The 56,012-nt window shown below is 43.4% G+C and overlaps 1 protein-coding gene across 1 annotated transcript; it reads left to right on the top strand.

Moving 5' to 3' along the window:
* The first annotated feature begins 20,225 nt into the window (after positions 1–20,225).
* On the top strand, positions 20,226–47,109 carry LOC120032329 (cadherin-related family member 5). The gene is made up of 15 exons (XM_038978373.1): positions 20,226–20,379; positions 24,689–24,795; positions 25,007–25,218; positions 25,362–25,418; positions 25,540–25,632; positions 25,716–25,802; positions 26,175–26,285; positions 32,894–33,067; positions 33,296–33,386; positions 35,085–35,191; positions 35,382–35,582; positions 35,712–35,843; positions 37,463–37,541; positions 39,394–39,575; positions 44,000–47,109. The coding sequence occupies exons 2-15, from the start codon at positions 24,729–24,731 to the stop codon at positions 44,633–44,635; spliced, it is 2,229 nt and encodes a 742-aa protein (XP_038834301.1). The 5' UTR covers positions 20,226–20,379; positions 24,689–24,728; the 3' UTR covers positions 44,636–47,109.
* Positions 47,110–56,012: the final 8,903 nt, after the last annotated feature.

Below are 56,012 nucleotides of genomic sequence, written 5' to 3'. Positions count from 1 at the left end.
ACACAGACACAGGAACAATCACCCACCCACAAACAGTGAGAACAGCCTACCTTAATATGGTTCTCAATCAAAGGAAACGTCAAACACCTGCCTCTAATTGAGAACTATATCAGGCAACACATTTAACCCAACATAGAAACACATAACATAGACTACCCACCCAGCTCACGTCCTGACCAACTAAACAAAGTAAAACAAAGGCAAATAAGGTCAGGAACGTGACATGGTAGGTGAAATAGACAGTTTAAATGAGCCCACACCTGGTTATTGTCATTAGTTCAAATGCAAAGTAAAAGCAATCTGTTCCTGGAAATAAACCAAGATGTTGTCAGACACGTACCGTACAACTTTTTACTTTAATTGAATTGAGAAGTAATTGCACATGTTATTCTGAAACATGTAGGGGAATGATTTTCATAGTTAAGTCAAGGAAGACTGGTTTAAGACCTGGGTACATTAACATTGGACTCTGCTAACTCTTTTCAAACTTGTAACAAAGCGGCTTGCCAGTCTGTCACTGTGAAGCAGTTGTTGAAACCAGCTCAACAACTTTGAGTATTATCAAAAAAAGTATACTTGAAGGAGTTTTGAAGCAATCCACAGCAATAGAAGCAATTTACAAGATGTCCCAGCTATGGGGTAAAATGCTTTACATTGGAACTGTCACGCCCTGATCTCTTCACCTGTCTTTGTGCTTGTTTCCACCCCCCTCCAGGTGTCGCCCATCTTCCCCAGTATCCCCTGGGTACTTATACCTGTGTTCTGTTTCCAGTTCGTTTTGTTTTATCAAGCCTACCAGCGTTTTTCCCTCTGTTCCTGTCTCGCTATTGTTCCTGTTTCTTGTTTTTCCCGGTTGTGACCTTTCTGCCCTGACCCTGAGCCTGCCTGCCGTACTGTACCTTTGTCCTACTACTCTGGATTACCGACCTCTGCCTGACCTGAGCCTGCCTGCCGTCATGTACCTTTGCCCCACTGCTCTGGATTATCGACCCCAGCCTGCCTTGACCTGTCGTTTGCCTTCCCCTTTTGTTACAATAAACATTGTACTTCAACACAGTCTGCCTTTGGGTCTTACCTGAAACGTGATAGTAATGCTTTACATTCAGGTTTCTTAGCAGGGCATTTAATAGCCATTATCTCTGTGCCTGTCCTGGCTGGACTGTGGCCAAGGCTAAAGGACAGGACACTATGTTCTCACTACAGGGTCTGTTAACACAGTGAGGCTTTGTGCCTACTGCTTTCTCTCCTGTTTTCACACTGTTAAACTAAGAACTGCTGAGTGGGTTAAAGAGGGAGAGATAGGCAGCTGTTTTCCCATTGATTCATGCTCCTCCTCATCCCTGGCTTTGTTAGAAAGACAATCCAATGTATTTCTCGCTCTTTCATTCGCACTCTACTCCTCCTGGAATACATTTGTAAGGATGGTGGAGCATTGCCTAAGCCCTCTTAGAGTCTGTGAGGAGCAAAGGGGGCGAGTCATATGCTCTGTCAAGCACCCGTCTATCTTAACTCATCCCTACTCCTGTTTTTCTCAATCTTCGGTTTAACAAAACACACCTACAGTGGGGAGAACAAGTATTTGATACACTGCCGATTTTGCAGGTTTTCCTACTTACAAAGCATGTAGAGGTCTGTAATTTGTATCATAGGTACACTTCAACTGTGAGAGACGGAATCTAAAACAAAAATCCAGAAAATCACATTGTATGATTTTTAAGTAATTAATTTGCATTGTTATGCATGACATAAGTATTTGATCACCTACCAACCAGTAAGAATTCCAGGTCTCACAGACCTGTTAGTTTTTCTTTAAGAAGCCCTCCTGTTCTCCACTCATTACCTGTATTAACTGCACCTGTTTGAACTCGTTACCTGTATAAAAGACACCTGTCCACACACTCAATCAAACAGACTTATGTCATGCATAACAATGCAAATTAATTACTTAAAAATCATACAATGTGATTTTCTGGATTTTTGGGTTAGACCTCTACATGCTTTGTAAGTAGGAAAACCTGCAAAATCGGCAGTGTATCAAATACTTGTTCTCCCCACTGTATTTCATAGTTAAATCATGTATATTCCAGAGATCAAGTTGTACATGATTAATTCATTATTTTCCCCCTAATCACATTATACATGTACATTTAATCAAACTATGCAAGTCGATCACCACTGTCGAAGGCACAGCATCATCAACAACATCAACATCACAACTCTTGTTGGCGCCATGGTGTTGGTCCACGGAGAGCTACAGTTAGTCAGTGATTACATCGGCATTATTTAACAATCTCCCTATAGACTGAATGGACAAACAGCGGCTTAGTGACGTATCGAGCAGAACACAACCCCACTGCAGGGGGCTCGTTATGCAACTGATTATAGTCTACTGTACTGTAACTCACCGACAATCACTCAGTGTCCCTAGGAACTCGTCATTAATAAACATAGGCCTAGCATCATCTCACACACGCCTTTCTCTCACCAATCAACACGTCGTGTCAATGAATACTTGAGATTCAATTTCATATGCTTTATTGTCCATCAAAATGTCATAAAACAGAAAATTGTAAGGACAGGATCGTGTGAGGACACCGTTTTTACGTATCAGACAGGGCCCTTGAGTGTCGAGCCTGGGGCCTTCAAGAAGAAGCTCTGAAAATATGTGGAGTACTATAACTTAGGGGTGAGAAAGGCACACTGGAGTTGATATCAGCTTGGTTTTTGAAGCCACAACTGCAGGCAGACACTGGCAAGTTGGGGGAAACTTTAGTTTGTTGCTAGGTTACATGTCAGACAGTGCAATCCTCTATGGAAAAGAGGTGCTGTGATAAAAAGTTATGGTAATGCAATATTATGTCAAATAGGTTGAGAGACAACTGAACCCTCTCAACAATTGCCGTGTAAGATGACAAAAATCTTATCAACCTCTTTGAACTTACACATCATCGACCGAAAATAACTGGTAGGGAATTATCCAGACACAGGTAGCTGTGGTGTGGAAATATCGGTTGCATTTGAGGAACCGCTGAATCGTTAATGCCTTGAGCCTTATGGGCCTTCCTTCAACACGTCGTGTTGACGGCAGAGAGGTTAGCAAAACCTTAAGCACACAGTAGACCACACATCACTCTCAGATTCATTACCATAAATAAAGAACAGCAGCAACAACCACCAAAAACCGGATGAACAGGGTTATAGAGGAAACCCCTAACACGGGAGATTCTTGACCATACCTTTTCTGTCAGAGAGTCAAATATATATTACGGGTCTACCTCAGATCTAGGAGAGCAGATTATCATGCAGAGACACTGATGTGACCTTTTGTTTGGCCACAGCTCCTCTCATCCCTGCAGCGCTATAATTAATGCAAGACTGACTGTATTTTCCTCTCACTGAGATATCGTGTTAATCCCTCGTGTCTTCCTTTTCCTGCCCAAGAGCACACTTTGTGAAAAGGTACTTCTGAAAGTTTTGAAAAATATTATAATTCAACTTTTTACTCTCAACTCTCACTAGAGTCACGTGCCTGATGTAATCATGTGTACAATTAATATGGGACCAAATACTACACTTTTGACTACTTTAATGCACTATTATATGAGTGAATTTGTCCAAATACTTATGACTTCTTCCAATGGGAGGAGTACATACATAAAGTGCTTTCATTTCTAAAAGGTAAAAAAGATATGTATGAAAATACCCTTAAATAAAAGGTGACATTCTGTGCTGTCGCCTCATATTAAACATTTTATTTCAAATCCAAAATGCTGAAGTATAGAGCCAAATTGAAACATTTTAGCTTCATTGTCCAAGTAAACACTGAGGTGTAGTAGCAATGACACATATTGATGAAAAAACGATCGAACTTGAAAAGTATACTGCAGACAACAACTTCTATCCTTCTGACTCTGCAATAGCAACCCGACGGACCCCATAAGAGCGCATTTTCCCCTGAAAGTAAGAACATTGCTATCAAAACCTTCCGAAGTTTACTTAAGAAGATTGAAGGCCTGGTAAACAGAATGCATGCATGAAACAGTAGAGGCTTATAGGCATAATATTTGATCGCTAGACAGAGGAAACATACACCCCAAACAGCCTTGAACAAATTGGCACTTTTAGTGATACACTGAATGTCTGTGTACTACCTCAAAAAAACAGACACACACTTATGTGTGAGTTTAACGTTGAGCAAGCAGATCAGAAGCTGTGAGGAATATTTGACTCTACTAAGGTATTCTGTCCACACTCAAACAAAATTATTCAATAGTCTTCGTTAAAGTTCAACACAAAACAGGCAGAAAGAAACATACGCTTCTTGAATTCATTTATTTACATTTTACACCTTTTATTTAACTAGGCAAGTCAGTTAAGAACAAATTCTTATTTACAATGACGGCCGACCCCGTCCAAACCCTAACCCGGACGATGATGGGCCAATTGTGCGCCGCCCTAATGGGACTCCCAATCACAGCTGGTTGTGATACAGCCTGGGATCAAACCAGGGTCTGTAGTGACGTCTCTAGCACTGAGATGCAGCGCCTTAGACCTCTGCGCCACTCAGGAGCCCAAAGGTCAAAAGTGGTTTCAAGGCCAAGTTATAACTTCTGGAGAACATGTGTAACTCCAATATTCCCGCTAATCCTACACTGATATCAATACATGATTAATTGGAAAGTTTGAGTTATAAGTGCATAATATCTCAAGTTATTATTCGACCCCTGAGGTAAAATAATTAAAGATTGATCCACCCTGGTGCAACAGTTGACTGAGCTGACAGTGAATAAAAGCAGACGTGATGAAATTCCACACTGAGCATCATCGTGCACATGGCTGATGTGTTTGAATTAGGGGCGTAACTCTCACTGGGGATGGGGGGACCTGTCCCCCACACATTCTGAAATGGCGTTTTTGTCCCTCCCAGTTTTATCATTGGAATGTGATACAAAACGAGGCAAAGGTGTGCTTTAGGACCTGGCGGAAGCCTCCGAGCAGTTGGGTAGGCTGTTCGGAGTGTTAATCTGACTGGATAAAAAAATAAAATATAGTACCAGTCAAAAGTTTGGACACACCGACTCATTCAAGGGTTTTTCTTAATTTTTATTATTGGGTCATTGTCCTGTTGAAAAACAAATGATAGTCCCACAAAGTGCAAGCCAGATGGGATGGCGTATTGCTGCAGAATGCTGTGGTAGCCATGCTGGTGAAGTGTGCCTTGAATTCTAAATAAATCACGGACATTGTCACCAACAAAGCACCCCCACACCATCACACCTCCTACTCGATCCTTCATGGTGGGAACCACACATGCGGAGATCATCCATTCGCCTACTCTGCGTCTCACAAAGACACGGCGGTTGGAACCAAAAATCTCAAATTTGAACTGATCAGACCAAAGGACAGATTTCCACCGGTCTAATGTCCATTGCTCGTGTTTCTTGGCCCAAGCAAGTCTTTTCTTATTATTGATGTACTTTAGTAGTAGTTTCTTTGCAGCATTTTGACCATGAAGGCCTGATTCATGCAGTCTCCTCTGACAGTTGATGTTGAGATGTGTCTGTTACTTGAACTCTGTGAAGCATTTTTTGGGCTGCAGTTTCTGAGGCTGGTAACTCTTTTTTTATCCCTTTTTCTCCCCAATTTCGTGGTATCCAATGGGTAGTTTGTCTGCAACTCCCGTACGGACACGGGAGAGGGGGAAGGTTGGACGCTCTTGAACAAAGCACACCTGTTAATTGAAATGTATTCCAGGTGACTACCTCATGAAGCTGGTTGAGAGAATGCCAAGAGTGTGCAAAGCTGTCATCAAGGCAAAGGATGGCTACTTTGAAGAATCTCAAATCTCAAATATAATTTTATTTTTTTAACACTTTTTTGGTTACTACATGATTCCATATGTGTTATTTCATAGTTTTGATGTCTTCACTATTATTCTACAATGTATAAAATAGTAAAAATAAAGAAAAACCCTGGAATGAGAAGGCGTGTCCAAACCTTTGACTGGTACTGTATATATATGTCCCCCTCACTTCTAAAACCAAAGTTGAGCCCCTGGGTTTGAATCAAGACTATTTGTAAAATAAGAATCTGAGGAGCGCTGTAAAAAATGCGGCCTCCTCTCGGATTCAAAATTACAGTGTATGAAGACTGATTTCCCGTCAGACCGTTGCACTGCGTTTCATCAAGTGGAGCCGTGACGGCAGCTTTCATTCCGATGATTGATTGTACAAAAACATCACCCTATGAGTGCTATACAACAATATATCATTCACCAATCACTACTCTTCAGAGTAAGTAAAATGAATGGTTTGAAAACCAAAACAGGCCATTAATTATGATTTAAAAAGGATCCCAATGCAGAGATGAGCTTAGTTTACAGACTAATTTCTCTCCCTCTGTCTCTCTCACAAACTCTCTGAGAGAAATGTTCCGCCTGGGCCTCGTGTAGCAGTGTATGACGTAGCTATCGCATGACTCCAATGTATGACGTTGTGTTTTTTAAAGTGACACCTCTCTCCCACTGACGAGCGTGCCGAGACTATTTGTGGAGCGCTAATGATGTTCCCCACCTGTCTGCTGAGAAACTAAAGGTGCTAATCCGACAGACACAAAGTGTCAGAGGATAAAGCAGGGGAGAAAAGAGAGAGAGGGGGGGGAAATAAAGGGGGAGAGGGGGAGTGAGAGAGAGATGCGTAAGCGGCAAAACTTTTAGAACATTTTGAAAACAGGAAGAGCACACTAGGTAAGGACACACACATCACATCTCTCTCTCTCTCTCTCTCTCTCTCTCTCTCACACACATACCACAAACACACCACTAAAGATATATTCTGCGTGAAACAGATATGTGTTTCATTAGCATCTAAAATAGACGCTCTCAGAATGTACATGACATCAATCGCATGTTCTTCAACACCTCTCCTGTTCTATTCACAAAATAACTCCCCTTCATTCCCAACAGAAGGTGTTAATGCATAATAACATGAGGTAATTTACACCTCCACACTAGTGGCCAACTCAGCGGGAGGGAACACAAAATCAGACCACAATAAATGCAGCCTTAGTGCAACTTGGACAATAACTTGGGGTTTTATGTCAGGCTCTTGTGATCATTTCAGGGAAGCTACATCAGGAGACTAGAGATTCATTAACATATTCCAGACTACTGCTGGCCCAGAAGCTCTGTTTAATTGTCGTGACATCTAGCCCTGAGCCTGAGAAAGGTCAATGGATGAGAACAATGGCAGAACGGTCACCAGGCATAGAATCAGGTGAAGTGGAGAAATTGGCCTTTAAACAGGAGGAGGGAAAACGAGATAGAGAACGAGTAAGTAAAGAGTGCAAAGGTGGGATATAGATAGTTTTTTAGAGAGAGAGTGAGACGGACATACAGACTGACAGAGTGATAGAGAAATGGGCACACGGAGGGAGGGAGATATGAGAGAGAGTGAGAGAGAGAGAGAGAGAGAGAGAGAGAGAGAGAGAGAGAGAGAGAGAGAGAGAGAGAGAGAGAGAGAGAGAGAGAGAGAGAGAGAGAGAGAAATAAGAGACAAACAGGATGTGCATCCACATCACAGAAGACTTGACATGAACCAACAACACCACCACTCTTGTCAAGAGGGAGTAACAGCGTCTCTACTTCCTAAGGCGGCTGAAGAAATTCGACATGCCATCCCAGGTCCTCTCCAAATACTACCGCTGCACCATCGAGAGCGTCCCGACCGGTTGCATCACGGCCTGGTACGGGAATTGCTCTGTCAATGACCGCAAGGCCCTCCAGCGGGTGAAGTTGGCCCAGTACATCCCTGGGACCGTGCCCGCACCCATCCAGGACATCTACTCAAAACGGTGCCTGGGGAATGCCCGCAGCATCACCATTGACCACAAACACCCTAGCCACGAGCTGCTCACTTCCTTACCGTCGGGCAGATGGTATCTGGTACAGGCTCAGAGACAGTTTCTATCTACAAACCATTAGTCTGCTGAACACTTGAATTGGACTGACCACCTGCACTGACTATTCGAAAGCATTCCACAGGGAAGCTGGCCCATGTTGACTCCAATGCTTCCTACAGTTGTGTCAAGTTGGCTGGATGTCCTTTGGGTGGTGGACCATTCTTGATACACATGGGAAACTGTTGAGCGTGAAAAACCCTGCAGCATTGCAGTTCTTGACACAAATCGGCACCTACTACCATACCCGTTTTAAAGGCACTTAAATATTATGTTTTGCACATTCACCCTCTGTATAGCACACATACACAATGCATGTCTCAACTGGAAAGTGCAGGTGTTCTTAATGTTTTGTATAGTCAGTATATATACATTCATGCGACACACACATCATAACTGCTGCGACCAGATTTTTATTATGATTGCTAAAAACTGCACAATTTAAACACTCGCTCCCCAATCCCTCTTCCCAAAAACACATGTAAATATTGAACTATAAATTCTGCCTTCCTGTATTCCTGTATTGCCTTATACCACTGCGCCACCCGGGAGGCCCGATACTATTATTTCTATTCTTTCTATGTGTTGAGGTCTTCCATGCTTCAGGAGTGAAAATAAAAGGAGACTCACTCTTCTGTATTATTCAAATTGCATAAGTTAAAATAAACCGTGGAGTCTGTGGGAGCTCAGATATATAAGGCTTTAAACGACATGATCAGGACACAAACATGTGCATGTCATCATCATTACATGTCACACAATGTATATTCTGTATTCACACATAAATCAATCAAAAAAACACACCACAACAAAGCATCATACATTTTTTTCAATTCCCTATTTCTACATGGATACCCCTCAAGGCTTTCCTTTAATTTCATGCACATGAACTGGAGCAAAGGCAAAAGGCAGGCCTTGCTCTTGCCATTATCCCAGTAAGACCATGCCTTGGCTACAGGGAGAGAGACAATGTTCTGTTTAATCTGAGCGCATCCAGCCTTGCGGCTAGCCAGTCTGCTGCCTCTCGATTAGCAAGGTCGCAGAGCAACATCACCAGGACTCCACTGCAGGGGGGTTTATCGTTGCCACGCAGCCAGAGTCACAAGGACTTTTGTTTGAGGTTGAGAGAGGTTTGGTTTTCGCCTACGGACTGAAGGAACTAAATGAGAGCCTGCGAGAAGAACAAAACTGCCTGCCTAAGGCGATACATCATGGGTTGTCAGTTGGTCTTTGGCGTGGGCAGATGGTGGTTGGTCTTGTGAATATTTGCAGCTTTACTGTATGTGGGAATATGGAGGTTGATACTGGAGTACACTAGAGCAATGGTGGTGTCACCACAGCCAAGCATCACCTTTCTTTTCCTTTGATGTTTTTTGCATAGTGGGGCATGCAGAGGCTATAGACTGCCACTTGCTTCAGACAACTGTTAAAGATGCTGATAACAAAAACAATTTGCAGAGCCTTCCACACAATGCTTCTGACAAAGTTGACATTGACAGCTCCCACAGAGGGAGGATACATTCACAACCTCCACAACACTGCCACCCTCAGGTCAAAAACAGGAACTGCGCCTTTTAAAGAGTGCAATGGAGTGCAACTGAGACGTCCCAACAAAAATACAAACTCAACATGCAACAATTTCAACAATTTTACTGAGTTACAGTTCTTGTAAGGAAATCAGTCAATTAAAGTAAATATAGTGGCAAGAAAAAGTATGTAAACCCTTTGGAAATACCTGAATTTCTGCATTAATTGGTCATCAAATTTGACCTGATCTTCATCTAGGTCACAACAATAGACAAACACAGTCTGCTTAAAACTTAAAACACACAAACAATTATACGTTTTCATGTCTTTATTGAACACACCGTGTAAACATTCACTGTGCAGGGTGGGAAAAGTATGTGAACCCTTGGATTTAATAACTGGTTGACCCTCCTTTGGCAGCAATAATCTCAACCAAACGTTTTCTGTGGTTGCGGATCAGACCTGCACAACGGTCAGGAGGATTTTGGACCATTCCTCTTTACAAAACTGTTTCAGTTCAGCAATATTCTTGGGATGTCTGGTGTGAACTGCTCTCGGGGTCATGCCACAGCATCTCAATCGGGTTGAGGTCAGGACTCTGACTGGGCCACTCCAGAAGGTGTATTTTCTTCTGTTGAAGCCATTCTGTTGTTGATTTACTTCTGAGTTTTGTCATTGTCCTGTTGCATCACCCAACTTCTGTTGAGCTTCAAATGGGGGACAGAGAGCCTAACATTCTCCTGCAAAATGTCTTGATAAACTTGGGAATTCACTTTTCCATCGATGATAGCAAGCTGTCCGGGCCCTGAGGCAGCCCCAAACCATACTTTACAGTTTGGATGAGGTTTTGATGTTGGTGTGCTGTGGCTTTTTTTCTCCACACATAGTGTTGTGTGTTCCTTCGAAACAACTCAACTGTAGTTTCATCTGTCCACAGAATATTTTGTCAGTAGCGCTGTGGAACATCCAAGTACACTTTTGCAAATTTCAGACTTTTTTTGGAAGCAGTGGCTTCTTCCGTAGTGTCCTCTCATGAACACCATTCTTGTTTAGTGTTTAACGTATCGTAGATGTTAGCATGTTCCAGAGATTTCTTTAAATCTTAAGCTGACACTCTAGAATTCCTCTTAACCTCATTGAGCATTCTGCGCTGTGCTCTTGCAGTCATCTTTGCAGGACGTGCACTACTAGGGAGAGTAGCAACAGAGCTGAACTTTCTCCGTTTATAGACAATTTGTCTTACCTTGGACTGATAAACATAAAGGCTTTTAGAGATACTTTTCTAACCTTTTCCAGCTTTATGCAAGTCAACAATTCTTAATCTTAGGTCTACTGAGATCTATTTTCTTTGAGGCATGGTTCACATCAGGCAATGCTTCTTGTGAATAGCAAACTCACATTTTGTGAGTGTTTTTTATAGGGGAAGGCATGTTGGTAAACCAACATCTCCAATATCGTCTCACTGATCGGACTCCAGGTTAGCTGAATCCTAACTTCAATTAGCTTTTGGAGAAGTCATTAGCCTATGGGTTCACATACTTTTTCCAACCCTCTAATGTTGAAATGATGTATTCAATACAGACAAGAAAAATACAATAATTTGTGTGTTATTAGTTTAAGCACACTATATTTGTCTATTGTTGTGACTCAGATGAAGATCAGATCAAATTTATGCAGAAATCCAGGTAATTCCAAAGGGTTCACATACTTTTTCTTGCCACTGTAAATTAGGCCCTAATCTATGGATTTCACATGACTGGGCAGGAGTGCAGCCATGGGTGGGCCTGGGAGTGCATAGGCTCACCCACTGGGGTGAGGCCCAGCCAATCAAAATGAGTTTTTCCCCACTAAAGGGCTTTATTACAGATCAAAATACTCCTTAGTTTCCTCAGCTGTCCGGGTGGCTGGTCTGAGACGATCACACAGGTGAAATAGCTGGATTTGGATGTCCTGGGCTCGATGGTTTCACGTGGTCTGTGGTTATGACGTACTGACAAATTGTCTAAAAAGATGTTGGAGGCGGCTTATGGTAGAGAAATGAACATTAAATTCTCTGGCAACAGCTCTGGTGGACATTCCTTAAGTCAGCGTGACAGTTGCAAGCTCACTCAAAACTTGAATCATCTGTGTCGTGTTGTGTAACAAAACTGCATTTTAGAGTAGCCTTTTATTGTCCCCAGCACCAGGTGCACCTGTGTAATGATAATGTTGTTTAATCAGCTTCTTGGTATGCCAAACCTGTTAAGTGGTTGGGTTATCTTGGCAAAGGAGAAATGTTCACGGACAGGGATGTAAACAAATTTGTGCACAACATTTGAGAGAAATATGCTTTAATCTGTATGGAAAAATTCTGGAATCTATTATTTCAGCTAATGAAACATGGGACCAACACTTTACATTTGCGTTTATATTTTTGTTCAGTATATATATTCAAATGGAAAAATAAACAAAAGCAGCTTATTTCGGACAAACTCGTAAAATCAACCCTTTAAAAGTAGTTTAACATGAGGGAGCACCAAGATCAGAAATTGCAAAGCCAATTTCCTTATTGCATGGTAACAAGTGGCCTATGCTGTTTCGCAAAGAATGAAGCTGTTAACTTTGTAAAACAATAATACCATCTTTGTTGTGTGGTTTTATAAATACTTCAAAGGGCGTGAATATTATTTGAAAGTGATAATAACATTGCTCAACACACACATGCTGAATTTCCCCAAAGTAGCCCAAAATGGGTATTATGGAATATATTGCAATCGAGTCACAAGATGCCCTCAGTGGCTGAGAAAGACAAATCACTGAACACATTGATCCGGTGTAAAAGCCAATGGGTAATCATGTTAATTGAACCTTGTAAGTGTGGGAGGCCCATAAGGTGACTACCCACTGGGCACACCAAGTAATTTCAACGTGGATAATTGGTTAATATTTGATTGAGACATTGATCAATGAGATTACAAGCTACATTCACCCACTCAAAAAGACAGGCAAAGGTTAAGTTGGATTTCCAATGTGTCATCACTAAGCTTTCAACCATCTAAAAGCACAACCACATTCCAATGGAAAAACAATGTCAGATTTTTGGTTTAGTTGTCACCCAAATGTCTATCCCTGCGCTTTCAACCATTTAAAAGTACGGGAAAGTTCAAATGGTAATAAAATGTCCGATATTTTGTTTATTTACACAACAGATTAATGCTATTAGTGTGCTTCATCTAATAGCAGAACCAAAAAACCTGGATAGCAGTTGAGATTACATTAAAAATGAGTACGACGACCTATGCATGCACACTTTATATAATTACATTAGAAGACATGTATAGTTACAGTCACCTTAAAATGTGGCCATGGATGTGTTACTCATTTTAAGGTTGAACGTTACATTAGTTTGTAATAGTCTTACCTTTAGGCTATTTACTGTATTACAAAATACATTTTGAATTGTATTTTTATTTAATACATTTTTTTTATGAACCTTTATTTAACTAGGCAAGTCAGTTAAGAACAAATTCTTATTTTCAATGACGGCCTAGGAACAGTGGGTTAACTGCCTGTTCAGGGGCAGAACGACAGATTTTTACCTTGACAATGCAACCAAATAACAACATTTAAAGGAGATTTATCTTCTGCTTGTAACAGCTTTCTTCCTGGGATGAAGGAGAGGACCAAAATGCAGCGCAGTTAGTGTTCAACATGTTTAATTAAACAATAAACGAGGAACATTAACAAATAACAAAATAACAAACGTGAAAGCCGAGACAGTCCTATCTGGTGCAGAACACAAACACAGAGACAGGAAACAACCACCCACAATCCCCAACACAAAACAAGCCACCTATATATGATTCTCAATCAGGGACAACGATTGACAGCTGTCTCTGATTGAGAACCATATCAGGCTGAACATAGAAACAGACGAACTAGACACACAACATAGAATTCCCACCCAGCTCACGTCCTGACCAACACTAAACAAGCAAAACACATAAGAACTCTGGTCAGGACGTTACAGTACCCCCCCCCCCTGAGGTGCGGACTCCGAACGCACCCCTAAAACTCAAGGGGAGGGTCTGGGTGGGCATCTGTCCGCGGTGGCGGCTCCGGCGGTGGACGAGGACACCACTCCACCACTGTCTTTGTCCCCCTCCTTAGCGTCCTTTGAGTGGCGACCCTCGCCCACGACCTTGGCCTAAGAATCCTCCCCAAGGCCCCCACATGATTTAGGAGGTAGCTCAGGACAGAGAGGTAGCTCAGGACAGAGAGGTAGCTCAGGACAGAGAGGTAGCTCCGGACTGAGTGGCAGCTCCGGACTGAGTGGCAGCTCCGGACTGAGTGGCAGCTCATGACTGAGTGGCAGCTCATGACTGAGTGGCAGCTCATGACTGGAGGGCAGCTCATGACTGGAGGGCAGCTCATGACTGGAGGGCAGCTCATGACTGGAGGGCAGCTCATGACTGGAGGGCAGCTCATGACTGGAGGGCAGCTCATGACTGTAGGGCAGCTCATGACTGTAGGGCGGCTCATGACTGTAGGGCGGCTCATGACTGTAGGGCGGCTCATGACTGTAGGGTGGCTCTGGCAGCTCCTGACTGGCTGGCGGCTCTGGCAGCTCCTGACTGGCTGGCGGCTCTGGCAGCTCCTGACTGGCTGGCGGCTCTGGCAGCTCCTGACTGGCTGGCGGCTCTGGCAGCTCCTGACTGGCTGGCGGCTCTGGCAGCTCCTGACTGGCTGACGGCTCTGGCAGCTCCTGACTGGCTGACGGCTCTAGCGGCTCGGGACAGACGGGCGGCTCTAATGGCTCGTGGCAGACGGATGGCTCAGATGGCGCTGGGCAGACAGATGGCTCAGACGGCGCTGGGCAGACGGATGGCTCAGACGGCGCTGGGCAGACGGATGGCTCAGACGGCGCTGGGCAGACGAGCAGTGCAGGCGGCGTTGAGCAGACGAGCAGTGCAGGCGGCGTTTGGCAGACGGCCGACTCTGACCTGCTGAGGCGCACAGTAGGCCTGGTGCGTGGTGCCGGAACTGGTGGTACCGGACTGGAGACACGCACCTCAAGGCTAGTGCGGGGAGCAGGAACAGGGCACACTGGTTTCTCAAAGCGCACTATAGGCCTGGTGCGTGGTGCCGGAACTGGTGGTACCGGACTGAGGGCACGCACCTCAAGGCTAGTGCGGAGAGAAGGAACAGTGCGTACAGGGCTCTGGAGACGCACAGGAGGCTTAATGCGTGGTGCCGGAACTGGAGGCACTGGGCTGGAGACACGCACCACAGGGAGAGTGCGTGGAGGAGGAACAGGGCTCTGGAGACGCACTGGAAGCCTGGTGCGTGGTGTAGACACTGGTGGTACTGGGCTGGGGCCACGCACCATAAGGCGAGTGCGGGGTGCTGGAACTGGAGGTACTGGGCTGGGGCGGGAAGGTGGCGCCGGATATACCGGACCGTGCAGGCGTACTGGCTCCCTTGAGCACTGAGCCTGCCCAACCTTACCTGGTTGAATGCTCCCCGTAGCCCGTCCAGTGCGGGGAGGTGGAATAACCCGCACTGGGCTGTGTTGGCGAACCGGGGACACCATGCGTAAGGCTGGTGCCATGTACACCGGCCCGAGGAGACGTACTGGAGGCCAGATATGTTGAGCCGGCTTCATGGCACTTGGCTCAATGCTCACTCTAGCCCGGCTAGTGCGGGGAGGTGGAATAACCCGCACCGGGCTATGAACACGTACAGGAGACACCATGCGCTCTACTGCGTAACACGGTGTCTGCCCGTACTCTCGCTCTCCACGGTAAGCCCGGGAAGTTGGCGCAGGTCTCCTACCTGACTTCGCCACACTCCCCTTTAGCCCCCTCCCAAGAAATTTTTGGGTGAGCCTCTCAGGCTTCCAGCCGCTCTGCCTTGCTAGCGCCTCATAATGCCGCCTCTCCGCTTTAGATGCCTCCAGCTCCGCTTTTGGGCGGCGACACTCCTCTGGCTCTGCCCAGGGTCCTTCTCCGTCCAGAATCTCCTCCCATGTCCATTCCTCCTTGAACCACTGCTGCTGTCGCTGTTGCCCGTTAACCCGCTGCTTGATCCGGATTTGGTGGGTGGTTCTGTAACAGCTTTCTTCCTGGGATGAAGGAGAGGACCAAAATGCAGCGCAGTTAGTGTTCAACATGTTTAATTAAACAATAAACAAGGAACATTAACAAATAACAAAATAACAAACGTGAAAGCCGAGACAGTCCTATCTGGTGCAGAACACAAACACAGAGACAGGAAACAACCACCCACAATCCCCAACACAAAACAAGCCACCTATATATGATTCTCAATCAGGGACAACGATTGACAGCTGTCTCTGATTGAGAACCATATCAGGCTGAACATAGAAACAGACGAACTAGACACACAACATAGAATTCCCACCCAGCTCACGTCCTGACCAACACTAAACAAGCAAAACACATAAGAACTCTGGTCAGGACTTTACACTGCTTTAGATAATTCCATCTGTCCCACTGACTTAGTCTGGCTTTAATTCCAATGTGTCTACAAATTAATAATTGATATGTTGGATTCACATTTCCATCTCAACAAAAAATACAAGTTAAAGAATAGGTCTAAATGAAATTAAACTTGATTTAAAGTGCATTTAAAGTTTGATTTTATTTAATCTTATTCTTTAACCTCTATGGGATCGATGCCCCCCCCCCCCCCCTTGCAGGACGGTTGAGCTAACGTAGGCTACTGTGATTAGCATGAAGTTGTAAATAACAAAAACAATTCCAAGGACATAGACATGTCTGATATGGGCAGAAAGCTTAAATTCGTGTTAATCTAACTGCACTGTCCAATTTACAGTAGCTATTACAGTGAAAGAATATCATGCTACTGTTTGAGGAGAGTGCACAGTTATGAACTTGAAAATGTATTAATAAACCAATTTGGCACATTTGGGCAGTCTTGATACAACATTTTGAACAGAAATGCAATGGTTCAATGGATCAGTCTAAAACTTTGGACATACACTGCTGCCATCTAGTGGCCAAAATCTAAATTGCGACGGCTGGAATAATGCATCATGGCCTTTCTCTTGCATTTCAAAGATGGTAATAAAAAAAAGCATGTTTTTTTCTTTGTATTATCTTTTACCAGATCTAATGTGTTATATTCTCCTACATTAATTTCACATTTCCACAAACTTAATAGTGTTTCCTTTCAAATGGTATCAAGAATATGCATATCCTTGCTTCAGGTCCTGAGCTACAGGCAGTTAGATTTGGGCGTCATTTTAGGCGACGGATCACTTAGATTGGTGGTTGAGATGGAGACGTGAATCGAATATAGCAATTATTAATTAGTCAATTGGAATTAAAGACAGACTATGTCAGTGGCACAGATGGAACTATCTAAAGCAGAAGATTAATCTCCTTAAAATGTTGATATTTGGTTGCATTGTCAAGCAAACACAATTCAATATCATTACATTTTAAATCAACCTGAGGTTGAAACCCTAGGCCGATTGTATTGTCTATTTTTAGTTCAATTCTGAATTGATACAATAGCTGTTGATGACTTTGCAAATTATATATAGTCCTAAATAGCATCATTGATGATTTGAGTGATAACGTATGGTCACATTTAATTTGCTCTGCTAAACCTACCCTTCGGAATGACTTCGATATCAACAGTGAATCTATTTGGTTTTCAAGTGGAGATCTCTGAACAATCATTACCACGATAACACATTGGTAATAGTCAATGGCAAATATCATAGCTGGGCTTGGTTAAAAACCCTGGACGGGAGACCAAAGAGTAGCTCTAGATATATCAATTCTCCAGTAGGAGGTGCTGCCCAGACTTAAAAAAAAAAAATCTAACATTGTTTTAAAGATACAAATTCAACATATTATGTTCAAGGTTTGTCTATGATTAAATTTGGTTACCATGATGACATAATCCCGTTGACTTTTCACACATTGTGTTACGTTACAGCCCAATGGTCCCTCTGACAGTGCTCCAGAGTTCCTCTGTGGAGATGGGAGAACCTTCCCTGCAGAACTCCACCAATCAGGCCTTTATGGTAGAGTGTCCAGGCGGAAGCCACTCCTCAGTAAAAGGCACATGACAGCCCGCTTGGAGTTTGCCAAAAGGCACTTAAAGGACTCTCAGACCATGAGAAACACGATTCTCTGGTCTGATGAAACAAGATTGAACTATTTGGCCTGAAAGCCAAGCGTCAAGGCTGGAGGAAACCTGTCACTATCCCTACGGTGAAGCATGGTGGTGGCAGCATACTGTGGGGCTGTTTTACAGCGGCAGTGACTTGGAGACTAGTCAGGATCGACGGAAAGATGAACGGAGCAAAGTACAGAGAGATCCTTGATGATAACCTGCTCCAGAGCACTCAGGATCTCAGTGAAGGTTCGCTTTCCATCAGGACAGCGACCCTAAGCACACAGCCAAGACAATGCAGGAGTGGCTTCGGGACAAGTCTCTGAATGTCCTTGAGTGGCCCAGCCAGAGCCTGGACTTGAACCCGATTGAACATCTCTGGAGAGACCTGAAAATAGCTGTGCAGTAACGCTCCCCATACAACCTGACAGAGCTTGAGAGGATCTGTAGAGAATGGGAGAAACTCCCCAAATACAGGTGTGCCAAGCATGTAGCGTCATACCCAAGAAGACTCGAGGGTGTAATCGCTGCCAAAGGTGCTTCAACAAAGTACTGAGTAAAGGGTCTGAATAATTATGTAAATGTGATATTTCAGTTGTTTGTTTTTTAATAAATGTGCAAACATTTCAAAAATCCAGTTTTTGCTTTGTCATTATGGTGTATTGCATGTAGATTGATGAGGAAAAATAACAATTTAATCCATTTTTGAATAAGGCTGTAACGTAACAAAATGTGGAAAAAGTCAAGGGGTCTGAATACTTTCCGAATGCACTGTAGGTGATTATATTATGTTGGAATGTTGAAGTTGAAATGGTGCTGGAACAGTGGAGGCAGCTTCTGTTTTCTTTGCGACTTGGGGTAAATCAATAGTTGTAAATCAATAGTTGTTTAGCAGTCCGAAAATGTCGAAAACATTACTTTACGTGACTATGCTATAGGTCACAAGCTGTTTGTTACATGCAATGTTTTGTGAGCTTCACCAGATAGATGTTGTTCTCCGGTTTTGTAATGAAACAAATGTGTGGTTAAATTTATTCAGCCACTTTGTCTTCTTATTGTCTCCGCCTTAGACCTATATATCACGGTGTCAAGGTATACGAACTAACAGGTTATAAAGCAAACAACGCAATTATCACAACACATAGGTTGTAATATGCCTTTCTTTTCTGGATTGCCTTCCCCTGTGATTTTACCCACGCACTGCTACTGATAGAGACGTGTCTAATCCACAATAGCTGTTAATCAGCACTGCAATTAGAGACCCTAAGCCTATTAACTTGCTGCAACAAGGCAGGAGCCCTGCTGGTATACCGGTAAAGTAGAATTAAATGTTAGTGCAGGAGAAAATGTGCAGCACTACACAGGCAACTGCTGCCATTGCCTATAGGTTCTTACAGAGATGGGGAAAGCACATTTGTGAAGAGGAGAGAGGGAGGAAGCAAGAGAGGGACTGAGGGAGAGAGAGAGGAGAGAGGAGAGAGAGGAGAGAGAGAGTAGAGAGTGTGCCAAGAGGTTTAAAACCTTGTCAAAAGTAATTAAGGAGTTGCATGGTACAAGTTACCCTAAGACCTCTAAAAGAAAATGGAGACAAAGAGGGAGGCATCTGGCTTTAGAAAAGGGCTGCTGTACTGTAAACTGATGAGAAGTGATTGTAACTGTACTATCATTTAAATCAACAGCAGAATAGATATCAATACCAAGGTAAACACCACCAAGGTAAGCTATACAATACTGTATGGGGTTGATTGAAAACATGCTGCAATAACCGATTTACTGTATAACCCTTATTTTTTTCCTCATCTGATTTATCATTTTATTCCGACACCAAAATGTATACTCGTTTGTCGGTTTAATCCTAACTGGGGGTGTTGCATTGTGTTGCCATTAACAGAGCCTCTGTAGTTAGAAGGGAAACCAAGGCCTCTCTTCCTGCATGGATTCACAACACTAATGGGGTGTCCTGACGATCCTTCAGCACACCAAGTGATCCGTCAGACACTACCCAGCAGGGGGATCATAGTGACTAGTGAGAGTGATATGGGGGCTTGGTGGGAGATCTCTACTGGCACCCCTAGGCTGGTTTAGTGTCATTAGCATTAGCAGCACAGCCAGCATTGTTCTCTGTTTAACCTCCCTCTCTCTCAGCTGCTGTGCTGGATGGCTATCCTGTCCTGGATTGTTAAAAAAAAATATATATATATATAATTTTATATATATATAAAATTGAACTGTTATTTAACTAGTCAATTAAGGACACATTCTTATTTACAATGACAGCCTACACCAGCCAAACCCGGACGACACTAGGTCTATTGTGCACCGCCCTATGGGACGCCAAATCACGGCCGGTTGTGATACAGCCTGGATTCAAACTGAGATGCAGTGCCTTAGACCGCTGCGCCACTCGGGAGCCCCGAATGACAGCTAAGCCCCCGGTCTGTGCTCTACGCAGGAGCTCTTAGTGCTCTCTCCCAACACACACACCTCCCTCTTTCTCTTCCTCTCTCTTTCTGCCACACTCCCATGCTTGGGGAACAGGGCTCAACCGGTGGTGGTAGGAGAAGCGGGACTGGAGTGTTTAGTGCTGTCGTCACTGCGCCTGATCGTTTGACCCTGGGAGAAAGTTCTGCCACAGGGGGAAATATGTGGCGGAAACCGAGGGGCTGGAACAGAGAGAATAGGCGAGGGATACCGCGAGCGTGAGAACTGCGGCTCAGGCTTTGACCATTCAGCTACTGGACGACAGTGAGTATGATGTGAGCCTATATGTAAGTTAGTGTAAGTTAGTATGTGTGGGGAAAAAATGTGTGTGTCTGTGTGTGTATGAGTGTATGTATGTAAGAATGTGGGTGAAGTGCTAAGCCTCCTGACAAATGTCCATATCGTTGTGACATCACATCACCTTGAGTTACATGTGCATTAAAGGGGTCCGACCTCCATTTCCTCCTTACTAAGTGGTGATACTTACAAACAACACTTAGACTAGGGAACACAATATGAACTGAATTACAATCTGGTTGTGTGTGACCAAAAATATCATTAACATTTTGTTATGCTATGACTCAACCTGGGTATTCATTTCAGATTGTCCATCGTCGATATGTTACGAATTACAATTCGTATGATATGTTACGAATATGCAACGCTACCAATTCCAATTTGTTGTGGCTAACGCTAACGTTAGGTACAGTAGGAGGCTAACGTTAGCGAGGCTAGGGCTTGGGGGTTATGGATAGGGTTAGAGATAATGTTACGCATGGGGTTAAGGATGGCGTTAAGGTTAGGGAATGCTCGAAGCGAGGCCCAATGGCTCAGTAATTGCTTTGTTCAGTGATTATCAAAAGCACTTTAATGAGTTTAGTCAATTGTGACATACGCAGGGCATGGGAGTTCAGATAGCTTTTCAGAAAGAAACAAACTGGGCAACGCAGGCCTATTCAACTAGAGCCTCAATTCCCAGCAACAGACAAAGGCAGACCGGGTGAGGCTCATTATAGTGAACCAGACTGACCCAGACACACACACACATGGGAGACATATGGGTGACACAAACACAAAAGGGGGAAACACAAACACACACTTACGTCTGCATATGCCAGGGGCAGGTGTGTCAAGTCGGGCTGGATAGGATATGGAACAATATTCAATATTTAATCCCCTGTTATCTGCCCGTGTGACAGAGACCTACTTCCTGTTGCGAAGCTATTTCAATCGAATTAAAGACGGTATTAATCCAGAGACAGAGTGACTACTCCACTCCTAATAACCAGTAGACACACTGCATTATCCACAGCCTTACCAGCTGTTTAGTCAGGCTCTACTCTTTTTAATAGATGTTCTAATGTGCAAGACTAAAAATAACTGTTCTCAGAACGTTAAAATGTTGTTTTCCTTGTAGCTGAAAAAAACGGTATACATGCCACACTAAATTTGTGGTTTTGATTTGTTTTTTGGGGGGAGGGCCATGAACCCAATCACTATTATACATGGAGAGTACAAAACATTAACACCTGCTCTTTCCATGACCTAGACTTACCAGGTGAATCAAATCAAATTGTATTTGTCACACGCGCCGAATACAACAGTGAAATGCTTACTTACAAGCCCCTAACCAACAATGCAGTTTTAAGAAAATACCTTAAAAAAAAGTAAGAGATAAGAACAACAAATCATTAAGGAGGAGCAGTAAATACCAATAGTGGGGCTTTATACAGGGGGTACCAGTACAGAGTCAATGTGCGGGGGCACCGGTGTCCAGGTAATTGAGGTAATATGTACACATGACTATGCATAGATAATAACAGAGAGTAGCAGCAGTGGTGTGGAGAGGGGGAGGGGGCAATGCAAATAGTCTGGGTAGCCATTCAATTAGCTGTTCAGGAGTCTTATGGCTTGGGGGTAGAAGCTGTTTAGAAGCCTCTTGGACCTAGACTTGGCGCTCCGGTACCGCTTGCCGTGTGGTAGCAGAGAGAACAGTCTATGACTAGGGTGGCTGGAGTCTGACAATTTTTAGGGCCTTCCTCTGACACCGCCTGGTATAGAGGTCCTGGATGGCAGGAAGCTTGGCCCCTGTGATGTACTGGGCCATTTGCATTACCCTCTGTAGTGCCTTGCAGTCAGAGGCCGGGCAGTTGCCATACCAGGCAGTGATGCAACCCGTCAGGATGCTCTCGATGGTGCAGCTGTAAAACCTTTTGAGAATCTGAGGACCCATGACAAATCTTTTCAGTCTCCTGAGGGGGAATAGGTTTTGTCGTGCCCTCTTCACGACTGTCTTGGTGTGCTTGGACCATGTTAGTTTGTTGGTGATGTGGACACCAAGGAACTTGAAGCTCTCAACCTGCTCCACTGGAGCCCCGTCGATGAGAATGGGGGCATGCTCGGTCCTCCTCTTCCTGTAGTCCACAATCATCTCCTTTGTCTTGATCACGTTGAGGGAGAGGTTGTTGTCCTTGTGTATCAAGAACGGTCCACCACCCAAAGGACATCCAGCCAACTTAACAACTCTGGGAAGCAACTCAATATTAGGAAGGCGTTCTTAATGTTTTGTCCAACACATCCATGTTGCCGTCGTTATTCCAATTTGACACAATGAGACAATTATATTTTAAGCGCATCAAATCAGCAGTTATAATCTTAATTGCTACATCTGTAAAAGTAATCACATTCATCATATCTTTGTACTGAGCCAAACTATTTGTACTGAACACCAAGTAACCATGGTCTTCCATGAAATGTCAACTGAAAAAGTGAGAGAAAACTACACATTCTGTATCTCTGTTACTAAGCAAGCATAGTATCACTGAGCACGCATGATCTCACGTAAAGGAAACTGTGGGCGTCCATTGTGAGGTACCTGTACTTCACCTCATGATCCTCTTGCGCTGTTAGGTCAGATGAGACCTTCCAAACACACGAGTCAGACACAGACTAATTCTCACACTGAACCTTATAACTACACTGAGCAGCGTGTGCATGTGTACACTTAAGCCACAGGTGGCATCTAAACACACTGTCATTTAAACAGAAAATAGTAAACAGTAAAATATATTAAAGTAAGATTCTATGACAGTAAAGTTGAGAGCAGTAAAGTTGTGTGACCAATCCAGGTCCTGGCTGCTGAGAGCATGAAGGAGCGTGACTGACACTCAGCGGACAGTCATGGGCAGAGCGATCTGATAAATGGACCTAGCAACAAATGATTATCCTGGGTGCCAGTCTGTTTCTGCTCTCTTGTCAACTCCATATGGAAATGTCATGCCAAACATGTTTAGCGTGGCAAGGAGTGGAATAGCTAAACAGACTGGTACCCAGGCTAACAATTGACTGGCACTGGCACTGGCCCCGGGCTAATCAAACCACAGTCGTTTAATGTGATCAACAACATAAAACAAAACAAACATGAAAGGATTACCGGAAGGAGTGGTTCATTACTCAACATTAGTCATAATGAATTACGGTAAATGACACAAATTGCCTTGTTTTGGTATAATACATAGGCCTAATAAACGTCAGAGAAAGGAAACTATATAGGATTTAAAAGTGGATTATATGAGGAGCCCAAAAAAGCTTTCAGGCAATGAGGGCACTTAGCGGACACTGAGGTGGGGTTTAACGAGAGAGGCTGCAGTGAATGTCATGTTACCGGGCAGGTTACCATAACTGCCTTGACAGAATGCTGTTAGGAGTGACCAAAGAGGGACCAAATAGTTTGTAGCAGTGGTTCCCAACAAGGGGGAATCGGACCCCTGGGGGTACTTGGCCTATCCACAGGGGGTACTTGAGAAGACTCATGAGACCCTAGTCCTACTGGTAAAATGCACAACGGGGTACTTCAGGGGTACTCAGGGCAGACAAAATCCAGTTGGTAGTACAGTACCCGAAAAAGGTTGGGAACCACTGGTTTATAGTATTAGAAGGTGGACCAGTGTCACGTTCCTGACCTGTTTTCCTTTGTTTTGTATTTATTTTAGTTGGTCAGGGCGTGAGTTGGGTGGGTTGTCTATGGTTGATTTTCTATGTTGGGATTTTGTGTTCGGCCTGGTATGATTCTCAATCAGAGACAGCTGTGAATCGTTGTCCCTGATTGAGAGTCATACTAAGGCAGCCAGGGTTTCACTTGTGTTTTGTGGGTGTTTGTTCCTGTGTCAGTGTTTGGGCCACACAGGACTGTTTCAGGTTAGTCACGTTTGTTGGTTGTTGTATTTTGTAGTGTTTGTTGTTTTCCCATTAAAACATGAATACTTACCAATCCGCATCTTGGTCCGATCCATGCTCCTCCTCGTCTGAGGAGGAGAACGACTACGACAGCCGTTACAACCAGAGGTGAATGCCAGGATGTAAACAAAGGGGAAACGATTGTCAACTAGTGCTGGACTAACTGTATTGGAAAACAAAAATAATTAATCACTAAAGCTTTTTTGGATCCTGGTTAGCTAAATGCTGCCAATAATGATTTGCACATAATACAGAATGTAACATCCTGTCTGCTAGATTAAGTTATACAAATTGAACACTGCCATTTTGTGTTGCTGCTGGTTTCTGTGGGTTGCAGTTGTGGCTGAGAGACTGGAGGCTCAGGAGGCCAGAGGAAGATGCTGAACCCATGGGGGCTGTTCCTCTGCCAGCTGGCAATAAACACGTCTTACCATGTCATAAAAGGTAAGCCAGAGTTCAATCAAACTCTCACTGTGGGGAATAGCGGTCTCGTTTCTTCAGTCGCCTCAGCAGGGTTTTAGTAAATTAACCACTTAAACCAAAACCGCAATGCTACTTATGGCTGAAACGCTAATGTACATAAGTCATTGAAATGTCATTGAGGAAATAGAATTGTAGAGCCATTGACCCCAAATCTGTGTTTGTTGATTGACAGCCAGCCTCTGCCTGGGTGGGTCAGACATCTTTGCGACGGTGAGCGAGAACCGCCCCGTAGGAGAGTTCATTGCGAACCTCAGCATCGCCGGGGACCCTACAGGAGTTAATAGCATCCGCTTGTGCCTCACCGGAGAGAACGCCAATTGGTTCTACCTAGAAGGGAGAACCATCAGGCTAAACTCATCCATTTTAAGAGTCCTAGATCGAGAGGTAATAAGACATCACGCTGTTGCTGTCCTTCTGTTTTAAGTCTTATGCCAGAAAACCAGGTTTGATTGAATAGGACACATTAATATCTTTGACAGTTCATACTTACATACATACGCCATAATTAACAGCGTTTTCTCTCCAAGCGCCAGGGATCTGTTTTGATGGCAGCATTAACATGTTATGAAGATGACATAATACAGGTAAGCCATCTCAACTAGGCCTACAGCATGTTATTCACAACCTGGAAATTAGAATGTGAACTGACTCAAGGAGAGGATATGCCTAAACGGAATTTCTGAAACTACTGTTTTCTACCTCTAGAGTGAATACAGGGTCATGGTTGAGATCCTGAACGAAAACGATAACAAACCAAGGTTCCTTGAGAAGACTATACAACCGCGTTACATAAGTGAGGTAAAGATACATCACACTTTGATAATATAATCTTGTGTTTCAGATGCATAATGACAGGTCTTCTGTATTTCATCAATCCTCAGCTCACTGCAGTCAACTCTGTAGTCTTCACCGTCAAGGCCATCGATGCTGATGGAGACACCATCACCTACATCATCGACAGAGCCTCGGTATGGTACCATGAGATTGAATTTACAGAGAATCATGATGGGACAGTGTGTGATAGGATTTAGAGAGTAGGAAGAGTTAATTAACCGCAGTTAAAGTGAATTTTTACCAATAAAAACGCCTAGCTCTCTAGTAGGCACTTCACCACAGTGCTGAATCTTGTTGTCATGTTCCTGTTTATTTCAAAAAATGACCCAATATATCCACTTATAGCGACAACCCAACATCTACTCAAATTAATTATATTTTAAATGCTGCTATACCTCCTAACCTTGCTGATTACACCTCTGTGTCAATTGCTCGGGTAGACCATCTGTGCACTAATTTCATTCATTTCCATTTTTCATTCATTTCCATGTTCTCTCTCATCCCAGCCTGATGCCAGCTACTTCAGGATAGACCTGCCCAACAGTGGTAAAGTAATCCTGGACAAGCCATTGGACTATGAGACCAAAACCAAGCTGCAGCTAGTCATCTACGCTGTGGTAAGACCTGCTACTTATCAGACCTGGATTCAAATAGTATTTGTTTTCTTTCAAATACTTTGAGCGTTTTGATTGAGCCTGTCTGAGGTCCCAGATGGACGGGGTTGCACTCCTTGGACTATTTCAATGGGCTCATTGAGTCAGACATGCTCAATCAAGCACAGCTGAAGTATTTGAAAGAAAATAAATACCATTTGAACCCATGTCTGCTACTAATCCCCTTTTTCATTAATCAACAAGAACACATTGAGGCCAGAGGCCAATAATTATGAAAGCCAGAGGCTATTACTGTGCCACTCCCTGCCTTGTCATATAATATAATTATAATCTGAAGATATGTAATCTATTACTATGCCACGGCCTGACATTATAATCTACTCAACTATTTATGAGTAAAGCCATCCTGAAACACTTTGTGGAGAGAAACGGATAATAAATAATTACAATGCATCTTGCAGGCAGCATCATTCGCTAACCTAAAATCTCAAATGCTGAGGAAGGACGTGGCTGGGCTGAATACCAGTCTCCCGACCATGTCTATGTCTTCCCTTACGGAAAAACCACATGAATTTCACGTGAACTCGTGTGATCAAATGTGATTTAATGTGAAGTTAATATGACAACATGTGAAGCAACGTGACATAAAACTACGTGACAACATGTGAAGCAACATGACATAAAACTATGTGACAACATGTGAAGCAACATGACATAAAACTAAGTGACAACATGTGAAGCAACATGACATAAAACTACGTGACAACATGTGAAGCAACATGACATAAAACTACATGACAACATGTGAAGCAACATGACATAAAACTACGTGACAACATGTGAAGCAACATGACATAAAACTACATGACAACATGTGACGCAACATGACATAAAACTACGTGACAACATGTGAAGCAACATGACATAAAACTACATGACAACATGTGAAGCAACATGACATAAAACTACGTGACAACATGTGAAGCAACATGACATAAAACTACATGACAACATGTGACGCAACATGACATAAAACTACGTGACAACATGTGAAGCAACATGACATAAAACTATGTGACAACATGTGAAGCAACATGACATAAAACTACGTGACAACATGTGAAGCAACATGACATAAAACTACATGACAACATGTGAAGCAACATGACATAAAACTACGTGACAACATGTGAAGCAACATGACATAAAACTACGTGACAACATGTGAAGCAACATGACATAAAACTACATGACAACATGTGACGCAACATGACATAAAACTACGTGACAACATGTGAAGCAACATGACATAAAACTACATGACAACATGTGAAGCAACATGACATAAAACTACATGACAACATGTGACGCAACATGACATAAAACTACGTGACAACATGTGAAGCAACATGACATAAAACTACATGACAACATGTGACGCAACATGACATAAAACTACGTGACAACATGTGAAGCAACATGACATAAAACTACATGACAACATGTGACGCAACATGACATAAAACTACGTGACAACATGTGAAGCAACATGACATAAAACTACATGACAACATGTGAAGCAACATGACATAAAACTACGTGACAACATGTGAAGCAACATGACATAAAACTACGTGACAACATGTGACGCAACATGACATAAAACTACATGACAACATGTGACGCAACATGACATAAAACTACGTGACTACATGTGACGCAACATGACATAAAACTACATGACAACATGTGATGCAACATGACATAAAACTACGTGACTACATGTGAAGCAACATGACATAAAACTACGTGACAACATGTGACGCAACATGACATAAAACTACGTGACAACATGTGAAGCAACATGACATAAAACTACATGACAACATGTGAAGCAACATGACATAAAACTACGTGACAACATGTGATGCAACATGACATAAAACTACGTGACAACATGTGAAGCAACATGACATAAAACTACGTGACTACATGTGAAGCAACATGACATAAAACTACGTGACTACATGTGAAGCAACATGACATAAAACTACGTGACAACATGTGAAGCAACATGACATAAAACTACGTGACTACATGTGAAGCAACATGACATAAAACTACGTGACAACATGTGATGCAACATGACATAAAACTACGTGACTACATGTGAAGCAACATGACATAAAACTACATGACAACATGTGAAGCAACATGACATAAAACTACGTGACAACATGTGAAGCAACATGACATAAAACTACGTGACTACATGTGAAGCAACATGACATAAAACTACATGACAACATGTGAAGCAACATGACATAAAACTACGTGACTACATGTGAAGCAACATGACATAAAACTACGTGACTACATGTGAAGCAACATGACATAAAACTACGTGACTACATGTGAAGCAACATGACATAAAACTACGTGACAACATGTGAAGCAACATGACATAAAACTACGTGACTACATGTGAAGCAACATGACATAAAACTACGTGACAACATGTGATGCAACATGACATAAAACTACGTGACTACATGTGAAGCAACATGACATAAAACTACATGACAACATGTGAAGCAACGTGACATAAAACTACGTGACTACATGTGAAGCAACATGACATAAAACTACATGACAACATGTGAAGCAACGTGACATAAAACTACGTGACAACATGTGAAGCAACATGACATAAAACTACATGACAACATGTGAAGCAACATGACATAAAACTACGTGACAACATGTGAAGCAACATGACATAAAACAACATGTGAAGCAACATGACATAAAACAACATGTGAAGCAACATGACATAAAACTACGTGACAACATGTGAAGCAACATTGAAGAACATGATCTCATGTGAAATTAATGTGAAATAAATGTGACAACATGGGGATGAATGCAATACCATGACACTACACGTGACAACATTTCAGCACATATGAACGCCCAGGTGTGAAATGTAATTTAGAACACTTTACTTTGAAAGGCATAATTTACATTAATTACATTTAAGCAGTCATGGTCACCTGCAGGTTTTGTGTAGTTCCCGGTTTGTTGCAGGGACATCCCCAAAGACGTTTTTAAGACGTTCTTAGAACGTTGTGTAATGGTCCAGTAGGTTTTTGTCTAGCTGCAGTGAAAATACAGTAAAATCTACAACTAGTTACTGTATTTCTTTTAGCTAAATCCATGTGTTAATGTTAAAGGACAGTATGCTGATTACTTAGGACTCAACCTCACTTGAGTTAACTAAGATTTTAACTAACAACCTCTTGGTTGCTAGCTACCTGAAGTTCCCGCTGTGCCACCAGGTCTGTGGATATAATGGAGACTGGCAAGAATACATTTCTGCAATTTGCCGAAAGTTGCGGTAAAAATAAATAAATATTCACAACAACTTGGTGTTATTTCTATAAAATGACAGTATGCTGCTGTATTCGGATTTCACTTACTGTAACATTTTGTACTGTGATCACAAATAAAAGTATTAAATGGGATTTGAACTCATAACCTCTTGGTCACTTGCAACCTGAAATGTCCTGCTACAGTGCAGCTACACCACCAGATCTGTGACTGTGAAAGAGCTATGGCCACAGACTTATTGACAAGAATGTATCTCTGTATTTTGCTAAAAGCTGCCCAGAATCAAGTAAATAATTGTCTGATTATCACCACTAAGGTAATATCAACGTAAAACGAACAGTGCTCAAGGACACTTGACGTAGAGTATACAATAATTATTTGAACTTGCAACCTCTTGGTTGGGAGTACATCAATGTTTCTGTAGTACCACGAGGTTCATACTTATTCAGACTACTAAGGATATGGTTAGGGTACAGTGTTACCTGGAGTACAAAAATGTCAGAAGGTACACTTGACAGGTACACTTGACAGGTACACATATGAACTGGTACAGTTAGGTACCTTGTAGGTATAATTGGAAAGGTTTCTACCCAATATTTTGAATGTAAGGTACGATCATTACCCATCATCAGCGCTTTGATGGGTGGGGGCAATGTACTGGTGGGATTCATTAGCATATTTGGGGGTTTGGTCAAATATAATGGGTAATTGTGCCAACCATCAGTGGAATTGTTGTAGCAGTTGAAGTGTTTGATGGTTATGCAGGTACAAGTAAAGCAACTGCGTTAATACTTTCTGTTCTGCAAATGTTGGAAAAGAATGTCAGTAATCAGATGCACTGTGAGGAGGTTATTGTGCATTTTCCAGTAACTTAATGGCAAGTTGTTGATGTGAATTTGTAATTTCTTAACTGTAAACTACTTGTCAGTAAGTCTATAGGAAAAGTCGCAGTAACTTACTGGCAACATGTTGCCTATAACCTACAGGACACTTGCTGCCACTAGCATCCTTGCCAGTTACCTACTGTGCCATTACTGACTCTTCTGTTGACAACATGCACATCACTTGCTGACTGGCAGCATACTTTAACAGCGGCAGCCTATCAGAAGATTGCAGGCGTGGCTTATTGGAGGCGTGGCTTTTTGAGGGGGTCTTCCAAAAGAGGGAATGTCATCCCAGTTAATGTGCTCTGTTCATTAACATTAAGCTTGTACACGGTCAGTTCTGCAGCCTTGTTAAATGCTGACATAAGTGCATGTGATTCCAAAGCACCATAAGAGATTTAACTCACAATGTAATTGTAATACTCACTTTCTTATCAGACTATCAGGTCAGTGAGTGTGATGGATTAGCTACAGTAAATTACTGGGAATCTTACAATAACCCACTTGTAACTAGTTAACAGTAAGTTATTGAAAATTAAACGTTAACTTAATGTTTACCAGCTGCCATTAAGCTAGTGGATATGCATAGTAACCTCAACCTCTACCGGATATGTGTTCCCCCCGGTTGAGCTAACGTAGGCTAATGTGATTAGCATGAGGTTGTAACAAAAAAATATCCCAGGCCTGCCCAAGTGTGGGCAGAAATCTTAAATTCCTGTTCATCTAACTGCACTGTCCAATTTACAGTAGCTATTACAGTGGAAGAATACCATGCTATTGTTTGAGAATGCGCAATTATGAACTTGAAAATGTATTTGTGATACAACATTTTTGAACAGATATGTAATGGTTCATTGGATCAGTCTAAAACTGTGCACATACACTGCTGCCATCTAGTGGCCAAAATATAAGTTGCGCCTGGGCTGTAATAATACATTATGGCTGTTCTCTTGCATTTCAAAGATGGTATAAAAAAATACAAAAAAAGTGTTTTTTTCTTTGTATTATCTTTTACCAGATCTAATGTGTTATATTCTCCTACATTAAGTTCACATTTCCATAAACTTCAAAGTGTTTCCTTTCAAATGGTATCAATATGCATATCCTTACTTCAGTATCCTGAGCTACAGGCAGTTAGATTTGGGTATGTCATTTTTGGTGAAAATTTAAAAAAAGGGTCGGATCCTGAAGAGGTTTTAACAGCGCATCTCTTGATTGTCACATGTTCTTACAAAGATTGACATTTCACATGTGAAAACGTGTTTTAGAAACACCAGTTATTCTGACTATTCTCACATCTTTGATTTAATTTACTTATTCCAGCAATTTGAGGGTTTTCTGTATAGTTGTCTAATGTTGGTGGGGTATATTATTCTGCTTTAATGTTACTCCTGAATCACTAAGATAAAAATACAGTCAAGAAAAGCGATTATATTTAACAAGGTTGGGATTTAATTTGAAGTCCAATGTGTAGCAATACAGTCGAAATCAGTTACTGACAGACATTGTGACGTAGCCGGAAGAATGCTGTGAACCAAGGGGTTGCGAGTCAAAATCACAGGGAAGGACATGTTGAATGATAATTACTGTATAAATAAACATCCACAATGTAGTAATGTTTGTCAAAGTGTGTCAAATATGTAAGTTGAAAACACCATGTTAAAAGTGCTGTGTGTGACATGACTCAGTTGGATTCTCAGAATATTTATTATAACAAAGGGGTAGGCAAAGGGCAGGTCGAGGGCAGGCAGAGGTTCATAATCCAAGGCAGATTCAAATCGGGGACAGGACGGCAGGCAGGCTCAGGGTCAGGACAGGCAGAACCGGGAAGACTAGAAAAGAAAAACTTGAGAACAGGAGAAACGTGAAACACGCTGACAAAACAAGACAAACTGGCAACAGACAAACAGAAAACAGGTGTAAATACACAGGGGATAATGAAAAAAAAAATAGAAGACACCTGGTGGGGGGTGGAGACAAGCACAAGGCAGGTGAACAGATCAGGCTGTGACTGTGTGTATCATAATGACTCATTGTTTGCAGGGAATCCTCACCTGTAAAATCTCATGTGAGCATTTTTATCCACATGTGAAAAGGTTATGTGATCGTGTGAAAATCCACAAGAAACTTAAATGTGAAATATATAAACACCTGTGAAGTGTTCCAAAACACATGGTTTCACATGTGCAAAACATGTACAAATTGTGATTTTCCACATGTGAAATCATGTTGTTTTTCCGTAAGGGTTTGCTCTCAGTCTTGCTAGGTTGAAGAGTTTTCCATTATATTGGTTATCATTACTGAAGCTTAGATCAAATAATACATTTCCTTCTCCAGGAAACCAACACCAAGGAGTGGTACAACACTTCCGCCTCTCTGACTGTGAACGTGGAGGACAGGGACGACCATTATCCTCAGTTCCTACCGTGCACACCCATCTCCCAGGACCACAACCACACGGTTGTCTGCACCAACCCCATCTACGTGGTCAACATCACAGAAAAGGACCAGGTGATGACTACTGCTTAGTACTTTGATTGTAGAATTCAAATTATATGGATGTGCATACTGCATGCAATATTGTTTATTTTTGTATTAAACCTTAATATATTAACCAGGAAAGAAACTTGAAGTTATAAATCTCTTTTGCGAGGGCAAACTGTCAGGAGTCAAGATTGAACAATTGATTGATTAAACAATCCATGTGGATTCTAAGATGCAGTAATTCTCTGGTTTCAGGACATATTACTGAATTTCTCTCCTGGTCCAATTCATGCCGAAGATGGAGACAGAAGCCTTGATACGCCTTTGCTCTACTCCATTCTCTCAGGTGTGGGCCTACCTAATAGTGTCTGCTTAATCCATAGGTCGCCAGTAGGCAATTTCAAGGCCTATTGAGAGGCCAGTAGACTGCTCTAATATTTCTATTTTGAAAGGATTGCATTGCAGCCTTACACTTGAAGTCAGATGTTTACATACACCTTAGCCAAATACATTTAAACTCAGTTTCACAATTCCTGACATTTAATCCTAGTAAAAAAATCCCTGTCTTGGGTTAGTTAAGATCACCATTTTATTTTAAGAATGTCAAATGTCAAAATAATAGTAGAGCGAATTATTTTTCAGCTTTAATTTCTTTCATCACATTCCCAGTGGGTCAGAAGTTTACATACACTCAATTAGTATTTGGTAGCATTGCCTTTAAATTGTTTAACTTGGGTCAAACGTTTCGGGTAGCCTTCCACAAGCTTCCCACAATAAGTTGGGTAAATTTTGGCACATTCCTCCTGACAGAGCTGGTGTAACTGAGTCAGGTTTGTAGGCCTCCTTGTTCACACACGCTTTTTCAGTTCTGCCCACAAATGTTCTATAGGATTGAGGTCAGGGTTTTGTGATGGCCACTCTAATACCTTGACTTTGTTGTCCTTAAGCCATTTTGCCACAACTTTGGAAGTATGCTTGGGGTCATTGTCCATTTGGAAGACCCATTTGCGACCAAGCTTTAACTTCCTGACTGATGTCTTGAAATGTTGCTTCAATATATCCATATAATTTTCATACCTCATGATGCCATCTATTTTGTGAAGTGCACCAGTCCCTCCTGCAGCAAAGCACCCCGACAACATGATGCTGCCACCCCCGTGCTTCACAGTTGGGATGGTGTTCTTCGGCTTACAAGTCTCACCCTTTTTCCTCCAAACACAACAATGGTCATTATGGCCAAATAGTTCTATTTTCGTTTCATCAGACCAGTGGACATTTCTCCAAAAAGTACGATCTTTGTCCCCATGTAAAGTTGCAAACTGTAGTCTGGCTTTTTTATGGCGGTTTTGGAGCAGTGGCTTCTTCCTTGCCGAGAGGCCTTTCAGGTTATGTTGATATAGGACTCGTTTTACTGTGGATATTGATACTTTTGTACGCGTTTCCTCCAGCATCTTCACAAGGTCCGTGGCTGTTGTTCTGGGATTGATTTGCACTTCTCGCCCCAAAGTACAGTATGTTCATCTCCAGGAAAGAGAACACGTCTCCTTCCTGAGAGGTATGCGACTGCATGGTCTTGGATGATTTCTTTTGATTTTCCCATGATGTCAAGCAAAGAGGCAATGAGTTTGAAGGTAGACCTTGAAATACATCCACAGGTAAACCTCCAATTGACTCAAATTATGTCAATTCGCCTATCAGAAGCTTCTAAAGCCATGACATCATTTTCTGGAATTTTCCAAGTTGTTAAAATGCACAGTCAACTTAGTGTATGTAAACTTCTGACCCACTGGAATTGTGACACAGTGAATTATAAGTGAAATAATCTGTCTGTAAACAATTGTTGGAAAAATTACTTGTGTCATGCACAAAGGAGATGTCCTTACCGACTTGCCAAAACTATAGTTTGTTAACAAGACATTTGTGGAGTGGTTGAAAAACAAGTTTTAATGACTCTTACCTAAGTGTATGTAAACTTCCACTGTACATGGTCATTCTGTGTGGCATCCCGTGGCCTGTGTATTTACCTGTAACACATGTGCCTCAGGTGCAGACAAAAACAGGTTTCAGATTGACAACCAAACAGCAGAGATCACATTGACAAGACGGGTGGAAAACAGACATCTGACACCTATACTCCGACTACGCATCATGGTAAGAAAATCTTGATTGAAACAATGATAAAAGCACTAGTATCAGTAGCATGCCTTATCAAAAAGCCACAAAAGACAATGTTAAGTCCAATACTAAGAGCCATTTAAAATCTAATTTGGTAACCGAATAGATCTGAAAAAGGATCTTCCTGGACTGTTTGACATTGAAAACACCAATCAATCATCTACAGGCATCTCAGCTGAATGACCCAAAGAAGTACAGTGTGGCGACAGCGCTGGTACGGGTGCTAGCAGAGAACCAGTTCCCTCCCCTCTTTAACAGAACCACGTACAAAGGATTCATCATTGAGAGCTCCAGCCCTGCCACGCTAGTCTCCACCTATGGGAACGAGGTGCTTCTCATCCAAGCCATAGACCAGGACTTTGTAGATGTAAGCGGTGGGATAATATGTGTGTCTGACTAAATTTTGTTAGTTTAAAGGGATAATAAACAAACGTTTTTTCATCCCATCTTGGTTCTTGGTACATCCTGTCTTGCTTCACCTTCCCTCCATTTGCAGGGGGTGAATCCAAAAATGCATTATTCTCTCCAGCCCACACTAGCCACCACTGGACTGTACCACATCACCGAGGAAGGGGTTATCATCGCTAAGACCGACCGCCTACGACCCTTTGACAGGCACATCCTAGAGGTAAGGTCATAATCGGACAAATATATACTGAACAAAAATATAAAACACAACATGCAACAATTTCAAAGTTTATTAAGTTACAATTCATATGACGAAGTCAGTCAATTTAAATAAAAACATTAGAGCCTAATCTATTGATTTCACATGACTGGGAATACTGCTATGTATCTATTGGTAACAGATGCCTTTAAAAAATAGGTAGAGGCGTGGATCAGAAAACCAGTCAGTATCTAGTGTTACCACCATTTGCCTCATGCAGTGCGACACATCTCCTTCGCATAAAGTTGATCGGGCTGTTGGATTGGGGCCTGTGGAATGTTGTCCCACTCTTCAATGGCTGTGCGAAGTTGCTGGATATTGGCGGAAATTGTAACACTGTCGTACACGTCGATCCAGAGCATTCCAAACATGCTCAATGGGTGACATGTCTGGTGAGTTTGCAGGCCACGGACGAACTGGGAAATGTTCAGCTACCAGGAATTGTGTACAGATCCTTGCAACATGGGGCCGTGTATTAACATACTGAAACATAAGGTCATAGCGGCGGATGAATGGCACGACAATGGGCCTCAGGATTTCGTCACGATATCGCTTTGCATTCAAATTCCCATAAATAAAATTAAATCGTGTTCGTTGTCCATAGTTTATGACTGCCCATACCATAACCCAACCGCCACCATAGGGCACTCTGTTCACAACGTTGACAACAGCAAACCACTCACCCACACAACGCCATAGACAAATTCTCTAAAAACGGCTTTGGAGAGGGCTTATAGTCGAGAAATGAACATTAAATTCTCTGGCAACAGCTCTGGTGGACATTCTTGCAGTCAGCATGCCAATTGCACACTCCCTCAAAACATCTGTGGCATTGTGTTACAAAACTGCACATTTTAGAGTGGCCTTTATTGCCCTGCACAAAGTGCACCTGTGTATTGATCGTGCTGTTTAATCAGCTTCTTGATATGCCAGACCTGTCATGTGGATGGCAAAGGAGAAATGCTCACTAAGAGGGATATAAACAAATTTGTGCACAACATTTGAGAGAAATTAACTTTGTGGGTATGGAACATTTCTGGGATATTTTATTTCAGCACATGAAACATGGGACCAACACTTTAAATGTTGCATTTATATATTTTTTTCAGTGTAAAAACCCAGATGAGTTTGTTAAACAGGGACAGTTGGTTTTACTAGTCGTCCCTGGCTAACTGTATAGCTAGGTTAGGCCAATAAGTGGTCCAGTAGTAATACAACTGTAGGTAACACACACACATTAAAATTAGCTTCACTTAAGATTAGGGTTAGAAATACACAGAATCCTTTCTGGGCTCCGAATCTACACTGCCCTATCAAGCTAAAAGGCAGTAACTGCTCATAGCGTGGAACTGAGAAATATTGCTTTTATTTACCTTCGTTTCACAGTAACTTAATGTCATTTTTGCTACATTAACTACATGCTTAATCACGTGGACAAGTATCCTGCCTCTATGGTGTTGTGTTTTGGAGAAAATGGGGGTCATGTTAGCAGTAACTCATTTTAGACCAAATGAGCAGTTACTTCCTTTTTGCTTGGTAGGGCAGTACAGTTCTCTGTAATATCATTATTTATCCTATAGGTGGTCGCTATGGATGAGGAATCAGGTGAGGTTGCGAAAGCCTCAGTCGACATAGAGCTGCTACAAAGAAGCCAGCCAAGTAAGTACTGAGCATTGCTGATGCATCAGGGGGGAAGAGGCTGATGAGGATACAGGAAACCCACGTACAAAGAGAGATCACACACACAGTATCAGCTCTTTGACAGGTAGTGAAAGTCACAACGACAGTACTGTGCACACACACACACAACATATAGAGCAGATCAACACTGGTTAATCCACTATGCTCTCTGAAAGTCAACAAAGAACAATTCCATTTTCTTACAGTGTAGCCTATAGATGCAGGAAAGAAAGTGAACTCGAACAAAACAATGGAAATGCCATGGCAACGCCACTCACGCGTTCCCCAAGGGGGGAAAGATTCAGAATCCCCTCATTGCCCCCCCATCAAAATTAGCCTACATTTAGGCTATGGTATTTGACCCTATTTTGGGGTAAAAATCAGAGTGTAATGCTTGTATGGATGTCAACCCCAGTACATGTTCATGTCATTGTCACCAACCAACTGCATTACACTTAAACACAGCTTCAAGTAGCACCACCAATTTCTATATGGCTAGCTATGTTACGAACGGCAGTTAACAGAACTCTTCTCTAACCCCTAAATTGACTATTTCTAAATATTATGTCGCGAAAACAGCCAAACATACTGTAATGACCTGACTAGATCATAAATGAACAATTGTCCAGACAGAGGATTGAATTTGCGAATTGACGGTTTATTAAACCAACTTTACACAGGCTACTGTTTGGCCGTAGCCCACGCCAAATAAATGGAAGATAACCCACAAGCCAATCGTGACCTTCTCTTGTGAAGCCCAGATGTAAGAGAGACAACAAAGGCTAAACCTGGTCTTAACTTCCAATGCTCCCTCCCCCTGCCCAACCCCCCTCCACGCCACTCCGCCAACCGCCAGGATGCCCGGCATCAGAACATTCCAGGCATTCCCGTGATTGGCAGATAGCAGGTGATTTCTTTACAGCGGAGTCCGAAATGATTGACACCCTTGATGTGTCAAAGACGAGCAAAAATTACTGTATAAAATATAGAATTGAAAAACGGAGCTACAGTATATTGCATGCTCCCAAATGTTTGTAAAAATTATTTGATACTAATAAAATTGCTCAGAGAAATATATTTTGTTTAACAAGTAATAAAATATTTTTTTTTTAAGGTAGGGGTCAAAATTATTGACACCCTGTTTTCAATACCTTACCTTGCGAGGATAACGGAACTGAGCCTTTTACTAAAATGTTTTATAAGTTGGAGAACACATTGGGAGGGATCTTAGACCATTCCTCGATACAGAATCCTTCCAGATCCTAGATATTCTTGGTATGTGCTTATAGACTGCCCTCTTCAATTCAAACCACAGTTTTCCAATGTACTTTAAGTCCGGAGACTAAGATGGCCATTGCGAAATGTTGATTTTGTGGCCGATAAACCATTTCTTTGTGGATTTTAATGTGTGGTTGAAGCTATTGTCTTGCTGGAAGATCCACTTAGATTCTTCCAGTTCACCCCCCTCTCTCCCCTTCCATACACTGTCAATCATGCTACTCCTGACAACATGGACACGCCCCTCTCTCCCCTTCTATGCACTGTCAATCACGCTACTCCTGACAACATGGACACAATATGATGAGTTAAACCAGGCAACTGGCTGCTGGAACTTCCCAGAATGTATTTTCTCCCCATTCAAAGAACTGTAGACAGAGACTGCTTACAAAACAGACAAACTTTCTCTTCAACTGGGCTTCAGGAACAAAGTCTGGATGAATGAGTAAGACTCTGCAGGGCTATGAGCATGAGCTGTTGCAAAGTGAAAATGAACCAGTTGTGTGAGCTGCTGGACTTCATACGCTAACCCGCCTCTCCTATCCCTCCATAGTTCCATGGACACCTTTCAGAGACATGGATGTGAGGATAGCTGGCGGTATCATGGGTGGGATGCTGCTGCTGTTAGTGACCACCCTGTTCCTGCTGATCCGATGGGCCAAGAGGAGGAGGAGGAGACAGAGACAAAACCCAGCCGGACGAGGGGCTGTCACCCTGGGGAAACACCTCAAAGTGGTAAGGGCTGCTCCATGCACACATAACACACACTACTGTATACACACACACAGGGGCAACTAAAGCACGCACACAAGTGAAATATACACTGCTCAAAAAAATAAAGGGAACACTTAAACAACACAATGTAACTCCAAGTCAATCACACTTCTGTGAAATCAAACTGTCCACTTAGGAAGCAACACTGATTGACAATAAATTTCACATGCTGTTGTGCAAATGGAATAGACAAAAGGTGGAAATTATAGGCAATTAGCAAGACACCCCCAATAAATGAGTGATTCTGCAGGTGGTGACCACAGACCACTTCTCAGTTCCTATGCTTCCTGGCTGATGTTTTGGTCACTTTTGAATGCTGGCGGTGCTTTCACTCTAGTGGTAGCATGAGACGGAGTCTACAACCCACACAAGTGGCTCAGGTAGTGCAGCTCATCCAGGATGGCACATCAATGCGAGCTGTGGCAAGAAGGTTTGCTGTGTCTGTCAGCGTAGTGTCCAGAGCATGGAGGCGCTACCAGGAGACAGGCCAGTACATCAGGAGACGTGGAGGAGGCCGTAGGAGGGCAACAACCCAGTAGCAGGACCGCTACCTCCGCCTTTGTGCAAGGAGGAGCACTGCCAGAGCCCTGCAAAATGACCTCCAGCAGGCCACAAATGTGCATGTGTCAGCATATGGTCTCACAAGGGCTCTGAGGATCTCATCTCAGTACCTAATGGCAGTCAGGCTACCTCTGGCGAGCACATGGAGGGCTGTGCGGCCCCACAAAGAAATGCCACCCCACACCATGACTGACCCACCGCCAAACCGGTCATGCTGGAGGATGTTGCAGGCAGCAGAACGTTCTCCACGGCGTCTCCAGACTCTGTCACATGTGCTCATGTGCTCAGTGTGAACCTGCTTTCATCTGTGAAGAGCACAGGGCGCCAGTGGCGAATTTGCCAATCTTGGTGTTCTCTGGCAAATGCCAAACGTCCTGCACGGTGTTGGGCTGTAAGCACAACCCCCACCTGTGGACGTCGGGCCCTCATACCACCCTCATGGAGTCTGTTTCTGACCGTTTGAGCAGACACATGCACATTTGTGGCCTGCTGGAGGTCATTTTGCAGGGCTCTGGCAGTGCTCCTCCTTGCACAAAGGCGGAGATAGCGGTCCTGCTGCTGGGTTGTTGCCCTCCTACGGCCTCCTCCACGTCTCCTGATGTACTGGCCTGTCTCCTGGTAGCGCCTCCATGCTCTGGACACTACGCTGACAGACACAGCAAACCTTCTTGCCACAGCTCGCATTGATGTGCCATCCTGGATGAGCTGCACTACCTGAGCCACTTGTGTGGGTTGTAGACTCCGTCTCATGCTACCACTAGAGTGAAAGCACCGCCAGCATTCAAAAGTGACCAAAACATCAGCCAGGAAGCATAGGAACTGAGAAGTGGTCTGTGGTCACCACCTGCAGAATCACTCCTTTATTGGGGGTGTCTTGCTAATTGCCTATAATTTCCACCTTTTGTCTATTCCATTTGCACAACAGCATGTGAAATTTATTGTCAATCAGTGTTGCTTCCTAAGTGGACAGTTTGATTTCACAGAAGTGTGATTGACTTGGAGTTACATTGTGTTGTTTAAGTGTTCCCTTTATTTTTTTGAGCAGTGTATATTGAATGACCATTTTCTGGCCAGTGGCGACTAAATGAATGAATGATAAGGAATGGCAAGGATACATACAGTATAAGCGTGCAAAAACATGTAAACCCACTGACTATTACAATCAAACACAATCAAGCAACTAAGGATAGTATGCTTATACAAGCCTAATCTAAGCTAAATGTGTCATTAACCAGGTTTCCATCCAACCTTTTTATGCAAGTAAAGTACATGTCAGATAAGAAATGTCACGACAGGCCTGATGGAAACTTTCCAATTTTCGACAAAATAAAATACGCTAGATAGTGGGATTTTTTGTGTCGGTAACATTTATTATGCGAGAAATGGCGGTGGAAACGCCTTTAAGCGCAAATATTGATAAAATAACCATCATATTCAAGTAAACTTGGAGTCACGAGATCCTCCCACTACGACTCGGAAAATCATGCGGTTTATTAGGCTACTGATGAAATAAATGATGATGAACTTTACAGGGTGGTGAAAGTGCACGGTGATCTTGATGCTCCTTTCCAATAAATATAGAGGGTCTGATTCTGGTGACATGATGATCAATGCTTGACTGCCATTTGACAAATAAAAACATCCATAATAATCTCATCGTGTAGGCTATACCCGCACTGTATCTGCGAGCTGTTGGCTAGAGCGCACGTGCCAATACCATAGTAAGCACATTTGCGATTTAACGCAACCGTTTTAGTGACTAAATTATATCGGATTTTTATCCGCAAATCTTTTCTTTATACAGGTTTTAAAATCTGTCGCCAATTGGATGGAAACCCACCTACTGTCTAATCTAAACTAATCGACCACTTATCTAAACTACAGAGTAATCCAAGGCAAAAATACATTGAGACTAATATATTTTTTTTTTAACATGTCTGTAACGCCATATCAACCACAACCTTTGAGCTCCGACTCCTAAACCAGTGGTCGGCACTACAAGTTAAAACTCAGCATATCAGACCCTCTTTCCTTCCTCCCCTCCTCACTCTACGTTCCTGACGTCTCTTTTCACTAACGCTGTTTATGTAGAGCTTAAGGTGGATTCCAGATGGTGAGTTTTCATGCATGCATTGCTTTGATGTACGCACTAGAGTGATGTTGTGACAGTGAGACGGTGTAATGTGTGTTAGATGCGTACATGTGATGCACTTCCATTGCATAATTATGCAAATGAAAGTATGGCACCTGTGGTTATACTGTGATGTTGCGGTTCTGCTTTGTTTTTCTGTATGTAAATGTTACACATTGGTGATATGTAACAGTAACACATGTAACATAATAGCTCCAAAAGTATTGGGACAGTGACATTTTTGCTGTTTTGGCTCTGTATTCCAGCACTTTGGATTTCAAATGATACAATGACTAGGAGGTTAAATTGTAGACGGTCAGCTTTCATTTTGCACCATTTTAGGGGAACAAACTATTGGGACAAATTCACTTATGAGTATTAAAGTAGTAAAGTTAAGTGGTCCCATATTCATAGCACACAATGATTACAGAACTAGCACATACGCAGAAGGTACGGTTGGTCAGAGTGACTGTTTTTGGTTGTGTTTTAGATTTTTTGTGCCCAATAGAGTCACTTTTATTGTAAATGAGAAACGAATGTTTATAAACATTTAATGTGGATGCTACCATGATTATGGATTATCCTGAATGAATCGCGAATAATGATGGGTGAGAAAGTTAGACGCACAAATATCATACCCCCAAGACATGCTAATAGAATAACAGAGGAGGTTAGCATTTTCTGGTGGGTAATGATATTTATGCCTCTGTACCTTGCTCACGCATCATTACTCATAATTCATTCAGGATTATCCCTAATCATGGTAGCACAAAGCCAAAACAAAAACTGTGTCACTGTCAATACTTCTTGGAGCTCACTGTATGTAATAGTATTGCATATGTAATTATTTTGAGTTTGGTGATGAGGTGAAATACTGACCCGCTTATGTTTTGCATCGTAGACTGAAGACGATTTATGGTCAGTACCCAACCCCATGTGTAAGGGGAATATCATAGATTGAGTCATAGAATAGATCTAGTATCTATCTCGATGGATTTAGTATGCTAATGTGTTGTGCTTTGAATATTTCGAAAACGGAGTGGCTGCGTGACCAGATTCTCTGACCAACCGTACCTTCTGCGTATGTGCTAGTTCGGCTGGCCAGAGGTGAAACAGGCTACTCTGGCGAATTTCAATGATGTGCGGTCTATCATATCGTTTGGTGTTTGGTGTTGGTGTTGCATGACCATGCAATGTTATGTAGCCTAAATGCATTTGGTTTCACACCACATTTAGAATAAGGATATTGCAAAAAAAATATTTTTTGCGCACTGCTCATGTATGTTGAAGGTTGAAGCTACACGTCATTCATGTCGTCTTAAATTAGCCTACAAAATATATACGCTGCTGGATTTTTATTTCAGCTGTTCAGAAATGTGTGCGTAAAGTAACACATGGACAGAATGTTGTTTAGCTGTGGGGAAGAGGCATCCTGGGGGATGGTGTATGGGTGTGGAGGGGCGGTTTGATCTGGTCGCGCAGCCTCTGCTTTTCAGAAAACACTGTCAAATGTGCTGAATTTGAAACACTGCTTGTCCATAATTGTCCAATGTACTTCTGAAATTCTGAACAACACCAATGAGTATTTTGAACGGGCAAGGACAACACTGCATCAGTTGGAACGTAACAAGTCACAAAACAACCATTTCACCTCAAAGCAACCCTCTAAATGCCCCTTCTTTCCGATTGACAGGTAAACTCGGGCCGGCCCATGATCCCCCTGGCCGAGGAGGTCTCCTACCAGAACGAAGGGTTCAGCATAGACTATGAGGCCTCGGGAGGTTCCGGAAGCCTCCTTGGGAGACATGGGGTCTACACCAGGAAACAGTCGCTGATCCCGCCACCGCCACGCTGCCACAGCAGCCATCCAGACTGCGGCTCCAGTACCGTAACAGGCGACATGCTGCCTATACTGGTGATGCCAGAGCCCCTGGTTAAAGACCTCACTCCCTCCCTCGTCTCCAATGGCAGGAAAGGTGACAGCACCATCAGCACAGGGGCTGTGACAAAAGACGAGAAGGAGAGGAATAAGCAGAGGGATATGGAGAAAGAGGAGGAGATGGAATGGGAGAAGCAGTGGGAACGCGCTGTTGGCACAAAAGAGAAGAGAAATTCTGAGGGGGAAAGGACGGATAAGTCGAGAGATGTTTTGGGTGCTTCTAGTGACACCGCAGATGTAAGCGAGGCCTCTGAGGACCAAACAAACCCAGAAAAGCCTCAGAGCCACAGGATGAAAACACACCAAATCAGAGAACCCAAAGACGGGCACAAAAGCACTTCTGAAGAGTCGTCTGAGGCAGAAAAATCAATATTAGACAATGCACTCTGATCGGTCTTTCAGACGATTATGACACAGCCTCGGAGGACGACCAGGTCCCGTTACTCCAGTAGCAGGACGTCGAGGGGGGAAATGCAGCGCAAGGGCTCAGCGAAACAAACCAGCGATCAAGCAAACAGATGACCAAGTAACCCACATATGCACCATTCACACTCACACTCTGGGCTTCAGACTCACATTGAAGATACAAAATAACTAACGATTTATTTATTTAAAAATAAAACTGACATTATGGAGCCAAACGAACTCTGTACACAGACAAAAATGTATATGAATTGTTTTTTCTCTCTCCAATTCCATATGATTATGTTGGGCCTAAATGAGCTCAACGACTGTTCAGGTCTTGATTGAGTAAATGGACGTATGTAAATCTGAGAACAAAAACATGTGTTTTCTGAAAAACTGTGTGGGACCAGCCTTAATGCGAACGAAGCCATTCTGTATTGCTTTAATTTGCAGTGTTGAAGGACTAGTATTTCAGGAATTAAAGTCAAAATGTAAGCGCATGCAATGTAACTACAGTGTTGGGGAAGCAACTCTGAAAATATAGTTTACCCAAGCTACCAATTACTTCACACTGGAAGAAGTTAAGCTACACTAAAAAAGATACCCCGAAGAAAAATATAGTTACTTAGCTAAAGTCAACTACTTAGTTAAAAATGATCATATCTAAATCTGAAATGTCATAGACTACATATTGCAAGAACAGATCACTCTGGAGACAGATGTTAAACAATGTGTAGTGAGAATTGGGCACACAAAATGTGTTTCGAGTGAGAATTAGGCAGGTCTGATGCCAAAAAAGAAAGAATTCTGGCCTCCATGTATATTTTCTTTTCTTATTGCAACAATGTAGTGTGTAGTTCCAGTAGTTAGCTACATGGCAAAAAAGGTAATTAACTACTGAAAACACTACCAAGATTAGAATTTTGTTCAACTACCACCAAGGTACTGCAACATCTAATTAAATGACTAGTTAAACTACATGTAGTTCACTATTCCCCAACACTGTAACTATAGTGTACAGTGGATTATGTGGCATCACTAGTGTTTGCTATAGAGTGTAAACTGAAGTTTCATACTGTAGAGGGACACAAGACAGTGTTGTTTCTAAAACAATGGTTCAACCCCACTTGAATGATGTGTAAACACATTTTGTGATTTTAGTAACTGTTTCAAAATGATGTTTTCTTATGAATAATCGGAAGGAATGGATGTATTCTATGTGCAGCTATGATACAATGATATTGGGTGTCTATATAATTATGACATTTGTATTAATGTATAATTGTAGCTAATAATCACTCGCTAAAAACTACAACCCTCATCCTAAACATAAAAGCATACTTTCAATCACTGAGAAGAGTTAGGTTATATTAGCTTCCTGGCTTGTAATTGCCCTTGGGTTTCCTGAATCACATGTCCTGTCTGCCAAGAGGCTCAGCAGCAGCCATGTTGACATCCACGAGCCTGAACGATTGGACGAGCAGCGCTACGTGCAGAAAGACTTCCCTAACAATAGCCAATAGGGGGTGGAAAATGTCCCTGACAGCCCATGAGACGTTGACGAGACACCTGGCCATGGGCTGGAGGGCGTGGCTAAACCGTGCCCCGAACAGAGGTGTGATGATCCCCTGTTCCCCTAGCACTACGACTTGTCCCACTATCAACACCTGTGTGCACACAGGTAAAGACAGGTGAACTAAATGCAACCAGAATATTGGTAAAGTAGACTTAATAGAATATATTTTTAGTTATTAATCTGAATATACCCATGCACATCATTATCCCTTGGAGAGCAACTTTACCTTGATGACATACTGTGTGATGAAGCTGAGCAGCTCTATTGAAGGCAGTAGCCAGGCTGAAGGGGAAGCTGTTGGACTGGAAGATTCCGCACCAACAGCTTATTCCCCATGCAATAAACTTCAACAAGAAGGTCAATTTAAATATGGATAATGAACAAAGTGTGGCAAGAAAGGTGTGCCACTACCTGTGCAGGGAAAGGTCACAGGCATCGCCATCCTCTGGGGTCATGCTCTCTCTGTGATGGGGTAACATATGCACAGGTCTGTGAAACAAAAATCTCTAATACCTTATTAATAATAAATCAATAAATGTAATACTCAGTGTGCACAACCAAACAATGCCTGAGTCTACATGGTTTGCAAGGGGCTGTGAGCTGCTGTGTGCTTGCTTACGCGTCCTCCATGTGGTTGATGGCTGTCCTCTCACCTGCTGCCTCTCTGTCTGTCCCCAGGAATTGCATGAGCCCTGTCATCCTCTCTAGACTCCTTAGAGAGGGGGAACACACATCTCTCACACCACTCTGGACTGTTTTTGATTGTGATTCATGTTCAGTTATTATGTCTGTATGACATGTATATACTGTAGTACTCTCTCTTAGAAGCACTGTTGCCTTTAGAGATGTATTATCTAAGGAAGCTGCCTATATGTAATGCCAAAATAAACTGTACTGGTGCTGCAAATACTGTGAATCATGAGTAGAGTAGGAGTGTTTGGTGCAATATAATGAAATGGAAGGGAGATAATACTGTGCAACTTCATTCATTTGATCCCCAGTGTCCCTTTTATAGAGGTTTAGGGGTGGAACAGACATTAGCACTGCAAGACATTAGACATTAGTATTGTAAGTACTCACTGCTGTATTGCCATCTAGGGTCCTTCATGGTGTCCAGTTTCAGGAGAAGATGCTGGAGTTTGTCCTTTTTCAGAGAGAGATCTATCAGAGAAAAATAAAATAATACATTAACTTTAGCTAAATGCAAAGCAAACATTAACTAGGCCTTGTAACGGTAGTCCTCCTCCTCTTCATCCGAAGAGGAGGAGCATGGATTGAACCAAAACGCAGCTTCTGAAGTTGACATTATTTATTTACAGAAAAGACGAAAACACGAACTTCACTATAAACTAACAAAACAACAAAACGGAGTAGACAAACCTGGACATGCGAACTTACATACAACGCAGAACTCACGAACAGGAAAATGACTACACAAAAGACCGAACGTACAAACAAACCGAGAACAGTCCCGTGTGGCGTAACATACAAACACTGACACAGGAGACAACCACCCACAAACAAACAGTGTGAAAACACCTACCTTAATATGACTCTCAATCAGAGGAAATGAAAAACACCTGCCTCTAATTGAGAGCCATATTAGGTACCCATTAACCAACATAGAAACAGAAAACATAGACTGCCCACCCAAACTCACGTCCTGACCAACTAACACATACAAAACTAACAGAAAACAGGTCAGGAACGTGACAGGCCTACATTTTGAAGATAGATTCTGAGAAATTTTGCATCCTAGACAGTAAAAGGCCTATTTCTTAGGGTCATGCTCTGATTACTACCATATGCTGTGAAAAACATGATTTGGGTACATTAGTATCAACAAATCCACCCAGTGCATTTCCCCTTTGCCCTGTCAAAGACCTCTGACATGGCGTTCCTTTGGGGCCCTGAGGTGGGAACCGGCCTGCTGTTTAAGATGGATACTCATGGCTGCTGGGGGGATTGTTGGAAGTGGAGGGTCCGACATCATTATCATTCCCGTTGGTGCTACAGCCCTCTATGAAAACATACACAAAGATTTTTACTCAAGTGATGTTTTGTTTTGCCCACAGGAAAGTCCTAGTCAGTGGTTTCTGATTGAACAGGACACTCAGCCAAGAGATACAATCTAGTGTTTGGAATATAAGGAGTGTCTCACCATGATCAATGGACCGGAAGTTATCATCGATGACTTCATAATTCTCTGCCCTGTGGCTTTTGTTGTGATTGGTGGAGGTGACATTTACAGGTGTGCTTGGACCTATACCTGAGAGATGTAAAATCTGCCCTGAGACAGAGGCAATACCCAGAGGTAATCACCTGCTTTTGACAGTTGTTAGGCCTAAATTAACATTATGTAATCCATTCAATCATCACTCGCCTGCAGTATTTTTTGTACCTATCACGTGTTATACAAATTCAGTGCTCTCTTTTACCAAGGTTGAGAGTGTTCTCCCAAGGCTGTGACAGTGGGATGCAATGCCATGACACGAGCCCTGCCTCCACGTACTGACGAACACTGCGGATCACCCTCTCAGTGGAACATCTGCAAAAACACATAAAACCATATGTTGCGCTCATTATCCAGTTATCCAATTAGTGGCAGAAGAAAAACAACCGATAACAATCTCCAGTTTATAGTGGGTGAAATACAAAGCAAGTTAAGCCATGGCTGTGATGTTGGGTGTTGGCTGTCATAGAAGGCTACAAACTACAAAACATTCCCCTCTCTCCACTGGGATTCTCTGCCTCTAACCCTATTACAGGGGCTGAGTCACTGGCTTACTGGTGCTCTTTCATGCCGTCCCTAGGAGGGGTGTGTCACTTGAGTGGGTTGAGTCACTGACGTGATCTTCCTGTCTTGGTTGGCCCCCCCCCCTTGGGTTGTGCCGTGGCGGAGATCTTTGTGGGCTATACTCGGCCTTGTCTCAGGATGGTAAGTTGGTGTTTGAGGATATCCCTCTAGTGGTGTGGGGGCTGTGCTTTGACAAAGTGGGTGGGGTTATATCCTTCCTGTTTGGCCCTGTCCAGGGGTATCATCGGATGGGGCCACAGTGTTTCCTGACCCCTCCTGTCTCAGCCTCCAGTATTTATGCTGCAGTAGTTTGTGTCGGGGGGCTAGGGTCAGTTTATTATATCTGGAGTACTTCTCCTGTCTTATCCGGTGTCCTGTGTGAATTTAAGTATGCTCTCTCTAATTTTCTCTTTCTTTCTCTCTCTAGGAGGACCTGAGCCCAAGGACCATGCCTCAGGACTACCTGGCATGATGACTCCTTGCTGTCCCCAGTCCACCTGGCCGTGCTGCTGCTCCAGTTTCAACTGTTCTGCCTCCGGCTATGGAACCCTGACCTGTTTACCGGACGTGCTACCTGTCCCAGACCTGCTGTTTTCAACTCTCTAGAGACCGCAGGAGCGGTAGAGATACTCTTAATGATCGGCTATGAAAAGCCAACTGACATTTACTCCTGAGGTGCTGACTTGCTGCACCCTCGACAACTACTGTGATTATTATTATTTGACCATGCTGGTCATTTATGAACATTTGAACATCTTGGCCATGTTCTGTTATAATCTCCACCCGGCACAGCCAGACGAGGACTGGCCACCCCTCATAGCCTGGTTCCTCTCTAGGTTTCTTCCTAGGTTTTGGCCTTTCTAGGGAGTTTTTCCTAGCCACCGTGCTTCTACACCTGCATTGCTTGCTGTTTGGGGTTTTAGGCTGGGTTTCTGTACAGCACTTTGAGATATCAGCTGATGTAAGAAGGGCTATATAAATAAATTTGATTTGATTTGATAAACAGTTGGCAGTGATTTATGTGTATTGTGCCAGTAACTGCAATGCAGTTACATGGTAACAGGTACACTAGGCAAATACATGATCTCTGAAGGAACACTCATTTTCCCCCTACACTGTCTCCACAATTTCTTTCAAACATTCAGCAGGGGGTCTACTACCTTGAAGAATTCAAAGAGGTCTGCTCAGAGGCAGACACAAGGTCCTCTTCCCGTTTTGATCCAGTCCCCATGAAATGATGCTGATCCACCATCATTCGCCTAGATATAGGGAAAGTGTTAGAGAAGAAAAACGTAAAACAGCATGCTGGTGAAGTCAATGGATCACATTTCAATTATTTTACTCACCATAGTGAAATTAGGTCAACTCTAGTACACTACGGTACCACAGACTTGCATTCACTTCATTTACTGATGTTTAGAGGACAGAAAGAGCCCGTGCAGGTTATTCCACATATCCCTTCCAAAAGTCATGGCTGAGATGAGCCATATGGACATTAGTGAGAGATAAATGAAGATAACCCACATGACAAACAAGAACACAAGACATTCAACATAGAAAATCATTTTAAAGTAGACATCTGTATCTATGCACATTGCACAATTGTTAGTTCACAATGGGTAGTTGCCATGGAAACACATGCTAAACTTTGGGAATAACACACTAGTGCAGGACAAACGTTTCACTGCATTGCAACCACCTTTGAAAAAATACATGGATAATTTGATGTATTCTATTTTTTATACCAGCAATTCTTTTGAAGGTTTACACAAACACTGGTATATTGAAAGCGATTGTGTAGGCTTGTCACACCCAGATCTGTTTCACCTATCTTGTAATTGTCTCCAACACCCACCAGGTGTCTCCCATTACCTCGTGTATTTATACCCGTGTTTTCTGTTCGTCTGTTGCCAGTTCGTCTTGTCCCGTCAAGTCCCACCAGCGTGTTCCTGTGTTTCCTGTGCTCTAGTTTTTGCTTTTTCTAGTCTTCCCAGTTTCTGCCTGTCCTGACCCTGATCCTGCCTGCAGGCTGCTTGTAAGCTGCTCCAACTATGTCAACCCAGAAGCCCTGTTCGACACGTTCCTTCATGGATTATCGGAGGTGATTAAAGAAGAGCTCGCAGCCTGGGAGCTGCCCATGGACCTTGACTCCCTCATAGCCTTGACCATCTGGATCGATGGACGGCTACGGGAACACAGGAGGGAGAAGGGGTCTGTTCCCTGTCGCCCTCGAATTCCAACTCACCTCCGAGGAATCCCGGAAATCCCCGAAGTCTACATTTCCGAGAGAATCCGGTGTCACCCGAGTGCCCTCGGAAATCACAGAGGGCTGTCGACTCGCCTCCTCTGGAGCCCATGCAACTGGGCGTGGCTAGATTGTCTCCTGCTGAGCACTTACGCAGACTGAACACCGAGATGTCTGTATTGTGGAGCTACGGGACATTTCTTATCTACTTGCCCATTAAAAGACCAGGCTCATCAGTAGGTACGAGTACACTGGTGAGCTGTACGGGGAGGTTCCAATCTCTCACTAATTGTAACCCCCTCTATGCTACCCAGTCCAAATCCATCCGGGTGCTCATTAACTCTGGGGCCGACGAGAGCTTCATGGACACTACCCTGGTGTCGGAGCTAGGTATCTCCACTCAACCCCTTTCCATCCCGATGGACGTCAGAGTGCTGGATGGGCGCTCTATTGGCGGAGTCACCCACATTTCTGTTCCTATCAACCTGCGAGTCTCAGGCAACCACAGTGAGGCTATGATAGTCTAATGTACCCATGGTTTTGGGGTTTTCATGTCTCCAGAGGCACAGCCCACAAATTGACTGGGCTAAGTGTTCCATCATGGACTGGAGTCCGTTTTGCCATGCACATTGTCTGAAGTCGGCGCAGGCTGCCCCGGGACGTCTCCTGGCGGGCTTGGGTAAAGCCTCGGATCTCTCCACAATTCCTGCGGAGTACCAGGACTTAAGGGATATTTTCAACTCTGCCCGCGCCACATCTCTTCCTCTGCGTCGGCCCTATGACTGTGCAATCAACCTTCATTCGGGCACCACCTCGGGGGCGACTTTATTCCCTGTCGGGTCCGGAGACCAAAGCGATGGAGGAGCACATTGAGGACTCTTGCTGCAGCGATTATGCATCCATCTGCCTCCCTCGCCGGCGCAGGGTTCTTCTTTGTGGAGAAGATCGACTAACGGGGCCTTACTTACATTATATTTTAAAAATGTTACCCACTACCACTCATCTCCTCGGCTTTCGAGCATCTCCAGGGGGCGGTCCTTCGGAATGCCTACCATCTGGTTTGGATACGGGAAGGAGATTAGTGGAAGACAGCTTTTAACACGGCTAGCGGGCACTACGAGTACCTGGTGATGCCGTTCGGACTGACCAACATTCCGCAGTGTTCCAGGCCCTGGTCAATGATGTGCTCCATGACATGTTGAACCGATTTGTGTTTGTCTACCTCGACGATGTCCTCATTTATTACAGTGTCCTCCAGCGTCTCCTGGAGAATCAAATTTGCGTGAAGGCAGAAATGTGAGTTCCATCACTCCACCATCTCCTTCCTAGGATATGTCATCGCTGCAGGGAATATTCAGAAGGACCCTGACCAGGTTAGAGCGGTGGTGGATTGGCCTCAACTCACATCCAGAGTGCAGCTGCAACGTATCCTGGGGTTTGCTCATTTCATCCGGGGTTACAGCACCCTTGCTTCCCCCCTCTCTGCACACACCTCTCCCAAGGTTCCGTTCATATGGTATCCAGCAGCTGACCGGGCGTTCGACCTCAAGCAGCGATTCACTACAGCTCCCATCTTAAGCCATCCCCTCCAGTCCCGTCAGTTCGTGGTGGAGTCAACGTCTCGAACGTCAGAGTGGGGGCTGTCCTGTCCCAGAGTTATGCCCAGGACCAGAAGCTGCATCCCTGTGCCTTCCTTTCCCATCGTCTTAACCCCGCTGAGAGGAACTATGATGTGGGAAATCGAGAATTACTCGCAGTTAAGATGGTGTTGGAGGAGTGGAGGCACTGGTTAGACGGGCGGAACATCCCTTATTGGTGTGGACGGACCATAAGAACCTGGAATATCTTCGTACCGCCAAGCACCTCAACTCCAGGCAGGCGAGATGGGCCCTGTTATTCACTCGTTTCCGGGGGTGCCCGGCTAACCGGATATTTGTCCTGGGAATGGGCACATTTTTCGAGACTCACCGGTCATCCTGGCTCCCGTCAGACCTTGGCTTTCATCAGACAATGTTTTTGGTGGCACACCATGAACACTGAAGTCTCCGTGTTCATTGCCGCCTGCACTCCGCGGCAAGCTCCGGCTGGCCTCCAACCACTCCCTGTTCCTCCTCTGGTTTTCATCCCCAGTCGGAGTGAGCCAATCAGGACCTGGAGATGACTATTCATTGCCTCGTCTCCACCAATCCCACCATTTTAATAAAATACAAATATATATTATTGGAGTTACTCAATAGTCTGCTAAACTTAAATGGGTCTTGTGTGCTGGGCAATGGGTTTAATACAGAGTACCGGTGACTCCTTACTACACCCACTCCATTTACTGCAATGCAATACATGGCATACTTAAAGGCTTGTAGAGAGAACTTTTCTACTTGTCTCAGCTAAAGGTGGGTGGGAAATACTCAGTAGGGTCGATACTAACCAAATATGGTTCGTTTTGGAGGGGGACTGTGTCGTATATACACACACACCACCTCATTCTCCACCCCTTCCATAGTCCCCATTGCAATACACTGTAATCAACTTTACATGGGATACATATTGTTTTGTAGAAATAACCTTTCTACTTGTCTCAGCTAAAGTGGGGTTGGAAGTGTGTGTAGTTTCACACATATCCAGCATCACAGCCCTAAATGACCTGGAAGCCTACTATCCATGGTCCTGAAATCAATACACAAGCAACAACAACAAAACACAAAAGCTATAAAATCAAATAAAATCTAAACAAAATGTAAATGTAACGAATATTAACCAGGCTATTAGGACACAGTATAATCCAGACCCGACTGCCCTTGACCAGCACAAAAACATGCCGTACGCCTGTGGCGCCTGTGGCGTACGGCATTAGCATCGAATAGCCCCCGCGATATGTAACTTTTCAGGGAACTTAGGAACCAATATACACAGCAGTTTGAAAAAGCTGGCCTTTGCTTTCCTAACAGAAATTTGCATCCTGCAGCACAAACACCAAAAAGTTCTGGGACACTAAAGTCCATTGAGAACAAGAGCACCTCCTCCCAGCTGCCCACTGCACTGAGGCTAGGAAACACAGTCACCACAGATAAATCCACAATAATTGAGAATTTCAATAAGCATTTTTCTACAGCTGGCCATGCTTTCCACCTGGCCACCCCTACCCTGGTCAACAGCCCTGCACCCCCCACAGCAACTTGCCCAAGCCTCCCACATTTCTCCTTCACCCAAATCCAGATAGCTGATGTTCTGAAAGAGCTGCAAAATCTGGACCCCTACAAATCAGTAGGGATAGACAATCTGGACCCTCAATCTAAAATTATCAGCCGAAATTGTTGCAACCCCTATTACTAGCCTGTTCAACCTCTCTTTCGTATCGTCTGAGATCCCCAAAGATGGCAAAGCTGCCGCGGTCATCCCACTCTTCAAAGGGGGTCACACTCTAGACCCAAACTGCTACAGACCTATATCTATCCTACCCTGTCTTTCTAAGGTCTTCGAAAGCTAAGTTAAACAGATCACCGACCATTTCGAATCCCACCGTACATTCTCCACTATGCAATCTGGTTTCCGAGCTGGTCATGGGTGCACCTCAGCCACGCTCAAAGTCCTAAACGATATCATAACCGCCATCGATAAGAGACAATACTGTGCAGCTGTATTCATCGACCTGGCCAAGGCTTTCGACTCTGTCAATCACCACATTCTTATCGGCAGACTCAATAGCCTTGGTTTCTCAAATGACTGCCTCGCCTGGTTCACCAACTACTTCTCAGACAGAGTTCAGTGTGTCAAATCGGAGGGCCTGTTGTTCGGACCTCTGGCAGTCTATGGGGGTGCCATAGGGTTCAATCCTCGGGCCGACTCTCTTCTCTGTATACATCAATGATGTTGCTGGTGATTCTCTGGTACACCTCTACGCAGACGACACCATTCTGTATACTTCTGGCCCTTCTTTGGACACCGTGTTAACTAACCTCCAGACGAGCCTCAATGCCATACAACTCTCCTTCCGTGGCCTTCAGCTGCTCTTAAATGCAAGTAAAACTAAATGCATGCTCTTCAACCGATCGCTCCCCGTAGCTGCCGCCCGTCCAGCACCACTACTCTGGACGGTTCTGACTTTTGTATTTGTAGTTGTCCACATGTTCTAGGTGTCTGGTTAGACTGTGAACTCTTCTTCCAGACTCACATTAAGCATCTCCAATCCAAAATGTAATCGGCTTCCTATTTCGCAACATAGCATCATTTACAAAATAGCCTCCAACACTCTACTCAGCAAATTGGATGCAGTCTATCACAGTACCATCCGTTGTCACCAAAGTCCCATATACTACCCACCACTGCGACCTGTATACTCTCATTGGCTGGCCCTCGCTTCATATTCGTCGCCAAACCCACTGGCTCCAGGTCATCTATAAGTCGTTGCTAGGTAAAGCCCCGCCTTATCTCAGCTCACTGGTCACCATAGCAGCACGCGCTCCAGCAGGTATATTTCACTGGTCACCTCCAAAGCCAATTCCTCATTTGGCCGCCTCTCCTTCCAGTTCTCTGCTGCCAATGACTGGAACAAACTGCAAAAACAAAAATCACTGAAGCTGGAGACTCATATCTCCTTCACTAACGTTAAGCACCAGCTGTCAGAGCAGCTCACAGATCACTGCACCTGTACATAGCCCATCTGTAAATAGCCCATCCAACTACCTCATCCCCATACTGTTATTGATTTTGCTCCTTTGCACGCCAGCATCTCTACTTTACATTCATC

Source organism: Salvelinus namaycush, chromosome 38, assembly GCF_016432855.1.
Source record: "Salvelinus namaycush isolate Seneca chromosome 38, SaNama_1.0, whole genome shotgun sequence".
NCBI lineage: Eukaryota > Metazoa > Chordata > Actinopteri > Salmoniformes > Salmonidae > Salvelinus > Salvelinus namaycush.
This window is presented reverse-complemented; position numbering and strand designations above follow the sequence as displayed.

Bases quoted from the DNA above. Each gene is read 5' to 3' on its own strand.
- LOC120032329 (XM_038978373.1), top strand. From the start codon at position 24,729: ATGCTGAACCCATGGGGGCTGTTCCTCTGCCAGCTGGCAATAAACACG. The intron at 25,633-25,715 runs GTAAAGATACAT...ATCAATCCTCAG, and splicing joins AACCGCGTTACATAAGTGAG to CTCACTGCAGTCAACTCTGT. The intron at 25,803-26,174 runs GTATGGTACCAT...CTCTCATCCCAG, and splicing joins ACATCATCGACAGAGCCTCG to CCTGATGCCAGCTACTTCAG.